The sequence below is a fragment of the Hibiscus syriacus genome, unplaced genomic scaffold, assembly GCF_006381635.1.
Source record: "Hibiscus syriacus cultivar Baekdansim isolate YM2019G1 unplaced genomic scaffold, ASM638163v2 tig00111942_pilon, whole genome shotgun sequence".
In the NCBI taxonomy this organism is placed as follows: domain Eukaryota; kingdom Viridiplantae; phylum Streptophyta; class Magnoliopsida; order Malvales; family Malvaceae; genus Hibiscus; species Hibiscus syriacus.
In genome coordinates, this window is record NW_024063218.1 from 85,319 (window position 1) to 157,407 (window position 72,089).

A 72,089-nucleotide genomic window follows, 5' to 3' on the forward strand; every position below is an offset into this window, starting at 1 on the left:
GCTTTATGCCAAATTGTCCAAATGTGAGTTTTGGCTTAACGAAGTGATTTTTCTCGAGCATATAATTTCTGCAGATAGGATTCAGGTGGACCCTCAAAAGATAAAAGATATGCTAGATTGAGAGGTTCCAAAGAATGTATCGGAAGTCCGGAGTTTCCTTGGAGTTGTCGGTTATTATCGAAGATTCGTTAAGAATTTTTCGATGATAGTGCTGCCTTTAATGAAGCTAATAAGAAAAAATGTATCGTTTGTTTGGACTCCTGAATGTTAAGAAAGTTTTGAAGCTTTAAAGGGAATTCTGACAGAAGCTCTTGTATTAGTTCAACCGAAATCTGGCAAGAATTTTGTCGTATTCAGTGACGCTTCCCACAATGGGTTGGGGTGTGTATTAATGCAATAAGGGAAGGTGGTAGCGTATGGCAAGATATTATAGATTGAGAGGTTCCAAAGAATGTATCGAAAGTCCGGAGTTTCCTTGGACTTGCATGTTATTATCGAAGATTCGTTAAGAATTTTTTGATGATATTACTACCTTTAATGAAGCTAATGAGAAATAATGTATTGTTTGTTTGGACTCCTGAATGTTAAGAAAGTTTTGAAGCTTTAAAGGGAATTCTGATAGAAGCTCCTGTATTGGTTCAACCGAAATCTGGCAAGAATTTTGTCGTATTCAGTGACGTTTCCCACAATGAGTTGGGGTGTGTATTAATACAAGAAGGGAAGGTGGTAGCGTATGCATCGAGACAGTTGAAACCACAGGAAAAGAATTACCCCACCCCTGATTTATAAATGGCTGCAGTGGTATTCACTCTCAAGATTTGGCGTCACTATTTGTATGGAGAACGTTGTTACTTGTATACATACTATAAAAGCTTGAAGTATCTAATGACTCAAAGAGAGCTTAATTTGAGGCAAAATAGATGGGTTGAGTTTTTAAGAGATTATGATGTAATAATTGACTATCATCCAGGAATGGCTAATGTGGTAGCAGATGCTTTGAATAGAAAGACGTTTGTAGCCTTACGAGCTATGGATGCAAAGTTATCTTTGACTGGAGACGGTGGTATATGTGCAGAGTTAAAACTTAAACCAGCATGATTGGATCAAATAGGAGAATTACAAAGAAAGATGAAATATGTTTGAAAAAGAATAGAGCAAGCAAAGAATAAAGAGATTAAATATTTTGAGGTTAAGTCGGATGAGAAATTGTATTATAAAGGAAGAATTGTGATACCCGACAATGAGGATTTAAAGAAAGATTTATTGTCAGAGGCTCATTGCAGTCCATTGACGATGCAGCCGAGTGGAACCAAGATGTATATGGATTTAAAGGATCGGTATTGGTGGCCAGAGATTAAACAAAGTATCACTGAATTTGTGTCCAAGTGCTTAACATGTCAACAGGTTAAAGCTGAACATCAAGTTCCGTCAGGATTATTGCAACCGCTTTCCATTCCTCAATGGAAATGGAAAATGTGACGATGAATTTTATTTTGGGATTACCTTTGACTCCAAACAAAAGAGATTCAATATGGGTAATTGTTGATCGATTGACCAAGTCAGTACATTTCTTTCCCATAAAAACTAATTTCTCTATGGAAAAGTATGTGGAACTGTATATTAGAGAAATTATTAGATTGCATAGAGTACATGTTTCTATAGTTTCTGATAGAGACCCTCGATTTACTTCAAGATTTTGGAAATCCCTACATGGAGTTTTGGGAACTCGCTTAAACTTTAGTACATCTTTTCATCCTCAGACCGACAGACAATCAGAAAGGACTATTCAGATCTTGGAAGATATGTTGAGAGCATATGTCATTGAGTTCAAAGGGTCGTGGGAGAAATATTTACCACTGGCAGAGTTCGCTTATAATAATAGTTATCAGTCAAGTATTAAGATGGTACCCTATGAAGTGTTATATGGGAGGAAATGTCGTACGCCATTAAACGGGTATGAGCTCAAAGATCGAAGCGTGCTTGGTCCAGATTTGATTCAAGATATGGAAGAGAAAGTTCGGGAAATTCAATATAATCTTAAAGTGGCATTTGATCGGTAAAAGTCCTATTCTGACCTTAAAAGAAAAGAGATTGAATTTGAAGTTGGAGATAAAGTGTTTCTGAAGGTATCTCCATAGAAGAAAGTATTACGATTTGGTCGGAAAGGAAAGTTAAGTCCTAGATTCATCGTGTCATATGAAGTTGTTAAGAGAATAAGACCAGTGGCATATCAATTATCTTTGCCACCGGAAATGGAGAAAATCCATAACGTCTTCCATCTGTCCATGTTGCGAATATATAGGCCCGACCCTCTCACATCGTTGTACCAGAACAAGTAGAAGTTCAACCTGATTTGACCTATGAAAATGAACCAATACAAATATTGGCTTATGAAGTCAAACAATTGAGAAATAAAACGGTTCTGTTGGTCAAAGTTCTTTGGAGAAATCACAAAGTAGAGGAGGCAACGTGGGAACGTGAGGAGGATATGTGACTTCAATACCCCCATCTGTTCGTGCAATGAAAATTCGAGGATGAATTTTCTTAAGGGGGATATTTGTAACATCCTCCATACTGGGTTAGCGATCAAATTGTGAGATTTAAAATTCAGTGACCATAATAGATAAATTGAAAAGTTCAAGGACTTGACTGAAATGTTTTATATAGGATAATTTAGTAAAGAATGAAGAATTAAAAGGGCAAATGGGTCTTTTAACAGGGGAGTAATTAAATATTACTTTTGGGTGGATATTTTAATACCAATTGGAAGGCCATTGGAGAGAACTAAAGTTCCAGACTTCTGTTCTTCCTTATTCTTCTTCTCCACCTGAAGCCAAGCTAAAGGTGAGCTCTCTTGTTGATTGAATTTTGATGAATTTAAGGTTGTTTATTGATCATTAGATGATAAATAAGCTTAAGGAAAGCTTAAGTTATCTTAAAATCAAAGGATGATGAAGTTAGGGGAGATTAAAATTAGGATTTATTTAATGAAATCTTGGAATAGTGTTCAAATAAGAATTGGAAGTTGGATTTGACTTGTCATCAAACTAATTAAGAAGTATGAGGTGTTAGAATTAAATTTAGAACATATTGCAAAGTAAGTGTAATTCTTGAATTACATATGAAGGATAAGATTTGGAGGTTGAGTTTTAATAACATGTAGATGAACTAAGAATATGTAAAGGAATAAAATAGGAAGTGATGAGTTGGAAATGAAGAATTCTCGTGCATAAAATGTGATTTCTGGACTAGGGGTATCGGTACCTATTCAAGAGGTACTGATACCCTCTTAAATGAAAAGAATCACACAATGTAGTGAGGGTACCGATACCCCAGTTGTGTATCGATACCCCCTTGAACGAAAAAAATAACAAAATGCAGTAAGGGTACCGATACCTCAAGGGGTGTATCGATACCTCCCTAAAGGAAAATTTTAATATTGATTCATTAAATTTGTTTAAGCTATTAGAATCTGTTGAGTTAATCGATCGATGGAATTGGCCAAGAGGGGGTGAATTGGCAATTAAAATTTTGGTGGAAGCTTTTGCAAAAAATTGAAAAGATTTGCACAACGATTTAGAGTGGTTCGACTTTCTCAACCAAAGTCTACGTCCACTACCTTAGCTATCCACACTAAGGATTTTCCAACAAATTCACTAATTTGTTCTTTCTTTTGAGGCCAAAGAGATAACCTTACAACTCCCTCAAGAATATACCCCAATTCTTGAGAACACTCTTTCTCAAAGAGAAGATTACAAATTTACAAACTTACAAGGAAATCCTCACAAGGTAGATTGTTTGCATAATTCTAGAACAAAGAAAATAACACTAAAAAAATGAATACAATTGAGTACAAGTAGTGTTCTTGAAAGCAAAATGAATATTGAATGAAAAATAGGCTTGAAATGCTCAAACTTGAGGTTTGATTCTTTCTCTTTGATTCTCTCTTGATTCTTGTTTCTTGTGTTTTCTCGTTGTTGATCAATGGCTTCTAAGCTTGTTTAAATACTCCTTCAAATGATTCTGAACGTTGGGGATGATTAGTGGAGTTAATAGAGCCGTTTAAGTGTGAAAACAATTAATTAAATCAGTTGGGAGCGTCAGTGCATCGATGCATACCCAAGGCGCATCGGTGCATCAAGTGTAAAATTCAAATATTTTGATCGTTGGACCCTTAGTGCATCGGTGCACTAAGAGTACATAAAATGCATTCGATGTTTCAAAATAGCCTGAGTTCATCGATGCATGGTTGGTGCATCGATGCATCAAATGCATTTGATGTTTTTATAAAACTCTGAGTGCATCGATGCATGAAATGCATTCGATGTTCAATTTATTCCATGGTGCATCGATGCATGGATTGGTGCATCGGTGCATCACTTTGAAAAATTGATTTTAGGCTTGATTTTGGTTCAAAATACTATGTGAAAATTGTTTCAAAAATATATTAAGTATAAAACAAAATTTTACACATTTAGTAAGGTTTGAAATTGATCTTGAAGACTTGGAGTAATAATTTGATATTCGAGTAATTAAATCGAATATACTTAGAAAATCATTTGTAAAATCTTAAAATTCATTTATACTTAATTTGTTATATCGAAACATCAAAATATTTTAAACAATCTCCCTCTTTTTGATATAACAAAACATGTGTGTAATTTTAAGATTTTCTTTGAAAATAAATTTTGAAAAATTACTCCCCCTTACTCCAACACTTCTCCCCTTTAACACTTTTACACTTCTCCCCCATTTTGTTAAATCAAAAAGACTTTAAAATGTTCTAAACAAGGTTTTGAAAAACATAGCCAATTGATTAAATATATATATATATAGCTTAAGTTGCTAAGATCAAAGATCAAAAGAGAGATTAGCCATTAGCTTTCATAAATAATATTCATAATCAAATGTGAAATGACATAATTGGTCATATATGTCTAATGATGCAAAAATAAGAAAATTCAACCAAACCAAATATATATATATATATATATATATATATATATATATATATATATATATTAAGTTCAAGCATCCAATCATCCAACTCTTAACAAATTCAAACATTTAACAAGCCAAAACAAATACTCCAGAAACATCAAAATCAAAAATCAATCCAAGTTTTAAAATCAAGAAATCATAACAAGGATAGATCTACTCAATCGGAGGATCGGGAGGAGGAGGAAATCGTGCTTGCATCTCAAGAGAGAGATAATCCATACGTGCAAGCATCTCCCTTTGAAACTCCATCTGTCAAGCGATGATTTACCGCTTCGTGAGTAGCAGTCAAGTGGGATTCGATGGAAGCATACCGTAGATCAAATGTCTCAAAAAATGAATGAAAATATGGAGGCACTTGATCCTCTTGTGGAGCTTGTTCTGGTACCGGAGGAGGAGGAGGAGCACGAGAGGAGCTACGAGCAGCTCGTGAAGAACTCGCTCCCAGAGTTTACTTACCAGGTCGAAAGACCCAAAGACCGGTTTCCTCATCTTGTTTCCAATCCGCTTTCTTCAACGAGGTGAGATTGATTTGATTTTGGAGAGGGATAGGATTGTCGAGAGATATGTTTAGACCGAGTTTGATAAAAATGTTACTAAGAAGACATCCATAAACTAATGTTTCAACATGTTTTGAAGGAACAATGTTTATGATATCCACTAGTTGACTAAATATAATGTGGGGCAGATTTATTTTGTTCTTATTCTTGATACAGTGCATCCACCATAAATCCCTAGTACGAATAGTGAAGTACCTATCTCCAGATGGTCTAAACCACCAAGAGATCATCAAATGAAGAAAACGATCATGATGAGATCGTAGAGTACTAACACTAAAGTTTGGAACATAGGGATATTCCATAGTTTCATTCTCATTATATAACCCATCATCATCTAGCCCAAAATGAAAAGCTATAGTCTCGAGGTCAATATTAATATATTGGCCTAAAAGATATGATCTAATTGCTATAGTCCCACACTGAGTTTGGTTTTGAATGCATATTCATTGGAGTAGAAAATACGGACTAACATATGATAGACGATAGGTTTGGGGTGAAACATTTTATCAAACTTCCAAGTTTTAAGAATCGAAAGGTATTCGAAGTCAATATCTATCATGGCTTGAAGAGAAGAAATACGCTCTTCTTGGATTCTATAGGATTGGAAAGAATTTATGTACCTAGAGTACAAGTCTTCTCTACGACGTTCAGGCATATTAAAACAGGATCCTATAAGATTATTAGGTGGAGGAGGAATGGGATTAGGAGGTCGGGTTGAACGACTCGATGAAGTCCTAGGATGTTTAAGATTGGACATGGTAAAGGTATCGGAATAAGGAATGAAACCTGCAATTTAAAACACATGTATGCACAATAATCAATCCCAAAACTCAATTGAGTCCTCAATAATTCAAGGTTATCTTATACCGAATCCTAATGGGCAAGGTTTTGAAAAATATTTGAAAATAATTTTTGAAAAATCATAATATGTATAGTTTGCATGAAAACAACATAATTAAATCAAAAATATCAAATTTAAAAATTAAATTCAGATTTTTAATTATTTTTTTTAATTTTGAAAAATTCATTTTTTTTGAAAATTTGTGATTTTTTTTTGATGAAATTGGTTGTAAAATCTAGTTTGAAATCATCAAACAATCAATGTCCGATATAATATTCATCCTAGAACTAATTAAAACTAGTCCTAAGATCAAAATATGATAAACTAAAAGTTTTTAGAAAAATACCTTGAAAGTTTCGGATTGATGAGAATGAGATGTTGTGTTGCACGATTTAATGATAGTAGCAGAACTTTGAGATGAAATGGGGATGAATTTCGATTAAAAACGATGATTTTGGAGTAAGAGGAGAATTTAGAGAGTGAGAGAGGCGTGTGGCTGATGAGGGTGTAGTTTAAGGGTTTGAAACAAATGAGAAAATAATCCTTTTAAACCCAAAACCCGACAGGTGCATCAATGCATGGCAGTGTGCATCGATGCACATTCAAGGCATGCATTGGTGTACCTTCATGGTGTATCGATGCACATTCAAATGGATGCATCGATGCACTGTTAAGTGTATCGATGCATGAAGCACAAAAATTCGTTTTAAAACACTCAGAATGCTAAATTAATTAGCTCTAGTGATCTTGGCAACTCATATATTGAAAATTAATCATGTTCAATCAATCAATTAATTCTTAAACTACATTTGAACATAAAATTAATTTTCACCAAAGAACATAAACTCCCCCTAACTAATAGCAATGAATGCAATCAAAAATTACTATTATAAACATTTTTCATTTATTCTTAAAAGTGCTAAAATTATTTTAAACACTAAGTGAAGATATGTCAGTTAAACCTAATTCTCTCCTAAGTGTCCAAAATCTTTCTTTGTCTAAAGGTTTTGTAAAGATATCCGCTAATTGGTGCAAAGTATCAACAAATTCTAGAACTACATCTTCCTTAGCGACATGGTCTCTAATGAAGTGATGTCTAATTTGAATGTGCTTAGTTCTAGAGAGTTGGATGGGATTTTTAGTGAGACAAATAGTACTAGTATTGTCACACTTGATAGGAATAGTACCTACTTCAATTCTATAATCAAAAAGTTGTTGTTTCATCCATAAAACTTGTGCACAACAACTACCAGCTGAAATGTATTCTGCTTCAGTGGTAGATAATGCAACATAATTTTGTTTCTTTGAAAACCAAGAAATTAACATATTTCCAAGGAATTGGCAAGTATTTGAGGTGTTTTTCCTATCTAATTTTCATCCTCCATAATCTGCATCAAAAAAGGCATGCAAGCTAAAGCTAGAGTCTCTAGGATACCAAAGTCATAATCTAGGAGTGTCCTTAAGGTATCTTAAGATTCTTTTAACAGCTAGTAAATGTGACTCCTTAGGGCATGATTGAAATCTAGCACATAAGCAAACACTAAACATAATGTACGGTCTACTTGCAGTTAGATAAAGCAAAGAGCCAATCATTGACCTAAATAATTTAACATCCGCACGTTTACCTCATTCATCTATGTCAAGCTTTGTTGATGAGCTCATTGGAGTGTCATGAGGTTTCCCATTTTCCAGTCCAAACTTCTTGAGTATATCGTTAACGTACTTAGCTTGATTGATGAAGATGCCATCTTTTCTTTGATTGATTTGGAGTCTCAAGAAAAATGAGAGCTCCCCCATCATGCTCATCTCGAATTCACTTTGCATTAGCTTAGAAAATTCTTGGCAAAGAACATCTTTAGTAGAACCAAATATTATATCATCAACATAAATTTGAACTACTAATAAATCTTTACCTTTATGCTTTAAAAACAATGTAGTGTCAACCTTCCCTTTGGAAAAACCTTTTTCAATTAAGAAATTTGACAATCTTCATACCACGCTCTAGGGGCTTGTTTTAAGCCATAAAGTGCTTTTGTCAATTTAAGAACGTGATTTAGAAATTTTAAATCTTCAAAACCAGGAGGTTGTTCCACATACACTTCTTCTTTTATAAAACCATTTAAAACTGCACTTTTAACATTCATTTGATATAATTTAAATTCATGAAAACATGCAAATGCTAATAACATTCTAATTGCTTCCATCCTAGCTACAGCTACGGGAGCGTATGTTTCATCATAGTCTATGCCCTCTTCTTGAGTATACCCTTGAGCAACAAGTCTAGCCTTGTTTCTCTCTATATTACCACTTTCATCAAGCTTATTCCTAAATACCCATCTAGTACTTGCAGTGGATTTATTACTAGGCCTTTTAACTAATGTCCATACTTTACTTCTCTCAAATTGATTTAACTCTTCTTGCATAGAAATAATCCAATGTTCATCATTTAATGCTTCTTCAATATTCTTAGGCTCTATGCATGAGATAAATGCAACATAATTACAAATATTTCTAAGAGAAAATCGAGTTGTTACCCCTTTGGATGGATCACCTATAATCTCACCATCCTTGACATAGTTGTATTCCCTTGGGTAAGATACTTCCCTTTCTTCAATGGTTGGATTCTCGAAAGGATCTTGAGTTTCCTCATCTTTCGTTTCTTCCTTTGATGATGGTTCTCCAACGTCATGTCCAACGTCATTTATATTTATAATGCCTACATCATCATTCACACAAGAATCCTTCCTCGGAAGGGGATTATCATCGAAAACAACATGTATAGACTCTTCTACAACTAAAGTTCTTTTATTAAATACTCGATAAGCTTTAGAATTTAAGGAATAACCCAGAAAAATTCATTCATCACTTTTAGCATCAAATTTGCCAAGGTTTTCTTTACCGTTGTTTAAAACAAAACATTTACATCCAAAATGATGAAAATAGCTAATGTTAGGCTTTTTATTTTTGAAAATTTCATATGGAGTTTTCTTTAAAATCGGCCTAATCATTACTCGATTTACAACATAACAAGCGGTATTTGTGGCTTCCGCCCAAAAAAACTTTAGCAAATTATTTTCACAAAGCATGGTTCTAGCCATTTCTTCTAAAGTTCGATTTTTCCTCTCAACAACTCTATTTTGTTGAGGGGTTCTAGGTGCTGAAAAATTATGGCTAATACCATTAGAATTATAAAACTCAGTAAATCCAAGATTTTTAAATTCAGTGCCATGATCACTCCTAACACTAGTTATAGAGTTACCTTTTTCATTTTGGATTATTTTTGAAAATGTGATGAAATGTTCTAATGCTTCATCTTTAGTACTTAAAAATAGAACACAAGTATATCTAGAATAGTCATATACCAAGACAAATGTATATTGTTTTCCACCCAAGCTAGTAGTTCTAGTTGGCCCAAAAAGATCTATATGGATCAATTGTAATACTCTACTAGTTGATACATCATTAATGGATTTAAAAGAAACTCGCTTTTGTTTTCCTTTAGCACAAGCATCACAGATTTTATCATTATCAAATTTTAGTTTAGGCAACCCTCGATTTAAATCTCCTTTAATTAGCCGTTGCAAAACACTCATACTAGCATGTCCTAGTCTCCTATGCCATAACCAACTATCATGCTCATCCTTAGCAACTAGGCATAAATTAGTCATATCAATAGAGTCTAAATGTACCATGTATATGTTTCCTATTCTATGACCAACAAGCACAATCTGATTAGATGCAATGTCAATGACTTTACAACCATTAATATCAAACATGACATTGAATCCCTTATCACACAATTGACTAATACTCAATAGATTATGCTTTAATCCATTCACATATAAAACATTATTAATTTGAATAGGTATTAAATATAGTACATATACCTTCAATGTGACCTTTTGAATCATCACCAAAAGTCACTTCTCCTCCATTTTTGGCGTTGAGCTCTATGAACCGACTTTTGTCTCCGGTCATGTGTCTTGAGCATCCACTATCAAGGTACCATGAGTTTGAATTTGTTTCTCGTGCCTTGTAGCAATGCTTCTTTTCCTACAAACATAGATTAATTTTTATTTTTGGTACCCAAATTCTTTTGGGTCCATATTCATTAGTTTCCAAAATCCTAGTCCCCTTAGGTGTCCATTTGTGTAGGATATCCTTATCTTTAGTAGTAATGAGTCCTTTAGGAACCCATATACTTCTAACGCTTTTTCCATTAGAGGTTCTTCGGGGACCTCTATGATTGTAGTTTTTAAAACTTTTTCTAACAAAGTTGGTTTTTGAATTTTCCCCTTTTTCAAAACGTTTTGTTCCAACTTTATTAAAAGAAGTTTTAAGATCATCAATTTTCTTTTGATGATCATCATTGACCTTTGAAATTAAATTTTGCAAATCTAAATTTTTCTTTTCAAAGTCTTTTAGTTTGATTTGCAAATCACTAATTTTACTTTCAAAATTATCGTTGGTTTTGGATATGAGTTTATTTTCATTTTTCAATTTTAAAACATCATTTTTATATTTTAAAAACAATTTCTCATAATCCGAAGCCAGCCCATTATATTCCTCTAATAACTCATCATAAGATAAATCATCTAATTCAAATGAGTTAGAGGTTACCTTAGAATCTTCCCCGAATGCCATCAAGCACAAGTTTGCTACTTCTTGTTCCTCTTCATCAGAACCTTCTTCATCGCTCCATGTAGCCACATGAGCCTTGTGCTTATTCTTTGATTGACCCTTTCTCTTCAATTGTGGGCAATCATATTTAACATGCCCTGGCTTTTTTCATTCATAGCAAATAATAGGGTCCTTCTCTTTTGGTTTATTTTTAAGGCCTTCATTTCGTTTGAAGTTTCTTCCTCGGTAAGGTCTTATCATTTTTCTGAACCGTTTGGCAAATAATGACATTTCCTTGTCATCATCATCTTCATCCAAATCACTCTCATCTTTTGTGGATTTAAGAGCAACTCCAATGTTTTTCTTCTTCTCCTTCTCCTTTGGTGTCTCGTCAATCTTATAAAGGTCCACCTCATCTTCAAGCATCATTTCATGAGTGAGGAGGGAACTGATTAGCTCTTCAAGAGTTAAGGACTTTAGGTTCTTAGCCTCGATGATTGCCGTCTTCTTGGATTGTCATAATTTTGGAAGTAAGTAATCTAACTTCCTCACAAGCTTTTCGTTTGGAATGATCTCTCCATATGATTTGATACCATTGACAATCGTTGAGAATCTATCCGTCATAGCTTTGATATCTTCATTTGCTTTCATCCTGAAATTTTTATAGCTATGTGTTAGAAGACTAATTTTAGATTCTTTTACCTCGTCGGTGCCTTCATGAGTGACTTGAAGTTTATCCCATATTTCTTTGGCGGTTGTACAAGATGAAACACTTCCATATTCATATGGTCCAAGAGCACAAAATATGATATGGATGGCTTTGGAGTTTAGCTGGAACATTCTTGTCTCTCCTTCACTCCACAATCTTGGATGAGCAAGAGGCTTGATATATCCATCTTCTACAATATTACATGCTCCCATGTCACTTGCTTGAATGAAATACATCATCCTATTCTTCCAATAGGCATAGTTAGCTCCATTGAAGAAGAGGCCATTGATGACATGATAATTGATGTAACTCTTCCCGAAATAACTCAAGAGGCGATTAAACCTTCAAATAAGTGAGGCTCTGATACCAATTATTGAGTTAATAGATCGATGGAATTGGCCAAGAGGGGGTGAATTGGCAATTAAAATTTTGGTGGAAGCTTTTGTAGAATATTGAAAATATTTGCCGACGATTTAGAGTGGTTCGACTTTCTCAACCAAAGTCTACGTCCACTACCTTAGCTATCCACACTAAGGATTTTCCAACAAATTCACTAATTTGTTCTTTCTTTTTAGGCCAAAGAGATAACCTTACAACTCCCTCAAGAATATACCACAATTCTTGATAACACTCTTTCTCAAAGAGAATATTACAAATTTGCAAATTTACAAGGAAATCCGCACAAGGTAGATTGTTTGCACAATTCTAGAATAAAGAAAAGAACACTAAAAATGAATACAATTGAGTACAAGTAGTGTTCTTGAAAGCAAAATGAATATTGAATAAAAAATAGGTGTGAAATGCTCAAACTTGAGGTTTGATGCTTTCTCTTTGATTCTCTCTTGATTCTTATTTCTTTTGTTTTCTTGTTGTTGATCAATTGCTTCTAAGCTTGTTTAAATACTCCTTCAAATGATTCTGAATGTTGGGGATGATTAGTGGAGTCAATAGAGCCGTTTAAGTGTGAAAACAATTAATTAAATCAGTTGGGAGCGTCAGTGCATCGATGCATACCCAAGGTGCATCGGTGCATCAAGTGTAAAATTCAAATATTTTAACCGTTGGACCCTTAGTGCATCGGTGCACTCCCTTAGTGCATCGGTGCACTGAGAGTTCACCGATGCATAAAATGCATTCGATGTTTCAAAATAGCCTGAGTGCATCGATGCATAGTTGGTGCATCGATGCATCAAATGCATTCGATGTTTTCATAAAACTCTGAGTGCATCGATGCATAGTATGTGTATTGATGAATGAAATGCATTCGATGTTCAATTTATTCCATAGTGCATCGATGCATGGATTGGTGCATCGGTGCATCACTTTGAAAAATTGATTTTAGGCTTGATTTTAGTTCAAAATACTTTGTGAAAATTGTTTCAAAAATATATTAAGTATAAAAAACAATTTTACACATTTAGTAAGGTTTGAAATTGATCTTGAAGACTTGGAGTAATAATTTGATATTCGAGTAATTAAATCGAATATACTTAGAAAATCATATGTAAAATCTTAAAATTCATTTATACTTAATTTGTTATATCGAAACATCAAAATGTTTTCAATAGAATCAAATTACAAGGTTTAGGCATCTGATAATCATCTTGAAAATTATATTTATGTAGATACAGAGCCTAAACAAGTTCCGGAACAATTGTACAGTAAGATCGATCAAGTGAAAGACAAAGAAATATAGGTGAGTGCATATGCATAATATGATTATAGTAGTGTATCCAGTTCTAGACTTGTGATAAGTCTAGATTCAATACATTGATGTATGATTCATTTCATATTTTGAAACATAATAGGAATTCATACTATGTGCATGGTGTAATATGTTTTAAATGAATATGTATGCAAAGTTATATGAGCTATGTGATGAAAGTAAGGAAATGATATGTCTATGTGATATACTATGTAAATTGAGAAATGCCCATGTTATGTAGATGAGAACTATAGGTATAGTTGGCATGCCAAGAGTAGAGGGTCTACGCGGTCCTTCGGGACATATATGTATTCTTTGGAATATGTGTGAGGTCTTTTGAGACACATACTTGATCCTTAGCATATGTATATGATTCTTAAGGAATTTTCTACGTGGTCTTTAGGGACATCTTATATGGCACTACGGTGCATTTCTACGCGGCACTTCGGCACAATTCTATGTGGCACTTCAGTGCATTTATACGAGCTGTGGTGACAACATAGTGCACAACCTCATAGTACTCACATACCCTAGGTTCTCAGTATGGTATCATGGGCCAATAAACTTATTAATATAAATTCATTAATGTTAATTTAATATGCTTATAGGTAAGGAACATGGTGATATAAACTGCTTTGATTAAGTATATGATTTCATTACATTTCATCTCATTATGGCATTTTCATTACATTTCCTTATTATTATTATATTGCCTCACTAAGTCGATGACTTAGCGTGTGAGTGTTTTATGCGTATGATCCGATAAAGTAGATGAGACAGATTAAGCAGCTGGACAACATTACTCCTGCAACTATCATATCAAAAGTAACTTAATCAGTAGGTCATTTTGTTATGTAAATGAATGTTAGCATGTAATCAAACTGTTAAGTTGTGTATGCTCCAAGCATTTTGATGAACTTTGTATAAACCTATGTATATTATCGTATTTTAGTTATATAAGTCCAAATGTTTTATTATTTTGTTAAGAATATTTTTTTAAAAAAGTCAATGTGACATCTCAAACTCGTATCCGGGTCAGGTACGGGTTAGGGTGTTACAAAATATCTGGCTAAAAATTCAAGACAAAAAACTATAAATAATAAAAATACTCTATCAATCGACTAAGCACAACAAAATAAAATACACAATGCCATCAAAAAACACATTTCCTTTCAAATTGAATTTCACTTTTCCGCACTTTTGTTGTTGCTTTGTTTTTCCACTTTTTCTCATGTCTTTTTTCTATTTTCTTTTTTTTCTGTTTCTTTTTCAAACCGTTGTTTTTATAGAAAATAATAACTTTTTTTCTTTTGCACATGACATCTTTTCTAACACCACAAAAATTCTTCTGTTTATTAAGAGTGATCATACACTAGATAAATTGTTCACTTGTCCTGAAAAAGGGTATAAAAGAGAGATACAATAATAGGATCGGGTTTATGAATATGGTTAAAACAAAGAATGAGAATAGACTTAAGAGTGGTTAACTAGGGGAAAATGCATGGGTAGGCCATTTAGCGAGGAAAGCAGAATGGTTAATTCTAAGGTGCCCAAATCATTTTGAAGAGTCATGTTTGTGTGTAATCTCGACAGTATTTAAAATGCAAGTTCTATAATACAAATGTCAAATTTGACACACTCAATCCAACAAAATAAGAGCAAAATGATATGCTCGAAAAGGCTCAAATCTCACCAAATTGTTTTCATGCATTGAGCTAAGCACATTTAAACCAATAAAATCATGGAATATCACAATATATCCAACTTGATCTCAATTCATGATATATGCTATCAATAATATCCTAACCTAAGAAATTATGTTTTCCCAAACAAGTATGGCATACCAAAAATATTCTACAAGACAAAGGAATTAAATGGAACTTTCCGCAAATCCAATCAACATATACTAGCATCAAAACATAGAGATAAGCAAAAGGAAATTCAACATAGACTCTACTCCCCTTCACTTAAGGCGTTTTTTCCCAAAATGTAAAATTAAAGTGCAAGAGAAAGAATAGAGTAATCCTCAAACTTATTGTCGACCACGGCCACAACCGAGGCGGGAGGCGCTAGAACAGAAAAGTGGGTTGCACGGATTAATGTCGTGAACTAGAAGCATGGTCAGGTGGTGTCGTCGATAAAAAATGACATCTAATCTTCTGTAAAACCATAAACGAGATGGTACATTAGTAACGGATGAACAAAAATAGGATCATAATTTAACTCCGAAGTATTATCCAATGCCACCCAACCCAAGGAACATAATGGGAAGACGATTGTTGTGGACGAGAGGAAGAAGTGGCCATGATTGGCATAGACTGGAATGATGGAGACGGTGAGCGCAACAGAGAGGGATGATGAACAATGCTTGGTCCAGGATTGAGACAGGCGGTGGGTGCGAACGCCAAATGGTACGATGCGGGCAAAGTGTTTGGTGTGGGCCTCAACATCATTGTTTTATTGGTTCCTCGTGTGCACCATCATGGAAGTGAAAGTCGGTTAAAAGCTCGATGGTGGGTACGAATAGGGAAGTAACTGGTCCGACGTAGAAAGTGGGACAAGGCCGATGACGGGAATGAAGGAGAAGAGAAAGAGGCGACGGGTATGGCTTGGGGAAGATGAATATGTTGGGTTTTTGTTTTGTTAGTTTAAAAACACGTAAGGGGTTTAATTTGAGTAAAATTGAGTTTTAAAATAGGAATTTAAAATTGAAAATGATAAGGAGATATGAGATAGATGGGGTTTACGGTTAAATAAAAAGAAGAAAGAAAGGGGTAGGGTGTAATGGGCGTTGGCATGTATATGTTTCAAAAGAAAACATAGATATTTTTTTGGGTTTGGCTAATATGCACCAGCCTATTAAAAGGGAATACTAACGTACGAAGTTTAATGAAATGACGTGCATGAGGCTGGGACAAATTTGTCTGATGATGTTGCTCCTGGTTTCGAAATGAACACTGTTCGAATATAAAATCTAAAAATATTCCTCGTTTAAGCTTGTTTGAAAACATTTGGTTCCTGAAATATAAAAAGAAATAATTGAATTAGGTTTGCTTAACCGAAATAAAATAAAATAAAATAAAAATACAATAAAATTAAAAATAATGGGTTGCCTCCCATGAAACGCTTTTGTTTAACGTCGTTAGCTTAACGACCTGGTTTAGACTACCGGTTCTAAGAGAAATACTCATTTGCTTTTTCTCATTGTAAGAAATTATACGATCATATAATTCTTTTATTTTCTCATTGTAGAACTTTGGCATTCTCACATATTTTTGCTTCGAACCTTTTTTGGCTTTGAAAGTTTATATGAAATAAGAACCAGTGAAGTAGCATTTTCTCCTAGAAAGGCATTCTTTAAGTGTTTCTGCATTTGTTTCAGTTCTAGCTCAGGTGCCTGCAAAATAGAAGGCAAAACTTTAGACTTAGAAAGAATACATTAGTTTTTACAAACTCATTTTCCAAAGGATTAATAATACCAACATAATTTATGCTCGCCACTTTGTCTATGTGTCTCATTACCTTATACACATCAAATTTAATGATCTCACCATCAAACTCCATGGTCAAAATCCCGCTTCTTACGTCAATCTTTGTGTGTGAAGTACTTAGGAAGGGACGCCCCAATAGAATATCGGAAGAAGTGCTGGTGCGATCATTCTCCATGTCTATTATATAAAATTCAGCGGGAAATATTAAGTCGTTTACCTCCACTAGTATATTTTCCAAGAGTCCTTCCGAGTAAATGACAGATCTGTCATCAACTTGAATTGATATTTTTTTTATCCTTCAAGGGCTCGTTATTCATCATATTATAAACAGAGAGATGTATCACATTAATAGAGACGTCAAGATCACACATGGCTCGCTTTATCCCAACTTTACCAATTTTACAGGGTATTGCGAACATACCTTGGTCTTTCAGTTTTGGTGGCAACTTTTGTTGGAATACAACTGAGACATGTTCTCCTAGATTTATGTTCTCGTTCCCAGTAAGTTTTCTCTTTTTTGTGCAAAGGTCCTTAAAAAATCGGTCATATCTTGGAACCTTTCGGATAGCCTCAATAAGAGGTATATGGATTTCCACCTTCTCAAATACATCTAGTATTTCCTTTTTCTCAGGTTGTTTATCCCTTTTTACTAACCTCGATGGAAAATATAGTGGTACATCATAGGGAGATGGCGTTAGATCCATTTTTACTTCGTATATCTTCTTCTGGGATCTTGAGTCAATGATCTCCTTTTTGGATTGCTTCATCTTCTGGAACAGGTTGCGCGACCACTGTACCACTCCAAAGAGTGATGAAACTGACATTCTCCCTTGGATTTACCTCGGTTTGAGACGAAAGTTTACCTTCTGATTCTAAACATCCTATGGTCTGAGCCAGTTGGTTTATCTGCTTATCCATCTCTTGTAAGTGGGCTTCAGTACGAATCTGGAATTTTTCTTAGGAAAGAGCCAACCTCTTGACAATTGATTCTAATGAAGACTTTTGCGGCTATTGGGGTGGTGAAAGTGGCCTTGGTTGATAAGCTTGATTTGGCCTTGAGTTTTGAGCGTAACTGAAATTTGGATGATCCCTCTATCCTTGGTTGTAAGTATTACTGTAGGGATTATAAGCCCTCTGGGGAGGTCCTGGAAAGTTCCCTACTGCATTAACTTGAGTCGATGTGTTATCGTGAATCAGTGGATAGTCGTCTGTTGGATGATCAGTTAATGAACATATTCCACATTATCTGTTAGGTCTTATCTTTCCTGCAACAAGAGAGTTGACTACTTCAGTTAATTTATCTATCTTACTTTCTAAGGAATATGAACTTATCTCATGAACCATTCGAGGAGGTTCATTAGTTTGGCAAAACTGTTGGGAATTTGCAGCCATCGTGGAAATTAAATCCTTAGCCTCAATAGAAGTCATGTTCACCAAATCTCCTCTGCTGGCAGCATCGATCATCTTCATTTCCAGGGGTGTTAATCCTTCATAAAAATACTAAAGGAGCATTTGTTCGGTTAACCCATGTTGTGGGCAACTAGCGCATAACTTTTTAAATCTCTCTCAGTATTCATAGAGTGACTCTCCATCAAGTTGTTTGATTCCAAGTATTCTTCTTCGTAACTCACTTGCTAACCGAATCGACTAAGGAAAAAAGAAAAGCTCTAAGTTTGATTTGGTCATCAGTTACTTCATGTGGTCTCATGATGGAGCAGACCATGTGAAATTTCGTGAGATGTTTATGTGGATACTCGTTTAGTAATCCGCGGAAGGTAGGGAGGAGATGAATAAGACAAGTTTTTAACTGGTATGGTGTTTCGTCTTGGGGAAAATCAATGCATAAAGACTCATGTTTAGTAGGAGTTGCGGCTAACTCTCTGATAGTGGGATCAACCATCGAATTTGGTTCGGTATTAACGGATATGCTTGAACTTGATTTTGAATTTGATTATGGATCTAAATATTGTCTCTTTCTTTCCCGAAGAGTCTGTGCGTGAATTCTCCAAGCGCTAGTTTTAATTTATGGGTCGTACTCCACTAATTTGCTCGGGTTTGTCCTGGTCATTAATCAAAAGCAAACAAAAATTAGTAACGTTGGTGAAGTCCCCGGTAACGACGCCAATTTGACAACTTTCGTTTTGATTTCAAAATAAATTTCTTCTTCTCAATTAATAAATAAAGGAAATACATAGTAAATAAAAGTAAGGGTCAATCCATATGGACTTAGAAAATTCCTAAATTTCGGTTTGAATTGTCGTGACCAGGCTTTATGCAGTAGATGAGAATAGGTTTTTTGGTAAAAATGATTAAATAATAAAAAGTGATATAAAGTAAAAATAAAGAATGTAAAGTTAAAAATGAATATGGTAAAAACAGCTTCAAGATTTGCTTTGACTCAATTTCTTTCGGATCATCGAATTAGATTTTCTCTTCGGGATTCATGTCTATTACTTTGTGTACAAGGACAATGCTCGTAACTCTTCTTTGTATACCGAATACCCAAGGCAATATTTGATTTCGGCTTCAAAATTTGATATTATCAACATCAATTGTCGTAGATCAATAATCGTTCAGGTTCGTGAATACTGACTCGGATTGTTGTTTCAATAACTACTAATTTTGATCTCAATTCCCTCTTAGCAAGGCAATCTCACCAAGTGTGTTCCCAGGAAGTCGAATGTGCTTTAATTAAGTCGATCCTTCCTCCCACACATTTAATCGCAACAATATCTTGACCAAATTCAATCTTTGATTTTGAAAACTGTTTTGATTTTGAAAATAAGTGTAGAAATTGAGAGAGATATTCCGAAGTTATTCAAGTGCTTTTTAATTCTCACGTTGGATTTGAGTCATTGTTTAAGCTCTCAGCTTATGATAAAATTAGCTAAGCATGACAAAAGTCATACTTAACATGTTTAAAAATAAAACTTAAAATGCAATGAAAATAAAAATAAAAATAAAATAGAAACTTGAAAAGAAAATAAAAGAAAGACTTTTATAAAACTAGAAAAAAGAAGAAGAGTGAAATCTGAGTTGTGAGTTTAGACTTACCCCAAAAGGGTATTTATAGCCTCTGAAATCCTAGAGATAAATATATAAATTAAAAGAAAAATAATCTTAAAGATAATTCCAAATGTTTTCTAAATTCAAACATTAAAATTAAAAATAAATCTCATAAGATATCTCTGTTCGTTCACCTTTCAGAAGGTGCTGACTAGATCTTCTAGAAAACAACTACTGACTAGACCTTCTAGAAACTGTCATGTCAGATCGTGTCATGCCCAAAGTCATGCTCATGTCTCCAGCCGTGACCAAATAATAAAAAAATTACAGAATGAGCCCTTTTTACTGCTAATTTTGGAAAGTAAAATCCTACACAAAAATAAAAACTAAATCAGTAGCAATAAATCCATAAGATCGAAGAATAGAAAAGCAAATATTATTGATTTAGAACACTCATCAAGGATGAAGATCACAACTACTTTATTTAAACTTATGGCTTTTCTTAAAACTGAAATTTAACATTAGATATCATACCTCTGATATTCCAAGACAATTTCCTCAACGCTAGTCTCGACCTCCACGTTGTAATTGAACGAACTCTTGTTCTTCTTTAAAATGCCATCGACTCACTATCCGAGCCTTCCAACATTGCTCTCTCTCACATCACTTTCTCTTTTGGACCTAGAAACTGTATCCCAATTATTTTGCCTAAACTCCAAAAAATTTTGGTTCCCTTAACAAGATCGACCTTCTAACTAGAATATTCGAGTTCGATAAGGACCTTGCTTGTTTCTTCTTCTTCTTTCTACTTGTACGAGGCCTTTTTCTTTCCAAGCTTGTCAAAATCTCTCTTCCATTTCTGCCAAAGATACCTACCCTTTTTTTTGTAACAAGGTTTGTCACATCTATTTTTCTTTGGAACTGATTCGTTATTCTCAGAAACTAAATTAGTTCTAACCACCAGCTCTTCACTTTCTGGGTTATTTTTCAATTTGTTCACCATTACTTCTCACGTTTCATCTCCATTGCATCTCAATTCCACTTGATTTTCCATTGAATCTCTCATAATGTCCTCATTTATGTCATCTTCTAGACTCATCCTTCTAGACAGCTAATAATTTTTAAAGCCCATGCTCCGGGTGTACATCTATTAAGAAGATTTAAATCATCCAATTCATCTTTTTTAGGCTCATTTGAATCCTTCAACAACCCATCTTTATCACTTACACCCACTTTTGATGTATCCTAAAATAACTGCTCTTCCACGTCCACTATATTTTGGTTCTTTAACAAACCCTTCACTTGTTCTGAAAGAACATTATTATCTCTGCATCCTAAGTTTAAAATTTTAAATTTCGTCTCTCTTAAAATTTTAAAAATGCATCTCTAAAATTTATGCACCCGTCACTTATATATATATATAATAGATTTATTTTCACTTATGCAACGGTTATAAATCTATGTAAAACTAATATATATATATATACTAGTTTCAAACGTTATTCACTAGACAATCATTCAAATTACCGATGAACCCATAATAATTTAGTGTATATAAATATGACGCAAAATGCAACATTTATTTAATGTTCATAAACAACCGGTTTTACCTCTCAAGTAAATTTATACATGTACTGTAAGGCCAGCTCAAAACTAATTGACAGGCACATTTAAATAGGTTTTTTTCTCTCATTTGAGTCGCCTTTAAAATACGTAATACGTTCACCTTGAAAACCTAGTAATATACTATTCCCACTGGTTTTCCCACGAGTGTAGCCGTAAGATTTGTAATGCACAAACACTACACTACATAAACACTATTATATGTTTGGTATAAGCATTAAAGCATAGGTTTAGCCGTAAGATTTGTAATGCAAATGCTTTCGCCCTAAAAATGTGCATGTTCATGAGCGAAATACATCATTGGCTCTGGAGCAGGAAGCCTAGGAAACTCATAGGAAAAAAACGAAGCATCTATGGAGCTGACACATAGTACTACTACAAGGTTTTAAAACTCCCAAATATCGGGATCCGATCTCCATCCCATTTGACTTCGGTATATAAAAATTCCCATTGGCACTCCAAGTTGGATAATTTTTTTGTATTTTAGCATCCAAATTGTTCCCCACCTCCATCTATAAAAAGCCTCTTCCAACTCTAACGTTTTTCATCAACTCCACCAGGCTTTATAATATTCTCAACACAAATTAAGTTTGTTTCCTTTGAGAAATGGCTTCCAAGGCTTCAGCAGCAATTGCCCTTCTTCTCTCCCTCAACCTGCTGTTTTTCTCAATGACCGACGCTCTCATTACTGGTACACTTACCCAATGCCCCGGCACTGACCTGAATGTTTGCGTCAACGTGTTGCCCTTCGGGATTCTCGGGGGAGGTCTTACACAGGGTAGCCCATGCTGCGCCCTCCTTGGAAACTTGGTCGCTGCCGATGCGGAACTTTGCCTTTGTGCTATGGTCAAGTTCCAAATCTTTGGTTTCCTCAGCCTCAACATTGACGCTGATCTTAACGTTCTTCTCAACAGTTATTGCAAAATTGGAATAACCAAAACCTACACCTGCCCTCTTAACTATTAAAATTGGTGTAGTTCTCACTCAGGTGTCCTAAAATTATGAATAATCGTTTCTACGAATGATGTAGGTCTTAGTTGTCCTGCATGCATGAATAATCGTTTCTACGTTTACTGTTTTCTATATATGGACGGATGGGTATCGCCTTCCTTTCCGATGTTGTGGTTCTAATTATGTAATCATAGTATTTTAATCTATAAAATGTCACGAAAATAATTGTTGCAACTCTGCTTTTTATGATACCTTTGCATATGAGATTAACTTCCCCCCCCCCCCCCCGATGTTATTGCGAGTCCAAACCAATGCATTGATGCTCTGAAATACTGTAAAAAATGCATCTTAATTTTGTATCATGTATCAACTAAAATCACCAAAGATTCAAGGTAAGAAAGGATAACATCAGATAAAAACAGTTAAGGGTGGAGCTAAAAAGGCTACATCATGCTAAAGAGAGTTGTTTTTTAACGAGATTGTTATTATGGATAGTTTTTTAACGTCGTTCTACTTCAATTACAGTTTGTCGGTAAATTTTAGTAGTTTGATCTTTTTTTGTGGTTCGTTTGTAGATGCAATCAAATTTATTTATATCTATCTTTTGTTCGAGTTATATGGTTGAGTTTTTAACTTTTCCTTATATGATTTATAATATCAAGTAATCAGTTTCTTATGTTAATAGTCATAGAAAAATATTCTAATTATATATTTAATTTATGATTATAATTATGAACTTTCATTATAATTATGAATATTTTCTCTTTTTATTAAAATCAATTTTTTTAGTTAAAAAATAAAATATATATATATATTGACAAAACATCATAATTCTAACAATTTTGAGTTACGAAACCATATGGTAGAATATACACGTAGTTAATGCTACCATATTATTATTTGTCTTATAATACCATGATACAAGTATTTAAAATAATTAATTCAGAGGATAAATACTCAAATCATGATTATTAATAAGATTTTCATCTTGATGAGTTATAACCATAAAAGAAATTATTATCTTTAGTTTTTATAATATTTTAAACTATTCGAATCTTGCCTAACTCTTCAAATAAATAGAATTTCTCTGTCTCTATTATATATACACCGCTTATATTGTCGCACATTTATTAATTATCTTTTCATTTAATTTTTTATTTTCTTACTAAAACAAAATCAATATAAGTTTGGTAATATATGTTTTTTAAATTTTCAATAATATTTTGTTACTTTTAGTGAATTTAATTTTTTTAATTTAAATCGTAACTAAACCCTAAATCCTATTCCATAAACTATAAATCCTAACCCTCAATTCAAACCCTAAACCCTAAACTTTAAATTTTAAACACTAAAATCAAAATATAAATAAAATTAATTGAACTAAATTGTTATAAACGATTTAATTTTTAAAGAACTTAAATTTTCTAAAAAATAAAAAAATAATTTAATAAATAAGCTAAATAAATTAAATTTATTAAAATAATTTAATTTTATTAAACATTTTAAAATATATATTATCAAAGTAACGTTGATTTTGTTTTAGTAAAAAAATAATAAATTAAATGAAAATAAGGAAACAAAGAAAATGATAAACTTTACAGTTATTGCAAAATTGGAACAACCAAAACCTACACCTGCCCTCTTAACTATTAAAACTGGTGTAACTCTCACTCAGGTGTCCTAAAATCACCTTAATTTTGTATCATGGATCAACTAAAATCACCTAAGGTTCAAGGTAAGAAAGGATAACATCAGATAAAAACAGTTAAGGGTGGAACTAAAAAGACAACATCATGTTAAAGAGAGTTGTTTTTTTAACGTGAATGTGTTTGTGGATAGTTTTCTAACGTCGTTCGACTTCAATTACAGTTTGTCGGTATTTTTTTAGCAGTTTGATCTCTTTTTGTGGTTCGTTTGTAGATGCAATCAGATTTATTTATATCTGTCTTTTGTTCGAGTTATATGGTTTCGTCAAAGTTGGCAATATGGTAGAAGCCGATAGAGTTAAGGAACGTTTGAATGGTCTTATGGTGTATGGTAGTCGCATCTCAGTGAGATTTGCTAAGTATTCTTTGAAGGCTCCGAAGGTTAAATGTGCGCAGTGTAAGTTGTCATGGAAAGGTAATTTAGCAAACCCTGTCGCAACTAGTATTTCTCAAACGAAGGAGGCTAGTCTAGCGTGTGCTTTCAGGAAGGAAGTTAAGGGGCATGTGGATGAGGGCGAAGTAATAAAGTTAAAGAGATGTTTGGTAGGTGTTATGGCTGGTGTTTGTAGTGTTGGGAGTATTGTTGACAGATTACATAACTGGGGTTTAGGGGAAATCAAAGTTCAAAGACTTTGTGGAAAATCATTTCTTCTCACTATCGAGGATGAAGGTCTCTTTATCATGCTTGAAGACCTTCAGTGGTCTTACTTGAAAGAGATTTTTGTGGATGTAATGCTTTGGACTGAGTCTTTTTGCCAGAAGGAGAGAGTTGTTTGGCTAGAGATAGAGGGGTTACCATTGCATTGCTGGAATGCAGTCACTTTGAAAAGATTAGTTGGCTTTTGGGGAAGATTTGAGGCGTTTGGAGATAATGTTAGCCATCATTTAGATTGTGAGAAAGTTAATATGTTGATTTCTACTTCTTCGGAAGCTCGGATTGATGAAGTTGTTGATGTAGTGGTGGAGAATAAAAAGTTTGATGTTCGTGTTCTTGAAGTTAGGTTGGTGGATCATTCTTTAAGAAATTTGTCTAAATCTGAAGTCCTGAAGAAATTAGAGCTTGAGGTTAAGAAGGATGAGGTTGAGGTTGGGGCTAATAATGCAGGTGTGTCTCCAGTTAAAGATGATTTGTCGGTGGCTTCTGAGTCGGGAAGTTCTGATGGTAAGAAAGGGTCTTCTTCTGATGGCATCCCTTTTGATGTCACGTGCTCTGGGGATAGCCTCCTTTGTCGTAAAAAGGTTAGTTTTGGGAAGCAGAGTGAGGTCGAGTGTGGTGTTGAGGATGGTGGACAGAATGTTGACTTTCAAATTATAGATCACTGCAATCACGTCGGGTTGCAAGGATTGGATATTGATGGGGTAGCGTCTTTGGCTGTAGAGTCAATTGTGCCCAGTCCTATTATAGACGGGATGTCAAAGTTAGAGGATGGAGTTTTGGTGAATGCTTCTGTAGTAGTTGCTCCAAAGATTGAGCCTCCTTTAAGGATGGGATTAAAGAATGGTTTTTTATTGAAATCTCATAAAGATGATCTGGTGGTTTCAGGGGGGAGGAGTGAAGGTTTAGTTTTGGGTCCTGTTAACTCTTTGGAATTAGGCGTCGTCAATAAATCGAAGTTCTCTGAAAAAGAATATTTTGGAGGAGTCTCGGAAGATGTTTCATGTGCGCCAGAAATGTCCATTACGAATAAAAAGAAGATGCAGAAGTTTGGTTCTATGTTGGATATCCAGGACTCAGTCCTATCGAAAGCTGAGAGGAATCGAAGAGATCGAGCGTTGAAGAGTTCCAAGCTGAAGAAGTCTGATCTAGAATCTACTGAATTATCAGGTAGATCTATTTCATATTCGGACATAAAGAAAAAGTGGGTTGCGGCGTATGCTGAAGCGGAGGAAACTCTGTCAGTTGCGAAGATGCTTGGTATTACATTTGCTGGGCCTGAAAGAAAGGTTCTTGAGGAGTTAGTGTCATTAGAATTGTGTTGAGTGTAGTGAGGGTGTTGTAGGGCAGGTGGTAAGTTTCTTCTGCATTTGATAGTTGAGGTCCCTGTCGTGGTCTTTTGGAGATCTTGGAGAAGTTTAGACAGGGTTTTTTGTGGATGGACTTGTAGTGGGGGTTCAGGGGGCGGGAGATTTTCGATTTTCTTTAGTGCGTATGGCGTCTACAGTGATTTTTTTTTGTAGGGGTTGGCGTGAGTTATAGGTTTTTTATTGGTTGCTTTTGTTGGGAACGTAGATGAGAGTTTTCTTGATAAGTTCATGAGTTCGTATTATTGGCTTCTGAGGCGTTTTTGGTGGGTTCAGGTTTTCCAAAGTTAGAGTGTTGTTATCAAGGTATTTTGGGTATGTTCATGAGTTCTGTTTTTTAGTATGGGAAAGGTTCACGCGACTTTACCTGTCAGTGATGAGGATATGTTTGTGCTTTGGAGATAGGTTATGGGGCGGTAGTGGGTGCTAAGGCTGAGGTCTGAGTTGCTTTTGAAGGCAAAATGTATGGAGTGTCCTTCATTGTGCGTTATGGGGTATCTAATTTTTGTCTTTCTTCGCTAGAGGAGTGCTTTTTTTAGTGCATATTGCATTTGAGGTAGGAAGTAGAGTGCATGTGCATGTCTATTGGGCTGTTTTTGATCATATTGAGCAGGTTTTTAGCTTTTAAGTGTTGGGCAGTTGGATTTTTGAAATCCAAAGCAGTGTGCAGTGGGGTTCCAACGTTTTTTCCTTTGCGCCATTTGTTTGGTTATAGTATTTTATTGTATGAGGTTAGTGGGGCGCAAGGGGCATAATGGGGGGCCTTGCCGAGACAGTGCTTAGTGGAGGCTTGATGCTTTTCACTCTAAAGTGGAGGAAGGATGGATGGTCAGCCGTGTTTTTTAGAAATTAACCATAGGCACTCTAGCCAAGAGCATATGCGGTGGGTGGGAGTCGAGCTACGTACTTCTTTGAGGATCCTAGTGGTCACAACTCGATGGTAGTTCCAATGGAATACATGTCCAGGCAACCTCATAGTTTTTCATATTTGTGTGCGCTAGTGACGAGGGAGGCAATTAATTTATTCAACTTTGTTTGCTATGATTAGTTTATTGAGCTTCTCCAACATGTGGGCCCATCGCTGCCATTTAATATTTTCCAAGCTCCTTATTTCTCGTTTCAGAGAATAAGTCATGGAGTTGGATATAATATTCAACAAGGAGCCTCCATATCAAGCTTGGTTGCCAATAATTGTAGTAACTCAGACATGGCGTCGCTGTTATAGCAGAGTTGCCGAGAAGAAAGGAACACGTTGAGGGAGCTTTTGATTTCTTCATGTTCAGATTGTGATAGTCGTCGAAGCCTCTTCGGTTGGAATTGTTATGAGTTTTTAGTTGGTTGCAGATGTTTTGTTTGTTCGGTTTGAATATTTTTTTCTGGATTTGTCTCTATTCGCTTTTGTTGTCTTTGTAGGTCTGACTTTCGCTTTTGTTATGTTTGTTTGTTTTGTTCTCTTATTAGCACTCTTTTCCTCCATTTAGATTAGGGAGGTTTTTAATGAGGCTGATAAGTTGTTCTCCCTATCTTGATCTTAATAAATCTTTATTCCTATCAAAAAAAAATATGATTGAGTTTTTAACTTTTCTTTATATGATTTATGATATCAAGTAATCAGTTTCTTATGTTAATAGTCATAGAAAATAGTCTAATTATATATTTAATTTATGACTATAATTATAAACTTTCATTATAATTATGAATATTTTCTCTTTTTATTAAAATCAATTTTTTTGTTAATATATATATATATATTTTGACAAAACATCAAAATTCTAACAATTTTGAGTTACTAAACCTATGGTAGAATATACACGTAGTTAATGCTACCATAGTACTATTTGTCTTATAATACCATGATACAAGAATTTAAAATAATTAATTTAGAGGACAAAATATCAAAATATAGGGGTTTGAAAAGGGTAGAGAAATTATATTCTTCTTCAAACATTGTTGCTCATATTTAACAAATATTCGCAAAGAATAGAAACGAAACCGTTTTTTGTTTTGGTTTGAATAAATGAATAGAAGAAAACCTCCCTAATCTTAAATAGAGGAAAAGAGTATATACAACTATGGGAAACAAAACCCACAACCGCACAGAAAAGCTAAAGCCAATAGTACGAGACTACTTAAACATTAATTTGTCAATCTGCAGCACCGACAAAACAACTGAATATTACACACATAGTTAAATAATACTTCAAATAGACCTATTACCACCGTGTCTTAAAGATTGATAAGCTTCACATTCCATCTTTAGCCAACCATGCAGCTACCCATTTTATTTTCTCTCAAAATTTAATCTTAGCAATCTGATTTAACAAAGTATCAATTTTTAAACAAGCAGGCCACAAATCTTAGGACAATATAATAGCTTTCCAATCTAATTTAATACCAACCAAGACTCAATCTCCACAGCCAAGACGACAAACCCACCCACTTGCCTGTTGGGGAAACCGGGTTATTTCCCACACGAACGTAGTTTCAAAATTGACCTAAAATGTCAAGATCAAAATCGCCAAAGGTGGCACAGCGGATAAACCCGTCAAACTATTGAATATTGAAACACAATGGAAAACCCGAATAAAAAACAATAAAGGAGAGAACACACCAAATTTACGAGGTTCGACGAGAATATCGTCTACTCCTCGGGCACCACACCGGATGATAACTTCACTATCAACAAATATTACAACAAATGGAATTCTTTAGAATTCCCAAAGTGGGAGAATGAATAAAACAAATGGAAGAGAGAACTTGTTTTAGGATGATTTCTAATGAAATACTTAGGTCTATTTATAATTGAGTTTTAAGGACTAAACTTATAAATAACCTAATATTTTAGGGACCAAAGATGAAATTCCCATATGCAAAGTTGGTCACCTACCAAAGATGAATTTTCCAATAAGTTGGCCACCAACCAATATGAAATTCCCATGTGCAAAGTTGGCCACCTACCAAAGATAAATTTTCCAACTTGCCAAATTTGATTTCAAGCCAAACATAACAAATCTCCACATTGGCTTGAAATTACCAAGCCTATCAACTTCTTCAACTCCCCAAATTAGATGTTGTGACTCTAATTACGCTCACAAGCGCCACACACCCGAAGGTGTTCATACTTTCAGGATATTAATCAAGTTCAAACAATGATTGAACTTGATTATTGTTACCACCTTGGTCATCATATCTGCAGGATTTTTTGCTGTTGCAATTTTATGAAGTAGAATTTTTCCTTCTTCAAAGATCTCCTGCACAAAGTGATACCTCACATCGATATGCTTAGTCCTTGAATGGTAGACTTGATTTTTCGCTAAGTGAATAGTGCTCTGACTGTCACAATAGAGACTAATGTGACTTTGAACAACTCCCAAGTCTTCCATCAACCCGTTAAGCCAAATTGCTTCCTTTACAGCCTCTGAAACTGCCATGTATTATGCCTCTGTAATAGACAAAGTCACCGTAAATTGCAAAGAATACTTCCAACTTACTAGGGCTTTAGCAAGAGTAAATAAATACTCAGTAGTTGATCGACACTTATCCAAATCACCAGCATAGTCGGAATCAACATATCCAACCACACGCTGACCAAGCGCTTCATCATGTTAAAAAAACTAAACCAACATCCACGATTTATTGGAGATACCATAGAATCCATTTCACAGCTTGTCAATGTCCTTTTCTAGGATCATGCATATACTTGCTCACAACTCCAGCTGCTTGTGAAATGTTAGGACACGTACACACCATTGCATACATCAAGCTCCCAACTGCATTAGCATATGAAACTTTTTCCATATACTCTCGCTCTTCCTTACTTTTAGGAGATAACTGAGAACTAAGTTTCAAATGATAAGCTAGTGGGATACTTACATGTTTGGTATTTTCATTCATGCCAAAACATTGTAATACATTTCTCAGATATTGCTTCTGAGTTAAACAAAGCTTTCCTCTCTGTCTATCTCTGCTTATCTTCATACCAAGAATCTTCTTGGCCTCACCTAGATCTTTCATCTCAAACTCATGATTGAACTGAGTCTTTTATTTGTCTATCTCCTTTTGACTCTTTGAAGCGATCAACATATCGTCAACATATAAGAGAAGATAAATAAAAGATACATCTTTGAGTTTTTGTAAATACACACAATGATCATATTTACTTCTATTATACTTTTGCCTCCTCATAAAGCTATCAAATCACTTGTACCATTGTCTCGAAGATTGCTTCAATCCATATAGTGATTTGTTCAGCTTATAAGCCCATTTCTCACAAACACTATCTTTGTATCCTTCTGGTTGAGTCATATAGATCTCCTCTTCTAAATCACTGTGCAAGAAAGTCGTCTTTACATCAAGTTGAGCTAGCTCCAAATTCAATTGTGCTACCAAGGCCAACAATATTCTAATGGATGAATGCTTGACAATAGGGGAAAATACTTCATTGTATTATATTCCCTCCTTTTGAGCGTAGCCTTTAGCTACCAATCTTGCCTTGTAGAGAACATCTTTCTTTCTATGAGATTCATCTTTCTTTGTAAATACCCACTTGCATTCAATTTCTCTTTTACCTTTCGGTAATTGTGCCAGCTTCCAAGTGTTGTTCTTTTAGAGATTGCATTTCTTTATCCATGACACTTTTCCACTTATCATTTTCCAAGCTTTGTATTGCTTCTTGTTAAGTGATAGGGATATCATCATCAACAACTGGAAGAGCATAGGCCACCATATCAACAAATCGAATAGGTCTACGAATTTCTCTTCTTGGCCTTGTAACTACAAGTGGTTCTGGTGTCTCCTATGGTTCTTGGGTTTGAACCTCTTCATATTCTGATTCTTCTATTAGATTTGAAGAATCAGTTGCATCAACTTCTGGGATCATCGTCTGCTGAAACATCACCTATTTCGGAGTATGCTCCACCTGCTGCGGAGTCCTACTTATCTGGACAGCTTCATTTGCTACCTTCTTTACTAGGGCAGATTCATCAAAGGTAACATCTCTGCTATAAATTATTTTCTTGGTGTCTAAACACCAAAGGCAGAATCCTTTTACTCCATGGGTGATTCCCATAAAGAGAGTGTTCTTTGCTCTCGGATCAAGCTTGGATTCCTTCACATGATAATAAGCAATGGATCCAAATACATGTAAGGAATCATAATCAGTAACAGGTTTTTCAGACCATACCTCCAATGGTGTTTTTCCTCCTATCGCTGATGATGGCAGACGATTGATGAGATGGTCAGCATATGTCACATCCTCAGCCCAAAATGCCTTACTTAACCCAACATTAGACAACATACATCGAACTTTCTCCAATAGTGTTCGATTCATACGCTCTACCACCTCATTCTGTTGTGGTGTATTTCTAACAGTGAAGTGTCAAACAATACCATACTCATGGAAAACGTCAAAGAATGGGTCGATTTTATATTCCCCTTCATTTTCCGTCTTAAGATTTTTGATCTTTCTACCAGTCTGGTTCTCGATCATATTTTTCCATTTAAGGAAAATTCTGAGCACTTCATCTTTAGGCTTCATTGGATACACCTAAACTCTTCTGGAAAAGTCATCTACAAAAGTTACAAAATAATTGTTTCCTCCCAAAGATGGTGTCTTTAAAGGACCCCATACATCTGAGTGAATATAATCCACAATACCTTTTGTATTATGTATAGTGGTGCCAAACTTCTCCCTCTTCTGCTTTCCAAGAACACAATGCTCGCAAAAGTTCAATTTACAAACCTTTGCACCTTTCAACAATCCTTTCTTTGTCAGAATTTGCGAGGATTTCTCTCCAGCATGTCCCAACCGCATATGCCACAACTGGGTTGTGTCCAAATCATCACCTCCGGAAGCTGCTGCAACTACTCCAATAATTATACTACCTTGGTAGTAATACAAATTACTTTTCCTAATTCCCTTCATCATCACAAGTGCACCAGATGTAACTTTTAAAACTCCATCTCTCATAGTGACTACTAAACCTTTGGATTCCAAGGCTCCTAACGAAATAAGATTTTTCTTCAAATTGGGCACGTACCGGACATCAGTTAGAACTCTGGTTGATCCATCTTGATTTTTCAATTGAATTGAACCTATCTCAACGGTTTTACAGGCATTATCACTGCCCATATAAACAACTCATGCATTTAGCCCTACTAAATAGGAGAACCACTCCCGATTAGGGGACATATGATAAGTACAACCCGAATCTAATATTCACTCATCTGAATGGAATGTTGTTGATGAAGCAACCAATGATATGTTATAATCATTTGCATCATGCTCTGCAACACATGCATCTAGAGCAGCTTTTCTTTTCTTCTTCAGCTTCGGACAATCTTTCTTCCAATGGTCTTTCTCATGACAAAAGGCACATTCATCTTTTCCCAGTCTGGACTTCAACTTTGATCTCCCTCTCCACTTTGGCTTATGACTTTTTGAGCGACCTTTTGCCACCATGGCCTCTGCTGCTTCGTACTTGCTCTCCTTCTTGGTTTTCTTCCTAAGCTCATTACTATACAAAGCATCAGTTACATCTTTAACGATAATATTATCCTTACCATGAAGTAACGTTGTCTCAAGGTGCTCAAATTCATCTGGAAGAGATGAAAACAACATCAAAGCCAAATCTTCATCTTTGAATGTTTCATCCATGCCCAATAAGTCTGCCACTAACTCATTGAATGCAATGTTGTGTTCATTCATACTAGTGCCTGGTTGATAATCAAATCTGAATAATCTTTTCTTCATGTGGAGAAGATTCTGAGTGCTTTTCTTTAGGAATTTTTCCTCCAATGCTTTCCAATCTTACTTCCAGAAGTCTCGTTCTTGTAGCCATACTTCTGCTCCTTGAAAAGACAAGATCGAATCGTGCTGCACGCCAAACGATTAATTGTTCTCCATTCTTTCTCCTCCATATCTATAGGGTTTTCTTCCTCAGTGGCGATGTCTAGACCTTGTTGGAATAAAGTGTCTAACACCTCGCCTTGCCACATGCCAAAATGATTGGATCCATCGAACAACTCTATCGAGAAATTTGCATTTGACATCATCCTCCTCACCGGCCCAGATGAAGAGCTTGATGTCTCAACTGATCCGTATTTTGGCATTTTAATTCTAATGAACAATATTCAATAGCACGAACTGTATCTTTTCAGCAACAGGACCACGAGGATAACTCAACCAAAGCTCTAGATACCAATTGTTGGGGAAACCGGGTTATTTCTCACACAAACGTAGTTTCAAAATTAACCTAAAATGTCAAGATCAAAACCGCCAAAGGTTGCACAGCGGATAAACCCGTCAAACTATTGAATATTGAAACACAATGGAAAAACCGAATAAAGAACAATAAAGGAGAGAACACACTAAATTTACGAGGTTCGATGAGAATATCGTCTACTCCTCGAGCACCACATCGGATGATAACTTCACTATCAACAAATATTACAACAAATAGAATTCTTTATAATTCCCAAAGTGAGAGAATGAAAAAAACAAATGAAAGAGAAAACTTATTTTGAGATAATTTCTAATGAAATACTTAGGCCTAATTATAGTTGAGTTTTAAGGACTAAACTTATAAATAACCTAATATTTTATGAACCAAAGATGAAATTCCCATATACAAAGTTGGTCACCTACCAAAGATGAATTTTCCAATAAGTTGGCCACCAACCAAGATGAATTTTCCAATAAGTTGGCCACCAACCAAGATGAAATTTCCATGTGCAAAGTTGGCCACCTACCAAAGATAAATTTTCCAACTTGCCAAATTTGATTTCAAGCCAAACATAACATTGCCTCCATATACCATTTCAATGTTGTTTTATAGAAATGGCCTAGCTTGATTTAGATTCATTCCACGAGCAGGTTCAGAACATAAAGCTCTAAGCGTACCAACATTCGTACAAAAAATCCTAACACGACATGCATTTCCAACCTTTGTCATTCCATCCACGCAAAAAGTTCAGAGCTTTTTAAAAAAAACACGAGATCTTTAAGAGCACTTGATTTCTCAATGGGACCACAACATGAAAAGCCAACAAAATCCACCAAATCGCAATTGAAATAAACTACACACTGCATAGCATGCTAGATAGTTGAATAGACAAGTTAAACTTTATAAGGCTCGAAACATCGCTCACTTTCCTCCAATTAACCCCCACCATTATCCAAAAAAACCTCCAAAAGCATCCAATGGATCTACTTTCCCCAAAAAGAATGTTTGAGTCCTCCTAACTGAGTCATATCAACAAGAGCATACTAACCCTTCTAACTCCAAGCCCTTATTCCTAAGATAATCCTTTGTTTACTTCAACTTACATACATATTCTATTAAAATCTAAATTCAATTCATCGACTTCAACACCCCAGTAACCAAAGTCATGTAATCGAACCACTCATTGACGTTCATTCAAGTTTCCCGCACCACTTAGATGCACTTCGATAATTAGTTTCCTGCAGTCCACTTTTTTAAATCACTTCCATTATTTGCTTCCTAATTTCGAATTCTGAAAACATCTCCTTATTCAATTCTAGGATGAAGATCACATCTACTCTATTTAAACTTATGGTTTTTCTTAAAACTAAAAATTAACATCGGATCTCATACCTAATGTTACCTAAAAGTTGAATTATCATTCAAACTGAAAAATTCAAGCTTTTATATGCTAATTTGTTGGAATTCATGATTCAAAGACAAGGTCACACTATGTATATCGCCCCGAATTTCAGGTTAGTAGTTTCGGGTAAACTTAGTGGGCTTGGAGCAAACCACGTAACCAATTAAATGTTTTGAGTTTATTTTGGGTTCCTTATAAAGTGGGCTTGAGCCTACTTAGGCTTAAAGATGCTATTTTTAATAGTAGACAAAAATAAAAGGACCAAAGCAGTAATTTATCCCTAATCTTACCTAAAAGTTGAATTATCATTAATTAGGTCTTATGTCACGTTGGGGAACCTTGTCCCATTGTCTTCTTCTTCTTCTTCTTTTCTCCAAAATCCTTCCTTCTCATTTTCCAAAATTTTCAAGATAAAAAATTGTTGGCTCTCAATCACATATCAGAATTTCTAAGATAAGAATCGAAATCTCAATGTCCCAAGCTTTCATCCAAATTTCAAATTTTATGATTTGATCATGGAAAGCTTTAGGTGCGGGTTTAAAGTGGGTTTAGGTTTTAAGGTTCCTCAGTGATCTCAATCCGTTTTTATAAGGTTAACACCATATTTTTAGTCTTTTTAAGCTTCTAGATGAGTTAGCAACTCGTTTTCTTAGGTTATGTATTTTATGTTTTTTTATTTGTTGTTGTACATTATCAGAATCACTGAAATTTTAAATCTTTAACCTTTAAATTTACTAAATTTGCAGCGCCCATGCTATCAGAACAAAAAGATTTGGACTTAAAATACAACTCGCCAATGGATATTATTCGTTGGTAAAGGGTGAAGAAGATGATTACCGGCTACCAAAAAACAGAAGTTAGGGGGTGTTTGGATTAAGGAATGTGGGATTTCCATGGGAATGGAATCCACATTCCTATGTTTGGTTAGCCGGGAATCTCATTCCCGGTAATGTTTTATTAACAATAGTAGATTTTTTTGGGTATATTACCGATAATATCATTTCCTCCGTTTCCTTAGATATTGTTGGATTACCGGTATTTTGGACTAAAATGCCCTTAACTTTTTTCTTCAAAAATATCCTTCTTCTATCATTGAATAATAAAAATTCTACGAATGTTAAATTATAAATTTATCCTTAAACTATTTTAGATTTACAAAAAAAAAGTTTATAATAAGAATTTTATATGAAGTTCATGGGTTAAAATAATTTTTTACCCTTTTATTAAACTTTTTTATATTTTTAATTTTGTAAAAATATATATATAAATTTTATGAATTTAAATTTTTTAAAGAAAATATATAAATATTTTTCAACTTGTTAAAAAAATAAATATATAATAAAGATAATTTGGTCAAATATACATTCCAATAATCTTTTATTCCTTTAACCAAACACGGTAATCTTGCATTCCTCCTAAACCAACCAAATACAAAATACAACATTCCCAGTAATCATATTCTCTGATAATCTTACATTCTCACTGATAATGTTACATTCTATGAACCAAACGCTCTTATATAAATAAACTAACGACAAACCTCTGTTAAGTTGAATAAATTTTATTAGTACACGTGGCATTGACTCATCGGTGGGGCATGTAAAGGGGCATATAAAAGGGAAACCTCATAATGAAACTATTAAAAGTGAAGTTAAAAAATAACATGCGAAAAACGTTTTTTATACCATCATTTTATTGTAAATTCTGAATTAACTGACGAATTATAAATTAATAACAAAGAACTGCAAAGCATGTCATTAAATTGATTTGTTGTGTTTGTATGTTACATTAATTTTGTTAAATATCATGTCAGCTTTTCTGTTAAATGTTAATAGTAATTACTGATTAACATTATTTAAATAGTTTACCTTAATATTAATAACTCTTTTAATTAATAGAGTGAGTTTATGAAGTCAATAAAACTCGCAAGTTTAATTAATTAAACTTAGGTGCATTTAATTCTTTATTAAAAGAAAACAAGATTAATTTCTAACACTCCCATCTATAAAAAGCCTCTTCCACCTCAAACATTTTTCATCAACTTCACCGGGCTTTACAATATTCTCAACACAAATTAACTGAAATTTCTGTTTCCTTTGAGAAATGGCTTCCAAGGCTTCAGCAACAATTACCCTTCTTCTCTCCCTCAACCTGTTGTTTTTCTCGATGGCGGACGCTGCCGTTACAGGTACACTTACCCAATGCCCCGGCACTGACTTGAGTGCTTGCGTCGATGTTTTGCCCTTAGGGATTCTCGGGGGAGGCCAGGGTAGCCCATGCTGCAACCTCCTTTCAAACTTGGTCGCTACTAATGCGGACCTTTGCCTTTGCGGTATGGTCGAGTTCCAAATCTTCGGTTTCGACAGCTTCAACATCAACGTTGATCTTAACGTACTGCTAAAAAATTACTGTAAAATTCCAACAAGCAAAACCTACGGATGCCCTCTGATCTATTAGAATCGGAGACTCGTCAGCATATCGAAACCGAAATATAACGTGAATAATGATTTTGAAATAAAAATAATAATTGGATGATCAAAAAGAAAGAAAATTATAGTTGGGATACTAAACGTATAATTTATCATTTTTCTTTCTGGTGTATTGTTAATGGGAGTTTATTTATTTTTAAGGAGTATGAACACGCTATAAATGCATCAAAGTTACAAATCATTAATGTTTAAAAATTTAAATATAATATTAATGTTGGATTATATGTGAAAAAAAACTCTGATCACAAGTTTCTCCATATGTTTTGTTTTTCATTTCTATCCGACTTTCTCTTCTATTTTATTCCCTTTCTTTTGTTTTAATTAAATTATGTTATTTAATATTTTTTAAAATATAAATAAAATATTTAATCGCTTAATGGACCATGAAAGTGTAAAAATCCCACTGCTTCATGGACACGGAGTAGAAGAGATGTGGTCCAACCCAGATGACGTAGGCATCGATGAATAGTTTCGGCCTTTTAGTTTGAAATCTCCTTTTCTCTTTCCAATTTTGCTAGTTTTTTATATTTGAATTTATATGTTATTTTATTTAATGTCTTGTTTTTTTAATGAAAATACACATATAAGTAAAATAATCATATATATTAATATTTTAAAATATACCATAAATATTAATATTCTTCTGTAAAAAATCTTAATATTCTATTTTTTTTTTTTAAAATAACTACTTTTATTTAAATATATTCTAAATTTATCGTATTTAAATTTAACACATTAAGGACAAAATAGACGTGGCTCAAAAAGAGTAGATCTTAATATTTTCATAAGTATAAAATTAATTATTTTACAAAATATTACGATGGAGGAAAATGATAGTTCTATAAAAGAAAAATGGAATGCTTCCATCAAAACCATAAAACAGACAACATCATGCGAGAATAATAAATATTAAGTACTTTATGGAAATGTTTTTTTTTTATAAATGAATATTACATCTGTTATTAGAAATTATTATTGGGCACCAATAATATCAATATAGGGAAAAAATCCGAATATCATTTATTATCTTATAAATGTACTTTTATCATGATTTCGTCTATATAAATTAGTTGACCCTTATTCCCATATGTAATGGGATAAGGGGGAAGTAGGATAGTAAGCTGCCCCAAACACCATGTTAAGAGCAGCTTCCGTGTGAGACCTCCGAATTATGAATTGCCCACCATGAGACTCATTCCCACGACCACAAGGTTAAGAGCCTTGTGCTCTACCAACTGAGCTGGACGAGTAATCCAAACAGATTCAACAGCTTGAAAAGCAATGTGGGAATGAAGTTATCGACTATTGAAAGATTTAATCTTCTTTATGATCCTTCTAATATTAAAAATATCATTTTAAATAGACAAACACCTAGTGAATCAAATCCTATTCACAATAGTCCTTCCGGTCCTCCTTCTAACGAGTTCGTTGTGAAGAGACAAGTACCGAGTGGACCAAATCCTCTTCACAGTAAATCTCTCAGTCCTCTTGCCTCTAAATAGTTCTTCGTGAAGAGACTAACACTAGGAGGACTAGATCCTCTTCACAACAAACCTCTCAGCCCTCATGCATCTAATGAGTTTGTTGTGAAAAGACTAACACCTGGAAAACTACATCCTCTTCATAATACTCTTCTCGACTCTCCTATCTTTAATGAGTTCGTTGTTAAGGGACAAGTACCGAGTGGACCAGATCCTTTGCACAATAAACCTCTCAGCCCTCATACCTTTAATGAGTTCGTCGTGAAGAGACAAACAACAGGAGGACTAGATCATCTTCGTAACACTCCTCTCGACCCTCGTGCCTTTAATGAGTTTTTCATTAAGAGACAAGTACCGAGTGGATCAGATCCTCTTCACAATATACCTCTCAGTCATCTTACCTCTAATGAGTTTGTCGTGAAGAGACAAACACCACGAGGACCAAATCCTCTTCATAATATTCCTCTGGGCCCTCCTGCCTTTAATGATTTTGTCATTAAGAGACAAATATCGAGTGGACCAGATCCTCTTCACAATAAACCTCTCAGCCTCCTACCTCTAATGAGTTCATCGTGAAGAGACAAGTACCGAGTGGACCAGATCGATACACAATAAACCTCTTAGTCTTTCTGCCTCTAATGAATTCATCGTGAAAAGACAAACTCCGGAAGGACCATATTCTCTTCATAATACTCCTCTCGGTTCTCCTACCTTAATAATTTCAATGTGAAGAGACAAACACCGGGAGGACTAAATCCTTTTCATAATACTCCTTTCATCCCTCCCACTTTTAATGATTTAAGTATGAAGAGACAAATACCGGGAGGACCAGATCCTCTTCATAATAGTCCTCTCGGTCCTTCTAGCTTTAACGAGTTTACTGTGAAGAAATCAACACAAGAAGGATCAAATCCTCTTCTTAATGCTATTGTTCTGCTTAGTATTCATAATGTCATTAGAAAAAGAAGAGTATCAAGGCCTACTCCTCCAAACTCTTGGCATTAACAGTTTTTTATTAATGTACAAACCCATAAATCTTTCAGAAAGAGTAAAATATTTTTATATTTTTTATGAAAAAGGGTAAATCACTAAAAAATCCATTCTTTTAAAGAAGTCAAAATGGGGTGCATTTGAATAATTCTTTCAATAAAGATCGATCTTACGAATTCAATGCTTAACGGTTCGCTGAATTTATCTTTTTATTAAAAACAGTCGGATTTAATCTGGTAAAAGTGATATCCACATAGTATAATTTTAAATATTTAGAAATAATTTAGGAAATGTTTATAATTATTATCGGTACTTATGACAAAAAGAACTTTAGGTACTGAATAGAGATAAAATAGTTGGGAGCTAATATGACATACTGTAATAGATTATTGGTCATTTTTTTGTGAATATTACTTTTGGGAGTAAAAGAGTAATGTTTGTGTACTCTTGGGATACTATTGAGAAAAAAATTAAGAATTAAATTGAAAAAGAAATATAGGAAAACAACTTTTTTGGAAAGAAAAAGAACTTTTTTTATCCTAATAAACTCTGAAATTTTCTTATTTAAATTTAACACAGTAAGCATAAAATAAATAGGACACAAAACAATAGATCTTAATATTTTCATAAATATAAAATTAAATATTATCTTCTCGAATGAATTAACATCCATGAACCATAATTCATGACTGAATTATTTTATAAAAGTATTAACAAAGAGAAAAAAATAATATTTCCTTAAAAGAGAAAAGTAATGTTTTCATCAAAACCACAAGATCACAACATTATGTAAGAATAATAAATACTCCCTTCGCCTCATTGAATGTGTTTTTATTGACTTTTTAAAAGTTAAAATTTTTAAATTTTGATAATTATTATTTTAAATATTTTAAATAATTAAATTTTATAAAATATATACACAAAACTAATTGATTTAAGGCTTTTGAAATATATTTTTATATTTTTATCAATAATAATGAGTCAAACTTAAAAAATTGACAAAAAATCAAGAGTGGACAAATCTAATGGGATAAAGGGAATATTAGGTACTTTATAAAATATATTTTTGTAAATGAATATTACATATGTTAAATTATTATTGGGAACAATATGATGGATTTGTTGTCTAAATAATTCAGGCAGAAAAATTAAAAATACATGTGTTTGAGAATTATTTTGGTATCTAAATCATTTGCTACAGTTCACGTGGAATTTGTCACAAGAAGGTGACAAGTTCGGTAAAATATACTAAAAATTTAGAACTCGTCGCGAGGAGGTGAATAGTTTCATACAATTTTGTTTCAATTCATACGACGAGTTATATCATTTAATATATTTTGTGAAACTCGTCATCCCCATGACAATAACGAGTTCCACATGCACTGTAATAAATGACCTAGATCCCAAACACTCCTATTTTCTATAAAAAAAAATTCCCACATACAATATTCCTAAATTTTAAACCACTAACGATGTCAATATAGGGGAAAATCTGAATATTAGGTATTATCTCATAAATGTAGTCTTATCTAAATTTCTAATTCAAAATTTACCTATATAAATATCATATATTATATTATCCTTCTAAATCATCATCCATACTTTTTTACTTTAAACTTAAAATGAAGTCAATTTTGATTTTTGTCATTTCGTCTATGTTTGTCATGATCGTTGAAGCACTGAGATCCGATAATCTAAATGGGTTCAATAGATAGATAAACAATGTGGGAATGACATCATCAACTGACAGAAAATCTTATCTTCATTATGATCCTTCTGATATTAAAAAAATCATTGTGAAAAGACAGGGGTTGTTTGTTTGCATCTTAATGACAGCGCTGAATGTTAAACCGTTCAGCGTTCAACTCGTTTGTTTCGCACCTCTGAATGATTCAGTGTTGACTGATTCGGCAAAATAATGTTGAATGATTTAGCAAAACAGTGTTGAATGATTCAGCACTGAAGTACATTCTGAATGATTCAGAGCCGTTATCAAATAGCATGTCACATTCAGAGTTAATTCATACAAAGCCTCTGAATCATTCAGCATTTGAATCATTCAGCATTTGAATCATTCAACGCTTAATCATTCTGAAGTAAACAAATAGCCCCTAAGTGGACCAAATCCTCTTCACGATACTCCCCTTGAATATAAAACTTTTTAATGAGTTCATCGTGAATAGATAGACACCAACTGGACTAAACCTTATTCATAATAGTCCTTCTGATCCTCCTCCTTCTAATGAGTTAATCGTAAAGAGATAAATACCGTGAGGACTAGATCATATTCACAATAAATCTGTTAGTCCTCTTGTCTTTAATGAGTTCGTCATGAAGAGACAAACATCGGGTGGACCAGATCCCATGCACAATAAATATTTCAGTTATCCTGTCTCTAATGAGTTCATCGTAAAGAGAAAAATATTGGGAGGACCAGATTCTCTTCACAATAAGCCTTTTAACCCTCATGTCTCTAATGAATTCATCATGAAGAGACAAACATCGAGAGGATCAAATCCTATTCATAATAAATTTCTTAGTCATCTTACTTTTAATGAGATTTTCGTGAAGAGACAAACACCAGGAGGACCATATCTTATTCACAACTTTTTAGCCCTCTTGCCTCTAATGAGTTTGTCGTGAATAGATAAACATCGAGAGGATTGGATCTTATTCACAATAAACCTCTTAGCCCTCATGCCTCTAATGAGTTCATTGTGAAGAGACTAACTCCAGAAGGATCTTATTCTCTTCACAATAAACCTCTCAGCCCTCTTGCCGCTAATGAGTTCTTCGTGAATAGAATAACATCGGTAGGATCAAATCCTCTTCACAATAAACCTTCTAGCCCTCATGTCTCTAATGAGTTCATCGTGAAGAGACTAACACTAGGAGGGTTAGATCCTCTTTACAATAAACCTCTAAGCCCTTTTGCCTCTAATGAGTTCGTCGTGAAAAGAAAAACACCGAGAGGACTAGATCCTATTCACAATAAACCTCTCAGCCCTCATGTCTATAATGAGTTCTTCGTGAAGAAACAAACGCCAGGAGGACAAGATCCTATTCATAGTAAAACTTTCAACACTTTTTTCTTTAATGAGTTCGTCGTGAAAAGACAAACATCGTGAGGATCAGATCCTATTCAAGTAAACCTCTCCACCCTCTTGCCTTTAATGAGTTCGCCGTGAAGAGATAAACACGAGGAGGATCAGATCCTATTTACAATAAACCTATCAGTCCTCTTGTCTCTAATGAGTTCATCGTGAAGAAACAAACATCGGGAGGACCGGATCCTATTCACAATAAACATCACAGTCTTCTTGCCTCTAATGAGTTCGTTGTGAAGAGACAAACACCAAAAGGATCCGATCTTAATAACAATAAACCTTTTAGCCCTCTTGCCTCTAATGAGTTCATCGTGAAGAGACAAATACCATGAGGATCAGATCCTATTCATAATAAACCTCTAAACCCTCTTGTCTCTAATGAGTTCATCGTGAAGAGACCAAACATCGGGAGGACCAGATCCTCTTCATAATAAGCCTCTCAACCCTCCTATCTCTAATGAGTTCGCCGTGAAGAGATAAACACCGGGAGGACCAGATCCTCTTTATAATACTCCTGTCAGTCCTTCTGTCTTTAATGAGTTCAATGTGAAGAGATAAATACTAAGAGAATCAGCTCCTCTTCATAATACTCCTTTCGATCCTCCTACCTTCAATAAGTTCATAGTAAAAAAATAAACATAAGAAGGACCAAATCCTCTTTATAATGCTCATGTTCTGCTTAGCGTTCATAATGTACTAATTCTAGAAAAGGAAGAGTATCAAGGCTCAGTCCGCTCAGTCCTCCTAACTCTTGTCATTACTGATCTTTGATTAATGCACTGGTTCATAAATCTTCTAAATGAATGAAATATTTTTAAACATTTTTATGGAAAAGAGCAAATCACTAAAGAAAAACCCATTCTTTTAAAGAAGTGCAAAAGGAGTGCATTTGAATAATTCTTTCAATAAAGATCGATCATTACGAATTCAATGTTTAAAACAATTAGATAGTTCGTTGAATTTATCTTTCTGTTAAAATAAAACAGATTTAATATGACAAAAGTGATGCTCAAATAGTGTAATTTCATTGACTGATAATTTTTAAACAGTTAGACATAATTTAGGAGATGTTTACAAATATTATTGGTACTTATAATAAAAAAAAGGGTTAACTACTTCAAATGCTACTCGCCTTTAAGTGTGGACTCGTTTATGTCACTGACGTTTCAATTTTGTCAATTTTAACACTGACATTTATGTTTAGCTGCAAGTATGTCACTCCGCCGTTAATTCATTAACGGAGTGATGACATGTCATCTCTGTTCCGTGACAGCGATGACATGGCTCCCTCATCAAAACGACATCGTTTTGGAACGACCGTTTTGATGCTCAAAAAGCTTAAAACGACATCGTTTTGTTGATGAAAAAAAGCTTTTCATGAAATTTGAACAATAGACTTTTAGAATCCAAAGCTAAATACTCAACTACCAAGCTAACTTAAGAATTTGGTATAACATTAACAAAACTATTATAAATGTTTATCACTACCACCGTCAACCTCATTATTGCACATCGCATTTCAACCGTAATTGACAGTGATCTTATTTTGGTGTTAAGTGATGATATGTAAAGCTATGTCTTTAAATTTTCATTTTGAGTTCAGGATTGCTTCAGTATTATTTTCACTGAAACTCTTGAAGCTTTCTGAATAAACCGGGAACTTATTTGCAGGTCGAGTTGCAGAGTTTGATACTCCGGCACGTCTCTTGGAAGATAAATCATCAATGTTTTTAAAGTTAGTAACCGAGTATTCCTCTAGATCAAGTGGCACACAGGATTTTTGAAACAGATTGCAAGCCCAAAATTCTTCTTACAGGTTGGCATCGGGAGCTGAAGGACCGTCCAGGAGTGAACCTGTGCCACTGCTTCTTTCTCGCAGCACTCGGCTAACACAGTGACAAATGGCAAGGGCAAATGTGCAGACCAATCCATTTAAACCAAAATCTCAAATAATTTCAACTCCAAGGTAATTTTCAAGTAAATTCATCCCCTAAAGTGGGTTCGGAAAATTCATTCTGGGTTCGCATTTTCTATTGATTTTAGTATTTGCAGCATGAACAAAAGATAAAGAAGAAAATGAAAGAAAAGCGAGAAGGAAAGCAAGCCTTTTCTTTTAAGAAAAAATATGAATTCTAGGTTGTGATGTTAAAGATAATGATTGAAAATTAGTAGTAGAACTGTTATGGATGGAGGAAGATAATGAGGGTGACGGTGGTAGTGATAAATATTTATAATAGTTTTGTTAAGGTTATATCAAGTTATTAAGTTAGTTTAGTGGTTGGGTATTTAGTTTTGAATTTTAAGGGTATACAATTCAAATTCCATGAAAATTATTTCTTTAATCAACAAAACGACGCCGTTTTGATGAGGGGGCCATGTCATCGCCGTCACGGAACAGAGATGACATATCATCGCTCCGTTAATGAATTAACGGCCACTCTTAAAATTGACAAATTTGAAACGTCTGTGACATAAACGAGTCCGCGCTTAAATGTGAGTGTTATTTGAAGGAGTTAACCCTAAAAAAAAACTTTAGATATCAATAGAGATAAAATAGTTGGGAGTTGATATGACATGCTGCAAGTGATCAATTTTTTTAGTGAACATTACTTTTTGGAGTTAAATGAGTAATGTTTGTATACTCTAGGGTACCATTGACAAAAAACAAATTATCAGGTAGCAAATTGAAAAAAAAGGGAAAACTTTAGAGGCAAATGGTATATTAAACCAATTATATACAGATTGATTTTGCTAACGGCAATTACAATAACGACTGCTTCTGCGTTTGGGTATGGAGTGTGGAGCACAATAAAATGAAAATTACTGAGATTTTTAAGGTCCTTTCAGCCTAATAGCCCTTAAAGTTGAGGTTCCTGTCAGTTTTCACTACAGATTATAATCATAATTACGACCGGTTGTATGGATATTAAAAGCTACCGGTACCCAATCTGGATGAGAATATATATATTTGTTCGAACTGTATAAGATTTCTTTTTCTTTTTCGGCAAATATTATATGCTTTGAGGATATCGGCAAATGGAAAAAATATATTTTCTCTCTCGTAGTAAATAAATTTTTATATATTTTTATTCAGAATTGAACCATAAGCATCATATCTTTTAATATTTATCATACACTATAAATTTAACTTTTATGAGTTATAAATTACATAATATGTAGAAACTAAAATAAAAGATATAAATTTAACCTTTAAATTTTGATTTATTTTGATTTTACCCTCTAGTTTTAATTATTAATTATATTTTACCCCGAACTAAAATCTTGGTTCCGTCTCTGCTTGAATATTGAGACTAAAGCTCAATCCACATATTAAATGTGCATAAGATTTTCTATTCAAAAACGTATCGAACTAAATTATTTTATTTAAACCTCTTAAATATAGAATAAAAGTTGGAATTAGTAGGATCGTCCCTCACTTTCACGATTGAATTGTAATATTTCCAATTTTCAAAAAAAGAAAAAAGAATTGTCATATTTCCATAAAAAAGTAAATCAGATATTTTCTTCATTAATGAATAAGCTATACCATGGAAACATTACATGGAAGAGGGAATCGAATATTATATACATAAATGAATAATCTATTTTCCATAAAATAGAAAATTAATATTTCCATAACAAAACCACTGCATCGTGGAAGTAAAACTTTAAGATGTTAATAAAATGGAAAAGGCATGTTTCTAAAATTCTAAACGCAATCAAAGCATAAATAGTCAAAAAGGCATAATTACACAGTATCACAATCTCCGGGATTGTAATTGTAATTTTGCCTATATAAATAGAGTGTACCATGCCATGCTTCTTAGTTCTTACCATCGCCCATATTGTGTACTTTAACCGTGAAAATGGCTGTCAAAATGGAATCTGTTTTTGTTTACGTGATTTTATCTACTTTACTCGTAATTTCTGAACCGCGATGGCTTGATGGCCTGATCTCTCGAAAGAGTTTAATATCGGAAGGATCGAATTCCCTTTATCATATTTTTCCTCCTACGTTGAATAGAGAAACCCCGGAAGGGCCAAATCCCCTTCATAACAATTTTCCTCCTACGTCGCCTCATGCTTTTGATGCTATTGTGAAGAGAGAAACGCCAGAGGGGCCAAATCCCCTTCATCACAATTTTCCTCCAACTTCGCCTCATGCTTTTAATGCTATTGTGAATAGAGAAACCCCGGAAGGTCCAAATCCCCTTCATCACAATTTTCCTCCAACTTCGCCTCATGCTTTTAATGCTATTGTGAATAGAGAAACCCCGGAAGGTCCAAATCCCCTTCATCACAATTTTCCTCCTACGTCGCCTCATGCTTTTAATGCTATTGTGAAGAGAGAAACGCCAGAGGGGCCAAATCCCCTTCATCACAATTTTCCTCCAACTTCGCCTCATGCTTTTAATTCTATTGTGAATAGAGAAACCCCGGAAGGTCCAAATCCCCTTCATCACAATTTTCCTCCAACTTCGCCTCATGCTTTTAATGCTATTGTGAAGAGAGAAACCCCGGAAGGTCCAAATCCCCTTCATCACAATTTTCCTCCTACGTCACCTCATGCTTTTAATGCTATTGTGAAGAGAGAAACCCTGGAAGGTCCAAATCCTCTTCATCACAATTTTCCTCCTATGTCGCCTCATGCTTTTAATATCATTGTGAAAAGAAATACACCGGAAAGACCAAATCCTCATCGTCACTCTCTACCTCCGCCTATTTCTCAACTTGACTAGTCCTTGTAATTTCATTAGAATAGAAATATTCAATTATTTAAATAAAATAAAAAATAAGCTTTTATTTATTATTTAGAAGTAATATATCTTATCCTATTGTAATGACTTTATTTTCTTTTACTATATTATTTTGTTTATTTCATGTATTTATATTTGACGTATTAACACCATAAAATTTTATACAGTAGCAATAGATAAAATTGAACAATCTAACGAAACCAAAGCTTCTGATGAAGAGCCATGGCATTCTCAGAGAAGCCACCCATGCTGGTATCTTCATCATTCAAAGCTGCATTGACCTATGTTTCCATATCACTTATTTCGTCCACACAAGCATGAAGAGCTGCATCGAAGATTTAAGTTGTCGAATTTTTATTTATGTTGCGTATGTTGTGATTGTGGACATAACTCACGTTTTTGTAAGTATTGTACTCATACAATAACAATTTTGAATAACATTATTATCGTTATATAATGAATATTATTACGGTAACGGACCGTTATTTAAATCCTTAGCCGCAGCCTTTTCAGGGTTCGGTCCCTGCGTTTTGCTGAGATTCCTGCGTTTGTGAAGCGGAGAGCGTGGCATTAAGTGCCAAAGAGAGGGACACGGTGGAGAGGTGTCGAAACCGTTATGGTCGTTTGAAAATATTTCTTGAAAATTGTATTGTGTTTTAATAGAATGGAATCCATATTCTTTGTTTATTCATAAAATATAATTCTAGACACTAAAATATTGAATTTTTATTAAATTTTTAAATAAATTATTTTAAGGATATTATATAGTTTATTATTTTTCTATCGATCATCTTTTGTGACAAAATTAGTACTAAATCGTTTGCATTTCACTCAACTTTCTTCTCTTAAAATTGTTTTTTCACAAACCACTCAAAATGGACGAAAATTCATTTAAAAATTCAACGTGATAATACTCTGATTTTTTTTACTGTCCGATAAGACTTGTTTGAGGTTTAATGTTTGTCTTTTCGAAATAATGCTTCTCACTATTCGAATTTCCAAACAAACACACCAAAACCCTTTAAATATCAAAAAGCCCCAAAACTCCTAAAATCATAATTCTTTTATGATCATCCGATAATACTAATTGATATGAAATACGAATGTTTTGATATTGATCTTACCACAAAAGAAGATCAATGATGTGCAATGATTGGTTGTTGACGACAACCAGAACAATGTAGTACCAAAAATAAAATATTTAAAAGTTTAGTGGTAAAATCAATACACCCTTAAAATTTAGTGCCTAAAACAATCAAAATGAGATCGTTTCGTCTATGTCATCACATAATTTGAATTTTAATGATACAATGACATAATTAAAGTTAAAACCAAAGTCTTATGTTAAAATTAGAAAAATTAAAAAGTAATTGGTATAAATGATATACTACTTAAACTTCAATGGTATGTGTATAGTTTATCCATAAATAAAACAAGGCCTGTATAAAAGGCCATCCCCAAGCAAACTTTCCACAAATATCATGTGTTTCATCCCCTCTTTTTTTCTGTTATACATAAAAAAAAAACCCTGAAAATATAAGCTGCGAAAAATTAAATTAAAAAAGGGGGAAAACCTAATTCCCGAAATGGCCAGAACTGATCCGGAAGCAATCGAAACTTTCATGGGCATCACTGGGGCCTCCGAAGCTGTTGCCATAGAAAAGCTGGAGGTAGTTTTCCAGAAACTTTTCATTTAATTTTAGCTTGATTGTTCAATTGGTTTCTCATTATAGGCTAATAACTGATCGGATGCAGTATTGATTGGTTTGTTAATTAATTGGATTTTTGTTGCTTCGAATTGTTGATTTAATTTTGCTTGCTGTTGGATAAGAATTTTATTCAGAGACTTTAATCAATGGCGTATTTTAAGGGTTGAATGAATTATCCATAATTTCCCCCTTTTCAATTAGTTTTTATCCGCGTGTATAACGTACATGTCAAATGAACAAGTTAAAGAGGAAGAAATTGGATAGTTGGTATCCAAAAGGGGAAAGTTGAATGAAATGGCGAGGTTGCATTTTATTTTGAATTTGAACTGGGGTTCTTTTCATAGTTTCGTGAAAATGCATTTGATGTTGATTATTATAACGCCTAAGGTTTTCTGAACCTCCAGTAGTTAGTCTCGAAGCTCTTACAAAGGCTATGGAAGCAAGGGGCACTTAACATGGATTGGTGCCCCTTTAATGTTATTAGTGATTTTTGAAGTCTTACAGTCAGTGTCTTTGTAACTTTTGCATTTTGGACTCATTGAGCTTACCCCTTATTCATACTGATGGTTAAATTGAACTTTGTTCTAAATATCTGACTCTGGAGTCTGGAATTCCTAGGCATCACTTCAATTTATAGTTTGCTAAGGTGTTCTATAGAATTTTATGAAGAAAATGGCTTGAGGAAGAGATGTTTGGATAACACCATTATCACTATCGAATTGACTTCTTGCGTTGCATTTTTATTTGAGTTAGTTTGGATTATTTGTATCTGTTCCCAAATTCAAGTGTTAGATATTTACATCTCTAACTTTTCTGTTATTTATTTTGCTTGGAATCAGGAGCATGGTAGTGATCTAAATGCAGCTGTCAATGCACATTTCAGCGAAGGAGATAGAACCATGTTTGTCAATTGTGCTATCCTCTCTTATGATTAGCAATTCTCTGTTTATAGCTTTATTTATTTATTTATTTTTCCTGTTTGCAGCACAAGGTCAACATCGGCTGTAGATGATGCCATGGATATAGACAATCCATTAGAAACTGTACCAAGCAGGCCAGTCTTTCCACTTCTCCCGGCGTCTAGAACGATGAATGCATTCTCATTGCTTGACTCAAACTTTTATAGAAGCTTCTTTGATGGTGCTTCTGATTTTACAACTCGTGAACCATCGGTTACACATCCGAGAGAGGTGAGGGAGATACCAATAGAGGTTAACGATAGCAATGAGCCATCAAATCATTCTGGTCATGCTCCTGTCATTGAGGATGTCTCTGAAACAGAAAAAGCACATGAACCTAATTCCAATGAGACTGTTATAATTGATGAAGTGGATGAGGATTCTACGATGCTGCCACGTCAGCTGAACAATCCCTCTCAGGACCAACGTGTTACACCCAGTGCTCCTGTCTTTGATAACTTGCCAGACTATGGCAATGACGTTGAAGAACAAATGATTCGAGCTGCAATTGAGGCTTCTAAATGGGAAGTTGAGGTAAATTTTTACATACGGATGTTTCCAGTGTCATACTGTTCTGGTGCACTTGTAGATGGAGTAAATGTTTGCCTCACAATTTTCCTTTTAATGTTTGTGCAGGATGACAATGATCTGGAGCCTCCACCCAATCGGTCTCATATGGAGGAGGATGCTCAACTTGCAGAAGCAGTTTCATTGTCCTTGAAGGTTTGTTGCGGTTTAGTTTGTTAAAATCATGTTTTCATATGATAATATTTTGTTAAAATCATATTTTGCGTTTTGCAAACATGGAGATTTTGATAGCTGTTGTCAATGCATTTCATGCACCACAACCCTGAAGTTTCTACTTTCAGAAGCAGTATAATTTTATCCTAGATGAACATATTTTGCCGACAGTGTATAAGTAAAGAATCTGTACACACCATTCCTACATGTTCTCCAAAAAAAATATGATAATATTTTCATTTTATTGAATGTTACCAAATTCAGTCAGCAGAGCAAGAAAGGGCATTGCATGTGCGGGGTCAGTCTGCCGGAACATCAGAATCGGTAGCTTCTAAACCAGCTGAGGTGAAGCTCGGAAACTTGGCTACCTCAAATGGGAGGTACATCTCATGGTCACTTTTTAAGCATTATGTGTTCTGTCGTGTTATTGTGTTATGATGACAAATCTGTAACTCTATTTGCCCTTGCTTCATTTTATGATGTACTTAATTGAGTTGGTCTAGGTTAATGAGAGGAAGCTCTTCCATTCAAGATGATGCTGAAAATGTGGAGCAGCAGCCTCTAGTTAGGCACAGGCCCAGACAGGCATTATCTGGCTCGAGGGAATCTGTGAAAGAAATTGGAGCTGTTGAGGCTAGCCCACCATCAAGTCCTGGACCACAAGACATAGGCAATCTCCCACAGAGCAATGGAAATGCCTTTCCTTCTGATGAGGTTAAACGCTTGCCCAATTTTCTCTGATGTGCAATTAGAACTTAAGTATACAAAGCATTTCATATCTTTACTCGACTTTCTCTTCTAACTAGTGCCTTTCACTTATATTATTTTCTAAAAGTAATATTTGGTTTCTGCTGTCTGCTAAATCATAGTGGGGAGGCATCTCATCTGAGGAGCATGATGAAGCAGTCATGCTTGAGGCTGCAATGTTTGGTGGAATCCCTGAAAGTGGATATCGTTCTGCATATGCACCTCATCAGTTCATGCGACCTGAGGGCTCCAATCCCTGGCGTGCCCCTCACCCTCCATCACCCTCTTTGGCAGCCCAGCGCTTGATACGAGAGCAGCAAGTTAGTTTTTATTTTGTTTATATTTTTCTATTTGATTGCAAGGTGGGTATTTTGGTCCAGCAGAAATGGTATAACAGTTGCCAACATACATGATGCATTCAGGATGATGAATATTATGCATCATTGCAAGCTGACAGAGAAAAAGAGTTGAAAGCAATAGAAGAAGCCGAAGCTCGCTGTTTAGAGGAGGAAGCAGCTAGAAAAGCTGCTCTTGAAGAAAAGCAGCGAAAAGAGGAAGAGCTACGCAGGAAAGTGGAAGAGGAACAGGTAATTATTTGTTAGAGTTCTGATCGGTAGTAAGCTTAACTGGTGTATATTTTTGGTCCATGAATTGAGGAAAATGATATGTTCTATCTCGTGTCTTGATTTTGTAGATAAAGAATTACATTCTAACAATAATTCGAAGCCAATTTATTATATAGATACTTGTTTTTAACTTTATGCAGGATGATTAAATTTTTACTAACAAACATTTTCATATAGGTGAAACAAAGTTTTGTTGTAAATCTCGTATAACTATAGTCCTTGTCAATGTTATCTTCATCACAGCAATTCATTCTGTCGATGTCTTACTGTAGATGATATAAAATGCATTTTATTATTGAGATAATTTATTTTTTCTGTAAGTAAGAAAAAAGAATTGTTAATTTGGCTATTGCTTTCCAATCAACTTATTTGTACTTAATTTATTCTTTTTAAATAGAACTTCATTCACTGTAGGTATATACTTTTCATGATTCTGAATTGCATCATTTCTGATTCCATTTGCAGGAATGTGAGAGACAATTAGCTGCTAAAGAAGCTTCACTGCCTCAGGAGCCAGCAGCCAATGAGCAAAATGCTGTAACCCTTCTTGTGCGAATGCCTGATGGCAGTCGCCGAGGGCGCAGATTTCTGAAGTCTGATAGGCTGCAGGTAAACGTGCAAAGAAGAATCAATTGAGTCACCTCTCCTTGTGCATGCTTAATTAATGTTAGACCTGACTTTGATTGTGTTTTGCAGTCCCTATATGACTTCATAGATATTGGTAGAGGGGTCAAGCCAGGAACTTATAGACTGGTAAATTCTCATCCCGAGTCCATCATATCATTCGAGATGGATGGATGATTTATTTTTCAGCATTGGTCGAAAATATTCCCTACTTATTTCCTGCAAGGAATATATGTAATAGCATTCTAATTACAACATTTGCTGCACAGGTAAGGCCATACCCGAGGCGTGCTTTTGGCGATGGAGAGAGAAATTTGACACTAAATGAACTAGGGTTAACAAGCAAACAAGAAGCCTTATTTCTGGAGTTGATGTGAAGAAGTAAAAACATCTTAATCCCTAGACGATTATGGTAGAAAATTACTGGGAAAATCTTTTAGTTTTATTGGAACCTGAAGAACATGGATTTCATGAAGGGTTGGTTGGTGGTATTTGGTTGATTAAATTTCAGGGTAGGATACCATTAATCTGACCTGACAATGGTCAGTATTATATTGGTGGTGGTTTTCTATTGATTAAAAGTGGATGATGCGGTTATGGATGGAGGAGGGTGCGTCTTTGCTTTCCTCGTATCCTTTTGAGCTTTATATTCATTTGTTGGTCCTTCCCCAAACCGAACCCCTACGTTAGCATGTTCTAGTTATAGGGATAATTACACTGTCAATCACCTAATTATTAGTAATATTTTTGTTTAATCATTTAACAATAAAATGTTTTATGCTAAAAAGTGTTACAACTCGATATCAATATTTTTATTTTCAGTCATATGTTAACTAATTAATGGACAGGTAAAACATTAATACCTAATTATAGCTAAAATAGGTTAAGAAGTTAAAAAATGTTAATTTTTGTAAGACGATTAAAAAAGTAGGAAACGGAATGTATATAATTGAGGTATGACCGTATGGGAGCCGGTGATCCAACGGTTAACAGAATGGGTATCAGCCATTAGGAGACAAGCACGTGTACATCATGTGAATTTCAGCACTCTCTAAATTATAAAAATAAATAATAATAATAATAGTACAACTAAAGAAAGAAAATAAAGGGGGAACTTCGAGCAACCAACTCCCTAACGGTCATATCTCAACGACAACACCCCAACGGTCACAAAGGGTATTGTTCACCATGGTATTTTTTGCCTGAAATCAAAAGCTCAGAAACCAAAAGAAAAGGGAAAGTAATGATGGAGACGTGAAGGGGTGACAGAGGTAAGTGTTTACTAGTAAGGTGTATACGGTGGTAGTATACAATAGACTATAGTAGTTAGTAGGTGTAGTAAAATCAACAACATGAACCCAGAGAAATAGTAAAAGGTTTTCGATAAACTCTTTAGATGGTTTTCTGGGGTTGTGAGCTTCGAGGGGATATGTTTCATTTGTTGGTTCATCGTTTAGTTTGATTTCAGAGCTGGGTAGTTTGGGTTCTGTTTTCAGTTAGCATGGAGTGTTTGCAAACATCAAAAGCTGAGATGGGTTTCAATGTTTTTCAGGATATCAAGTCCAGGTTTGAGTTTCTACGCGCTTTTGTTTCCAATTTTCATGTCTTTTACACTGTTGATCATACCCTTTTCGAATGAGTTCTCTTTTTTGAATGTCTGGGAATCCAATGATCGTTTTGCGGTACATGTTTCTGTGTAGTTGTTAACAAATCTTTTCATTCTTTCTGGGCTGGGATTCTTTTTTTTTTAGTTCTTCATTGTATACACACACATTGTTCATATAGGAACACTTGCATTTCCAATATTCGTTGATTCGTTTCGGTATTTTTTTTAAAAAAAAAATCGGATTCCTTCTTATTTTGTTTCTTGAAAATCACACACTTAGAATTTGTCCATCTCTCTGCATTTAGTTGTCCAAGTATACATGCAAAGTTCCATATGAACATATAAGACTTATACATAAAAAAGAGACAAACTCATACACCGCATAAAACTTATACAAACAAAGAGAGACAGGGAAAGAAAATAGAGAAAACAAACTAGGGGTGAGTGAATTGAAGGCAAACAAAAAAAATAGCAAGGTTGTAGAGAAATGTTGGCAGGGTGTTCTAGTTCAACATTGCTGTCACCAAGGCATAGATTGAAGAGTGAATCGTCCGCACAGTTTCAAGCTTGCCATTTCCCAACTTCGATGAGCACACAGAGACTGGACTTGCCATGTAGTTTTTCTCGCAAGGACACTTCTTCAAGGTCACAGCCTATTACGCCTGTTGGCCTTTCTGTTGAGAAACCGATTGAATCCAAGACCAGCAGTTGTTCTCTCAAGCAGAATATCCAGCTGCCACCATTGACTATTGCCGCGCAGAATCCATTCCAAGGAAGGAGAGAGATCAAGGATGAGCTTTGGGAGAAAAAAGGGAAATGTTTGAAGAGGTTTGCCGAGGGTTTCATTGATGAGTCAGTCATAAACAGGGCCAAGAGGAAAAGGGGTAGCTGTCATAATCAGATTTCGGGTGATATTCATGAAGGTGGTGGAGATAGTTTGAGTTTGGCTGCAGATTTTTGGTTTCAACCAGGTTTTACTCGACAAAGTGCTCCTCAACATCCTTTCTCTCTGACTTGTTCAGGGGATGAAGAAAGGTCGTGTTTTGTGTCTAGTGAAGTAATTTCACTGCCTTTGCCATCGTCTAACAATCCTTGGACCGAATCAGTAATAACTGAAATCACCGATGTCGGGGAAAAGGATGTCGAGACAATCCACAGGCCGGTAAAGGAAGCTTCAGGATCGAGTACTTCTTCGGAGAGTCGTAGTTTGGGACTTAGGTTAAACGAACAAGCCACAGAATATGAAGTGGGCAACGGGTCAGGGAATCCTCACCCGCATGAGGGTGCTGGTATTGGTGCTTATGAGGAGGAGAACAACCATGGGGAGCATCAGGGGTTCGAGCTTGTTCACTTACTTACAGCTTGCGTTGAAGCAATTGGATCAAACAACATTACAGCAATCAATCATTTATAGCTAAGTTGGGTGATCTTGCTTCTCCAAGAGGAAGTGCTATAAGCCGCCTAACCGCTTACTATACTGAAGCTTTGGCTCTTCGAGTCACGAGGCTTTGGCCTCACATTTTTCACATCACAACTCCTCGTGAGCTTGATAGATTTGATGATGACAATGGTACAGCATTCAGGCTCTTGAATCAGATAAGTCCAATTCCGAAATTTGTTCACTTCACATCAAATGAGATATTGTTGAGAGCCTATGAAGGAAAAGACAGGGTTCACATAATAGATTTCGACATCAAGCAAGGGCTGCAGTGGCCTAGTTTGTTCCAGAGTTTAGCTTCAAGGACTAATCCACCGAGCCATGTTAGAGTTACCGGGATTGGAGAGTCGAAGCAAGAACTGAATGAAACGGGATACAGGCTCTCGGGATTTGCTGAGGCATTGAATTTGCCTTTCGAGTTCCATCCAGTTGTGGACCGGTTAGAAGATGTAAGGTTGTGGATGCTCCATGTAAAGGAGAAAGAGACTGTAGCTGTGAACTGTGCGTTTCAACTGCACAAGACACTTTATGATGGAAATGGAGGAGCTCTGAGGGACTTCTTGGGACTTATTCGTAGCACGAACCCCACGGTGGTCATCATGGCCGAGCAAGAAGCTGAACATAATGTACTCAGCTTAGAAGCAAGGGTTGCTAATTCATTGAGATACTACTCCGCCATTTTTGATTCCATTGATTCAAGCCTTCCCATGGAGAGTCCAGTTAGGATCAAAGTGGAGGAGATGTTTGCAAGGGAAATCCGGAACATAATTTCTTGTGAAGGTAGCGACAGGGTCGAAAGGCATGAGAGTTTCGAGAAGTGGAGGAAGTTGATGGAGGAAGGAAGGTTCAGATGCATGGGAATTACAGAGAGAGAAGTGGTGCAGAGCCAATTGCTGCTGAAGATGTACTATTGTGAGAAGTACAAAGTGAAGAAGGAAGGGCAAGATGGAGGGGCGCTGACTCTAAGTTGGTTAGATCAGCCACTTTATTCAGTCTCAGCTTGGACACCCATTGATGTTGCAGGCAGCTCATCCTCATTTCCTCAGCCAAATTAATACCATTATTGCATACAGTGAGGTATTCTTTGTAGGTGAAACGAATCACTCATTATTCTTTCATTCTTTTGTTGCATACAGTAACTTCATACATACTGATTCACTTGTTTCAAGGACAGTCTTTTAGATCAGTCAGAATTTGCTGTTTATTCTTTGATTCTTTATGCATCATAAAATTCTTTTTAGCTTCATCGCTTGTTAGTTTATCAGGTTAATGTAGCTGGAAATTTATCTTCATATAAAGGATTTCAATTGATTTGTGTTCGTTCTCTGCGTTCCTTGCTTTGGTTCATCTCTTTATCTTTACCATTCTCTTTCCTTGTAAAGAATTTCATTGATTACTTAACGTAAATCATATTTACTTGAATTGCATTCATGTTTCAACTTCGAAGATCATAAATTAAATTTAAAATTGTATTCGTAATTTTTAGAAATCAAGATACTACATATATTGTAAGTAACGTGTAATTGTTAACTCAGATTTTAAATACTTTTAAAATTATCCTTTTAAAATAAATAATTGCCTTATAACATGGCAACATACGCTAAAACGATGTTGTTTTAGATCCTTATATAAAAACAAATTTAATCCAAAATGACTTCGTTTTAGTTTTCTATAAAAAAATTTCCTCATTTTCTCTCATTTACTATTTCCTCTTCACCTTCATCTCTTCTCTCGACCTAAACAACCCCAAAATCCGACCATCACGCTGGTCATTGTTTTGGCCACCACTATTTGTCGTCGAAGGCTGATGAGTTTCACAATATCCCACCAAACTGGCCTCGCATTTCTGAATGTGAATCCATTATCCATTTAATCGATAAACAACCCAAATTCCACAGATCTACCGTTAAAACCATTTCTACCATACGTCATCAAGTCTTGTTCACCATTCACATTGATTGATGTGTTGAATTAAAAAATTTCCTCACTATTCAATCCTTCGATTTAGATCTCTGTGAAACCAATCCAAAAGTTGTTCAAAAAAACTAAAGCTCGAACAAAATCACCCCAATTTATGCCCCTTTTACCGTTCGATTGTTATTCGGTTGAGATATGTTACTCTCCAATAGATGTGTCGTGCTATGACCACTGAGATCTACGACCAGAGACTTGGATGTATTATAATCGGAGGATTTTAGGGTTTATGATTTTTCAGTAAGGATTGTGAGGTTTGTGATTAGAACTATAAACGAGCTAAGTCGAACTTGAGTATTGCTAAAACACGAGCTTTTTGCAAAAAAAAATGCATAGATGTATCGCCAATGCAGGTGGAAAAACACCCGAGAATATTCAACAACCTACCCATCTTTTGCTCAAATCCCACTGTATATCATTACAACAAATAAAATTATCTACTGAATTTTCTTTACAGTGGAATCCGCTGGCTCAGATAGCAGAGGACCAGGCAAAAACTAATAAAATTAGTTGTATGTTGAAGGCTGTGGCTTCCGCGGAATGTAAAAAGAGTTACCGTAATCGATTGGAGTATGCATGAGAGGATTCCACCTATCAAATACGATTCGGCCCCCACGCCCCATCCTTCCATGAAATTTATAGGGTGTTGCAGAAGCACCACTTTTTGTTGAAGTATCAGACGGGGGTACAATGTTTGCAGCTGCCAGCTTATCTGGAACTAATGGTTTTGTGAACAACAAAACTGGCTCAAGAGGATCCTGCATTAACCATTCCAAAAAAGCAAAAGAAACCGTTCTTGGAAATGTGAGACTAAAGTATGATCTAGTTAAATCCACAGATTATTAGAAATGCATGGCTAAAGTATAGTACGAAAGTTGGAAAACCAAGTCTACAACATTTGTTCTAGAAATGCTACCTAAATGGCACAACAGAACCATCGGTTATGATATGTGTATGTCAAACCAAAATAGGGAAATTTTTGTTTTGGGAATTGCATGTAGTAGTTGGAAGAAGAGAGCAAGCCGAATTGACAAGATCACAAGACGTACCAATTTATGGAGCCATCCATGCAGTAAATGTCGCCGCCGAAACTCTTGCTTAACACTTCCGGGTGGAGCTAAGGCTACATCAGAATCTGTTAGAGGTGGATTCTGGACAGCAGCAGGTCGTGCACATGGACGGCTGTTCGCAAGATCATCTGAGTCCATAAACTCATCTTCACCTGAAGCAAACTTGCCAGATATTGGTGCAAATCCAGGAAGTGTAATATCTTCAAGGAGCTCAGTTTCGTGCTGAATATTCATTAAGACAACATCATCCAAAATCGAACTTCAATTATATTAAATTCGTATTTCTATATAACAATAAATTTTATTTAAAAAAGCGCATAAAACAACACAATGAACAGATGCTTTGTGGTAGGATGCCACAGATGATTTTTTAAACAATAGAGAGAAATCAGCAGTTACGAGAATAGTCACTGATAAAACTCTTTAATGGGAAAATGACATTCAGCAGACAATGAAAATTTCTACACAAAACAAAGCCTAAAACATGGGAGACTATCTGTAGACTGCAAAAAGTAAGGATATTCTCACAAAGCTCAACATTTTCAGGCAGATAACAAATGTTCTATTTTAATTTTGTTTCCTCTCTATTCAAGTCAAAGCAGAGGCTTAGGACGGCAATCTTCATGTTTACCAGAATACACTTGACAATTTAAAAATTTCATTCACTATCAGCTACTGGTTGAAATTCTTTCAAATACATAAACCCAAGCATCTTACAAACAAATTTCTGACTAAATACTCCACTATCATCAGCTATTGCTCAATGCTCTGAACTGATTAAAGATGGTTAAACCCAGGCATTTCTGGATATTATAAGAAAATTAGAAAAGAAGCAAATAAAAAAATTGTAATGGTACCTTGTACTTCATTTGGATCCTCTGAAGGCTAACTTCACATTCTAGAACATCTCTCTTCTTCTCTTCTCTCTGCATTCAATCACAACCCAAAGCATTATCGCTTCAGATGCATACATAAGTCTTTAGTTGCAATCAACATGCATAAAATTGATCGAGGAAGAGCACCTTCATCAAAGCCTCAAGTAATGTCTTCGCTTGGTCTAAGTTGCGCCTAACCTGAGAGAAGTAACAAGTGAAAAAGGAAAAATTATTTTGAAAACTGTTGATGATCAATAATAAAAGAATTACAATGAAAAAAAAAAGTGCCACGCTTACAGTCCAAAACAACATTAAATAAAAAATCTGTCACACTATGGTCTTGAATCGATTAAGCATATTGCCATAACTATTCTTACATATAATCACTTACAGGAGCTCAACATTTTCTATTGATGTAGAGAAACTTGTGGATGACAAAAAAGTAAAATTTTCAATCCTTTCTAATGACCTTTTTATGAAATGCAAAACATAAAACTATGTTTTTGCATGATGCAAGCTCTAAGCATAAGACAATCGTTTTGCTGACAGAAAATGTTGTTTCATATTAACTTTGTGTTTGTGAATGTAGAATGAAAGAGCAATTGCTCTCACCTGGCGAAGCTTTTCAAATGACTGCACATTGTTTTCTCTCCTTTGCATCTAATGAAAGATAACACAAACTTCAGGTATTTACAGTAAAAAAATCTAACGAAGGGCTTACAACTAAAGTCAGAAACTAACCCTTCTTGTGTGAAGTTTGTGAGCTTTTTCCCTTGGCCTAAAGACATTATAGGGGTTGTTGTCATTAACTGGTGGAGGAGGCTGCACAACAAGGGGGGGAATATAAATGCCACTGTCATTAACTTATCAGCATTATATGGCTGAAACATCTTAATTCAAACAAATTGAACTAAAACAAAGATGATGGCATGCTAAAAGCACAAGGTCTAATAGAAGATTTTTATAAATGGCCAGAAAAATCAATTTTCAATGATTACAGATGCTATGAAACAAATTATACAATTTGCGGCAGTTATTTCTGATTATATTATTTCCAATAAATTGAATTCTTAAAGGGTTGGTCTCACATGAATTGATAAGGTCTCGTACTCCAGTCTAAAACAGGCAACATTCAGAAGTGGTATGAAAGGATAAAGATTCTAAAAATGCAGTATGAAACAGCTCCAAGAAAAGATACAGTATAATGATTTTAGTCACCTAAACATAAAACCCATGTGGAAACATCTCAACAATGAATATCTACTTTCCGTTATACATTTCAAAAACAAAGATATGTTGTAAGTGTTCATAAAACAATTCCCATATAGTAAAGTGATAAAGTTGACCTGTAAACGCCGTAAAATAGGCTTCTGCCACCTTTCACGCTGGAAAGAAGGAAAAAATGAAAAAGACAAAAAACGCATAAATATCCTTATTATTACGTCAACAATGATTCAAGAAGTTCAGCAAAACTCCAGAAGAATAAGGCATGTGAACATAGTAGAATAAAAATTCAAATTATCTGTCACATTTTATATGGACATGCAGGCTGCACAGTCCAAATTACTTTTACCAAGTCGAGGACTTTCCCTAAGAACATCCATCAAATAATGGCACCTCCTCCACTGGTACCAAAGTAAGCAATCTAGCTTGGCAAACCAAATTTTAATTAGTTACTTAGATACTACTGAGGATGAAAATCCCAAGCAGGCTTCTTCCTTCACAAAGATTCTGAATCTCGTACAAGTCCATAAAACATCCAGATATGATATTTGTCCCCTACCTTTTCTTTCCAATAGTTATAAACCAACTGAAACACTCCATATTTGATGGATTGAGATTGCAAGCCCTAGCAATTAAAGCAAAACAGGAAATTAGAATAAGAATGAACTCATGTTTCACTCCAAATGATTCAACAAATTAGTTCATTGATTAAAATGAAAAATGCTGGAGCAAAAAAACTGAACATGTTATTAAAGAAGATTTAGTATTCGGATGTAAAGAATACGAGTAAAAAAATTAAACATCTTGAGTGCAAAAATATATCTATATCTTGCATCAGTGTTCTTGAAACATGCCCAAGTAGGGAAATCACAAATACAGAAAGAAATAAACAGATAAAAACAGAGTTTGGGGATTCAAACCTGATGGGTTTGGAAAAAATAAATACATGTACACATGCCATTCTAGGGCATCAACCATCAAAAGAATTATCAGAGGACGATTATCTCTATTAAGATAATCATTAGTCCTTTCACACTTACTGAATGGTATCGAGGCCTATAATTAGATGACCATTTTAAGTTGAAAACTCCAAATGTTGAAAATTGATATAATCCATGGTGCAATAAGCATAGATATGGGATGCATAAAAATAAATAAAAAATCTAATTTGGTCAGCTTCTGCAAAATCAAAACAAATATCCACCTCGATAGCAGCATCCATTGTCAACAGCACAGGAATTGGTGAAACAAGTGTAGGTGTTATAACTCCTGCTCTTTCACGAGCTTTATGATCCAACACCTCCAATTTGAAAAGAATACTCTCCAACCTGCATTATCAAGCACAACTGCAGAATTAAATAAGCAGATACGAGAGTAAATCACACTTGAACTGATTTTAGATTGTATAAATTGATAACACTTCTGGTTGCTCCGCCAAATACAACGAGAACACTTTCCCTCTCTGTGGTTAATTATCCATCTAATATAGTAATAACATTTCCAAAATATAGTAAAGTAAGAATTGACTCTCACTGGCTACAAAGAAAGCAGAGCATAAATTATGCTTGCTTCCAGAAGGCATACCCATATACAATTAAAGTGAAAAAAAATCAAGACACCATCAAAATAGGTCTGCATGCTGAAGGAGCTGATGAATATTTCTAGTTCATAGCTAGTTCAAGCAAGTGAATCAGCAACCTCTGATACAAAAGCCAGATTCTTGCAACTAAAATAACCCAAGTATAAAGAAAACAAAGAAGTCCTAGATCATTCAAAGAATAGAAAAATTCATGCTGAAAGAGAATAATGGAGCAGATATAAGATGCCTTAACACTGTTTAAATTAAATGAGATAAATTTTTAACACTTTTTCAGATATTAATAGATTGAAATAAGATCAGCTAAATAAGCTTCTTCATGCTAACATTTAGACAGATTTAACAGTCTAGACAGCTTCCGACAATTCATACTCAAGGGTAAATAAAAGCGAAGGAAAAAGAAAAAGGAGTTAATTAAACAATCTTGATGGAAATATCAGGTGAATGTATTATTCAGACGCATCTACCTGAACTGGAAAAAGAAAAACGCAATAGTATAATCAAGATTTACATAATTACTTTTCAGGTGCAAGAACCTTCTTATCTTTGTTGTATTCTTGAAGCCAATCTTCATCCTCATTATCTAGATCATACTCAACAAACTCTCCAATCTCAGCCCGGGCTGGAGATAATAAAACAGACTTTCAGAATGCCAACACCAATTGAATTACCACTAGAAAATAACCATCCAAATTAGCTTTTGAGAATAAACAAAGGAATCTTTCTGTTTTCACAAACCTCCCCTTGCTCGTAAATAGGATGTGGGTTGAAAGAACGTGCGAGAATAATCTCTTTCATAAGTATCAACAACAACAAACTGAGGTGTAGGTATTTCAGAAGCCAGTTTCTTGGCAGCGATTGGTTGCACCTAAAAAAATCAATTCAAATATACAAATTTAACTATGCATCTAGGATGCTAATAATCTTGAAACCAGAGAGACATGAGAAATTACAAAAAGCAAGAGTCATCCTTGAGAAATCTGCTCATTAGCATACTGTTCTTAACAAATTTCCAGGGTCATTTGTTTATGCCTATACTGTTACTTGGTTGAAATAATGAATCATTCAGTAAAACAAGTTGTGAACCCAATTTCCTACAATTAAAACCTAAAATCAATCTAATTCCATAGGCTTCAAACACATCCCTATAAGCCATACATCTACCTATCAACTAATTAAATTCTTTAAGCTTTGTTTGGTTCATGCTTTTTCTACTTGCCTTTTGCTTTCATAAGCAAAACAAAAATGTCTGTTTGGAATCACAAACAATACCTTTGAAAGATTATAATTATTATTATTTAGAAGAGAAAATGCATTTATTTACTTCTATATATACCAATTATGTCACAATTAGAGCAACCTTTTACTTGGCCATTTCACGGACCATCATGAATTTTTCTTCACCTTCTGCTTTTGCCTTCTAGCAACTTTTAAGAAATGGAAACCAAGTAGCAAAAGCATCAACCAAGCGAAGCCAGAGACTTAAGGTACAATGATTAGTCATACTGAAAGTTCTTGAACAAAAATAGCCTCAACTGTTGCAAATCTCTAATTCCTTTTATTGCTTTTCCACAAACAATATAGGTTCCAGAAACTTTTGGATTAAAGATTGCAAATGAATTTGAGCTATGAGAAACAAAGGATTGAAAAGGGTTCAACGAAAGTAGCCTTGAAAGTATAATGCCAAGTCATAGTTAATTTTTTTAACATAAATAGCCTTGCGAAGCTCTAATTTTTTTATCATTGCTTCCCCAGAAGTTATGTTTTTATATATTACAGAATGCAAGTAAATTTGTGCTATGAAAAAGCAAAGAAGCGAAAACAGGTACCTCAGTTTCGACCTCAGCAGCAACAAGACGCAGCATTTGAGAGTTACGAGTACCGGAAGTAGGAGGCTCATCGTCTTCGAAGTCTTTAATTGACTTTAGAATCGGTAGCTTCTTGTGTATGTCCAATGGGCGTGGCCTAAACGATAGCCTACTCATTTTTGTTCTTCCTTTTTTTTCCTTTCACCTCAAAGCTCTCCCTCAATCAATTCACTTACCTCATGCCGAAACCAATCCACTAATTAAAAAGATAACAAGCAAAAATCCACTTGACAATTCAAATTCAAGAAGGGGAAAGAAGGAAAGTAGCATTTGCATGCATTGGTTCATGCTGAAATTAAAAGAAACTGTTGGGAGCAGAATATTATAAACAACGGAATTAAGAAAACATGAGATTAAAATTTTGAGAGGCTTACATTTGCGAGGCGTTACGGGGAAAGTGAAGAGTGAAATTTCTAGGGTTTCGTTGCTGCTGCTGGGCTGGGATTCTGAATTCTCTGAGGTTGTTTGTAGTAAATCAGATTACTATACAGTCAAGTAAAGGAATGAATCTGATTCGAGAATGAGAATTTGGGTGTTAGGGATTTGTTTTGGTTGGAAAATTGGAAATTACCATAACGTAAAATGGCACTTGCTAGGGTTTCATATTTGAGTTTTTTTAGGCGAAAACAAAATTAAAGAACATTAAAAAAATGGATAAAATACACAGATCATCTAAACTTTCATATCACTCCTTTTTTACTCACTATACTTTAAAATTTTCAATTTAATAACTCAACTTTAAGCATTGAACCTTTTTATCCCTAACTTTGTGATGAAATGGCATCTTTTATTAAATTTTAAACCAACTAATATTTTATTATATTATTTTATATACACTTAAAGAGAAAAATGAATTGCGCGTGGTCAAGTCATACTCTTACTGGCATATTCTAGAAGAGAAATAATGAAGGAAAAAGAATTTCCAAGTAAAGAGTGTTCGTATAATAGAATGATTTGGAACTACACACGTGTTATAGAATATCATACTAAAGAAATTCAGAGCATGTTGAGCTTAACGAGCAATGAAACTAGCAATGAGCTCAACGAACAACGAGTCGAGCACGAGTCAAGTAAAATTTTAACGAGCAATGAGTCGAGTCGAACACTGCTCCACTCATGATTGACTAGCTCGATAAACATCCTTACAAGTGTTATAGAATATCGTTCAGAAAACATCATACTAAAGAAACTCGGCGCATGTTGAGCTCTAGCCAAACACAAGATTAGCTACAGCACGAACAGAAGACAACCTAAGCTACAAACAATTGAGAAACCATGTCATATACTTCCCATAAATGGCTGTCATGAACCATCAAGACTGAAAAAGAATTGGAAGCATCCCGACCTGTAAAAGCATTAATGCCTTGGCACATAAGATCGCATTGCTGACAAATGAAAATCCATTAGCGTAGGAAAGTTTGAGGCTCATCAACTTTTCAGGGAGATGAATTTACGACATAAGGTGAGAAAGAGAGGAGGAAGAAGAAGAAGAAAGAATAAATGAGAGAAAATGGCAAAAACAAGTTTTTACAGGAAATTAAAATGACCTCGTTTTGGATTAAATTTGTTTTTATGTAAGGATCTAAAACAACATCGTTTTAGTGTAGGTTATCATGCTATAATGTTGTTAATTATTTTAAAAATATAATTTTGAAAGCCTATATTTGAAATCCGAGTTAATTTTTAATTCAGACGTTAAATTTTTTTAACATTACATATTATCTAAATTTTAAAAAATTTACGAATACAATTTTAAATTTAATTTATAATCTTCGAAATGAAACATGAAAGCAATTTAAATAAACATGATACCAAGGAATCAATGAAATTCTTTGCAAGTAAAGAGAAATGTAAAGATAAAGAGATAACCAGTGCAAGGAACGCAGAGAACGAACACAACTCAATGAAATCCTTTATATGAAGATAAATTTCCAACTACATTAACTTCTGATAAACTTACAACAAGTGATTAAGCTAAAAAGAATTTTATGATGCATAAAAAATCAAAGAATAAACTGCAAATTCTAACTGATCTAAAAAGCTGTCCTTGAAAAATATGAATCAGTATGTATGAAGTTACTGTATGCATCAAAAGAATGAAAGAATAATGAGTGATTTGTTTCACCTACAAAGAATACCTCCCTGTATGCAATAATGGTATTAATTTGGCTGAGGAAATGAGGATGAGCTGCCTGCAACATCAATGGGTGTCCAAGCTGAGACTGAATAAAGTGGCTGATCTAACCAACTTAGAGTCAGCGCCCCTCCATCTTGCCCTTCCTTCTTCACTTTGTACTTCTCACAATAGTACATCTTCAGCAGCAATTGGCTCTGCACCACTTCTCTCTCTGTAATTCCCATGCATCTGAACCTTCCTTCCTCCATCAACTTCCTCCACTTCTCGAAACTCTCGTGCCTTTCGACCCTGTCGCTACCTTCACAAGAAATTATGTTCTGGATTTCCCTTGCAAACATCTCCTCCACTTTGATCCTAACTGGACTCTCCATGGGAAGGCTTGAATCAATGGAATCAAAAATGGCGGAGTAGTATCTCAATGAATTAGCAACCCTTGCTTCTAAGCTGTGTACATTATGTTCAGCTTCTTGCTCGGCCATGATGACCACCGTGGGGTTCGTGCTACGAATAAGTCCCAAGAAGTCCCTCAGAGCTCCTCCATTTCCATCATAAAGTGTCTTGTGCAGTTGAAACGCACAGTTCACAGCTACAGTCTCTTTCTCCTTTACATGGAGCATCCACAACCTTACATCTTCTAACCGGTCCACAACTGGATGGAACTCGAAAGGCAAATTCAATGCCTCAGCAAATCCCGAGAGCCTGTATCCCGTTTCATTCAGTTCTTGCTTCGACTCTCCAATCCCGGTAACTCTAACATGGCTCGGTGGATTAGTCCTTGAAGCTAAACTCTGGAACAAACTAGGCCACTGCAGCCCTTGCTTGATGTCGAAATCTATTATGTGAACCCTGTCTTTCCCTTCAAAGGCTCTCAACAATATCTCATTTGATGTGAAGTGAACAAATTTCGGAATTGGACTAATCTGATTCAAGAGCCTCAATGCTGTACCATTGTCATCATCAAATCTATCAAGCTCACGAGGAGTTGTGATGTGGAAAATGTGAGGCCAAAGCCTCGTGACTCGAAGAGCCAAAGCTTCAGTATAGTAAGCGGTTAGGCGGCTTATAGCACTTCCTCTTGGAGAAGCAATATCACCCAACTTGGCTATAAAATGATTGATTGCTGCAATGTTGTTTGAACCAATTGCTTCAACGCAAGCTGTAAGTAAGTGAACAAGCTCGAATCCCTGATGCTCCCCATGGTTGTTTTCCTCCTCATAAGCACCCATACCAGCACCCTCATGCGGGAGAGGATTCCCTGACCCGTTGCCCACTACATGTTCTGTGGCTTGTTCGTTTAACCTAAGTCCCAAACTACGACTCTCCGAAGAAGTACTCGATCCTGAAGCTTCCTTTACCGGCCTGTGGATTGTCTCGACATCCTTTTCCCCGACATCGGTGATTTCAGTTATTACTGATTCGGTCCAAGGATTGTTAGACGATGGCAAAGGCAGTGAAATTACATCACTAGACACAAAACACGATCTTTCTTCATCCCCTGAACAAGTCAGAGAGAAAGGAAGTTGAGGAACACTTTGTCGAGTAAAACCTGATTGAAACCAAAACTCTGCAGCCAAACTCAAACTATCTCCACTACCTTCATGAAAATCACCCGAAACCTGACTATGACAGCAACCCTTTTTCCTCTTGGCCCTGTTTATGACTGACTCATCAATGAAACCCTCGGCAAACCTCTTCAAACATTTCCCTTTTTTCTCACAAAGCCCATCCTTGATCTCTCTCCGTCCTTGGAATGGATTCTGCGCGGCAATAGTCAATGGTGGCAGACGGTTATTCTGCTTGAGAGAACAACCGCTGGTCTTGGATTCAATCGGTTTCTCAACAGAAAGGCCAACAGGCCTAATAGGCTGTGACCTTGAAGCAGCGTCCTTGCGAGAAAAACTACATGGCAAGTCCAGTCTCTGTGTGCTCATCGAAGTTGGGAAATGGCAAGCTTGAAACCGTGCGGACGTTTCACTCCTCAATCTATGCCTTGGTGACAGCAATGTTGAACTCGAACACCCTGCCAACATTTCTCCACAACCTTTCTATTTTTTCTTTCTTTTGTTTGCTTTCAATTCACCCACCCCTAATTTGTTTTCTGTATTTTCAAATCTAAGTGTGTACTTTTCAAGAAACAAAATAAGAAGGAATCCGATTTTTTTAAAAAAAATACACAAAACGAATCAACGAATATTGGAAATGCAAGTGTTCGTATATGAACAATATGTGTGTATACAATGAAGAATAAAAAAATAAAAAATCCCAGCCCAGAAAGAATCAAAGATTTGTTAAGAACTACACTAAAACATGTACCACAAAACAATCATCGGATTCCCAAACATTCAAAAAAAAAACTCATTCGAAAAGGCTATGATCAACAGTGTAAAAGACATGAAAATTGGAAGCAAAAGCGCGTAGAAACTCAAACCTGGACTTGATATCCTGAAAAACATTAAAACCCATCTCAGCTTTTGATGTTTGCAAAGACTCCATGCTAACTGAAAACAGAACCCAAACTACCCAACTCTGAAATCAAACTAAAGGATCAACCAAAAAATGAAACATATCTCCTCGAAGCTCACAACCCGAGAAAACCTTTTACTATTTCTCTGGGGTTCATGTTGTTGATTTACTACACCTACTAACTACTATAGTCTATTGTATACTACCACCGTATACACCTTGCTAGTAAACACTTACCCCTGTCACCCCTTCACGTCTCCATCATTGCTTTCTCTTTTCATGTTTCTGGGCTTTGATTTCAGGCAAAAAATACCATACCCTTTGTGACCGTTGGGGTGATGTCGCGGAAATACGACCGTTGGGGAGTTGGTGTCTAAATAATTTTTAGGACTTCGAGAGTGCTGAAATTCACGTGATGTGCACGTGTTTGTCCCTGATACCCGTTGGGTCACCGGTTCTCAATTCTCATACCTCAATTATATATTTCGTTTCCATTTTTTTTTGTCGTCTTATGAAAATTAACATCTTTTTTTAACGTCTAAATAATATTAACATTAAGCAATAAGCGTGCACAAGTGAGGTAAGAATTTACCAGCAGTTGATTCAAGTGGTATGAAATTTGATATTATTTAAATAAGATCTTAGGTTTGAGTCTTGTGTATGCAAGAAATCCTCATTGGAGACTCACCCACCAAAATCATGTGTGTAACCTGGGTCGGTATAAATTAGTCAAGATAAACCTTAGAACTGAAGGGGGAAAAAAGAGATTCTCTATTTTCAAAAGGGAAAATTATCAGAACTATAACAAATAATTACCTGCTCCTCCGAAGCTCTTCCTCTTTTCGTTGTTCTTCTTCTAGGAGAGATTCTCTGGCTGCTTCCTCCTCTAAACGGCGTATTTTCATCATTTTCATCATGTATGTAGGTAACTGTTACACCATTTCTGCCTGACCATATCTTGCAGTCAGATAACAACAACAATAATAAACACAATAAAAGAGCAAAACACACTCAAAATCATTCAATTATAGATTCGTTAATAAACGAACTATATTTTTAGAAAATTACAAACTATTCATTAGTTATTAAATATTAGACAGCAGAATGGTGTGATCGGATATAATAATAATTTTAGTCCATAAAATTTATATATTTTATTAATTTAATTCTAATTCAAAATAATTCGATGAATTTAACATTTCACATTTAAAGATTCTATCAATTTGATATTTCTTCTTCTCCTAGATTGCTTGATCTTCTCCCATAAATGTTATATATTATTTTTTTCACCACTTTCTTGTATAATAATAGTTTAATAATAACTTGTCGTCGCTTTATGACAGAATGTAGTTAATTCAACTATTGACGTGATCTAATAAACTCATTTGATTTGACAATATAGTAAAAAGAACTAAAAAATTGATAAAATTTTTAAATATGAAGTCTTTAATTTATTGAATTATTTTCAGAATTAGAATCAAATTATAAAAATATATAAATATTGTGAATTAAAGCTATTGTTATATCAAGTCATTATTGAATGTGTATTTCTTTGATAAAATGGACGCTATTAATTTAAATTTATGTTCGTAGTGGGGGATCCCTGCTCAGTTTATCTTTGAACTGGTGGTTTGATTGTTCTTCGTAGCAGATGCTTTCTTGGGTAATAAACATGCTTATCCAAAAATTTTACTGATACGTTTTGCTCATATGTCAACCAAATTCAGTTTGAAAATAGCCAAAAATTTATGAAAATGTGTAATTCTTTGTATTTATCGTTTAAATTAAATATTCAACATTCCCCTTAATTTTATCATTTCCTCGTCACACCAAGATTTTCACGTATTCTTCGAAAATCTTCAAAATTGAGAGGTTTAGTAAAAATGTCCGCAACTTAAACTTGAGTCTTCACAAACTTGAGCTCCACTTTCTTTTGTGCCGCCAGGAAGATAATCAATTGAATGGTTTCAATTCAAGCAACTGGTGCAAAGACTTCATCATAATCGATCCCATGCTTTTGCTTATAGCCTTTAACAACAAGTTTTGCTTTATATTTCACCACTTCTTGGTTCCTTCTTTTTCTTGATAATTCACTTGACCCCGATAGCTTTATGACCTTTTGGAAGTTTCGATAACTCCCAATTATTGTTATTCTCAATGGATTTTATTTCTTCATCCATTGCTAATCTCTATTTCTTGTCCTTCAAAATTAAGTGACTCGTTATCTATCATTAGGCAAACAAGTCATTAATATCTTCATAGGAGCGATACAAATCCTTGATACTTTTGAATTTCTTTGGTCTTTCATTCGAACTTTCTCTGGAACTCGAGCTTTCACCAGAAGTTTCTTTATAGATCGGTTCAGGTGAAGGTGGAGTCATATCCTAGGAGGGTTCACATCTTGCAGAGGAATCACATCTTGTTCTTCTTCAAAATACGGAAAGAAATCATAGTTTTCTTCTTGTGTGTCCCAATTCCAACTCGTTTGTTCACCAAAATCAACATCACGATTGATAAGAATTCTTCCATTGCTTGGATTATGCTACTTGTAGTCTTTGGAGTTTGAGTCATAACCAATAAAAACATATTTAAAACTTCGATCGTCAAGTTTGGATCTACCTTGGTCGAGTACATGTGCATAGGCAATGCTTTCAAACACTCGAAAATGTCTCACACTTGGCTTTCTTCCACTCCAAGCTTTTAGAGGAGTTACATTATTCACTTTCTTTCTTGGTGAGCGATTAGACAAA

The 72,089-nt window shown here is 34.9% G+C and overlaps 4 protein-coding genes and 1 pseudogene across 5 annotated transcripts; 3 read left to right on the top strand and 2 right to left on the bottom strand.

The window, feature by feature from the left end:
* The first annotated feature begins 20,720 nt into the window (after nucleotides 1-20,720).
* On the top strand, nucleotides 20,721-53,712 carry LOC120173215 (plant UBX domain-containing protein 8-like). The gene is made up of 13 exons (XM_039180449.1): nucleotides 20,721-20,739; nucleotides 38,251-38,260; nucleotides 49,196-49,351; nucleotides 50,230-50,291; nucleotides 50,376-50,883; nucleotides 50,986-51,072; nucleotides 51,355-51,470; nucleotides 51,594-51,804; nucleotides 51,960-52,157; nucleotides 52,260-52,424; nucleotides 52,929-53,072; nucleotides 53,160-53,216; nucleotides 53,357-53,712. The coding sequence occupies exons 3-13, from the start codon at nucleotides 49,268-49,270 to the stop codon at nucleotides 53,462-53,464; spliced, it is 1,740 nt and encodes a 579-aa protein (XP_039036380.1). The 5' UTR covers nucleotides 20,721-20,739; nucleotides 38,251-38,260; nucleotides 49,196-49,267; the 3' UTR covers nucleotides 53,465-53,712.
* On the top strand, nucleotides 46,791-47,663 carry LOC120173225 (extensin-3-like). Its single transcript, XM_039180454.1, has one exon. The coding sequence runs from the start codon at nucleotides 46,791-46,793 to the stop codon at nucleotides 47,661-47,663; it is 873 nt and encodes a 290-aa protein (XP_039036385.1).
* Nucleotides 53,713-55,165: 1,453 nt separating the features above from the next.
* LOC120173271 lies at nucleotides 55,166-57,345 on the top strand (annotated as a pseudogene).
* Nucleotides 57,346-58,412: 1,067 nt separating this feature from the next.
* Nucleotides 58,413-65,384, bottom strand: LOC120173287 (enhancer of polycomb-like protein 1). Of its 2 annotated transcripts, XM_039180491.1 has the most exons (13): nucleotides 65,114-65,384; nucleotides 64,701-64,935; nucleotides 63,610-63,739; nucleotides 63,391-63,493; nucleotides 62,479-62,602; nucleotides 61,834-61,899; nucleotides 61,397-61,435; nucleotides 60,792-60,872; nucleotides 60,663-60,710; nucleotides 60,198-60,248; nucleotides 60,033-60,101; nucleotides 59,155-59,397; nucleotides 58,413-58,863 (listed from the first exon to the last, which is right to left on the bottom strand). In XM_039180491.1, the coding sequence occupies exons 2-13, from the start codon at nucleotides 64,854-64,856 to the stop codon at nucleotides 58,612-58,614; spliced, it is 1,362 nt and encodes a 453-aa protein (XP_039036422.1). In that variant the 5' UTR covers nucleotides 64,857-64,935; nucleotides 65,114-65,384; the 3' UTR covers nucleotides 58,413-58,611. The 2 variants fall into 2 exon arrangements, with proteins under 2 accessions (XP_039036422.1, XP_039036423.1); XM_039180492.1 differs by lacking the exon at nucleotides 61,397-61,435.
* Nucleotides 65,385-66,789: 1,405 nt separating this feature from the next.
* Nucleotides 66,790-68,981, bottom strand: LOC120173277 (scarecrow-like protein 28). The gene has a single exon (XM_039180485.1). It carries the CDS (start codon nucleotides 68,904-68,906, stop codon nucleotides 66,900-66,902), a length of 2,007 nt encoding a protein of 668 aa, XP_039036416.1. The 5' UTR covers nucleotides 68,907-68,981; the 3' UTR covers nucleotides 66,790-66,899.
* Between the last annotated feature and the right edge of the window lie 3,108 nt (nucleotides 68,982-72,089).

Excerpts from the sequence above, each read along its gene's own strand:
- LOC120173225 (XM_039180454.1), top strand. The coding sequence starts at position 46,791 with ATGGCTGTCAAAATGGAATCTGTTTTTGTTTACGTGATTTTATCTACT.
- LOC120173215 (XM_039180449.1), top strand. The coding sequence starts at position 49,268 with ATGGCCAGAACTGATCCGGAAGCAATCGAAACTTTCATGGGCATCACT. Across the intron at positions 49,352-50,229 it reads TTGCCATAGAAAAGCTGGAG|GAGCATGGTAGTGATCTAAA; the intron begins GTAGTTTTCCAG and ends GCTTGGAATCAG. Across the intron at positions 50,884-50,985 it reads CTTCTAAATGGGAAGTTGAG|GATGACAATGATCTGGAGCC; the intron begins GTAAATTTTTAC and ends ATGTTTGTGCAG.
- LOC120173287 (XM_039180491.1), bottom strand. The coding sequence starts at position 64,856 with ATGAGTAGGCTATCGTTTAGGCCACGCCCATTGGACATACACAAGAAG. Across the intron at positions 61,900-62,478 it reads CAATGGATGCTGCTATCGAG|GGCTTGCAATCTCAATCCAT; the intron begins GTGGATATTTGT and ends TTTAATTGCTAG. Across the intron at positions 60,249-60,662 it reads CATTTGAAAAGCTTCGCCAG|GTTAGGCGCAACTTAGACCA; the intron begins GTGAGAGCAATT and ends TACTTCTCTCAG.
- LOC120173277 (XM_039180485.1), bottom strand. The coding sequence starts at position 68,906 with ATGTTGGCAGGGTGTTCGAGTTCAACATTGCTGTCACCAAGGCATAGA.